This window comes from Silene latifolia, chromosome 9, assembly GCF_048544455.1.
Source record: "Silene latifolia isolate original U9 population chromosome 9, ASM4854445v1, whole genome shotgun sequence".
NCBI classification, from domain to species: domain Eukaryota; kingdom Viridiplantae; phylum Streptophyta; class Magnoliopsida; order Caryophyllales; family Caryophyllaceae; genus Silene; species Silene latifolia.
Genome location: NC_133534.1, coordinates 13,785,038 through 13,857,126, shown reverse-complemented (window position 1 = coordinate 13,857,126; position 72,089 = coordinate 13,785,038). Strand labels below are relative to the sequence as shown.

Here is a 72,089-nt window from a genome sequence, read left to right as displayed (position 1 = left end):
TTACTTTCTTGGTAATAGAAAAAAAAAACCATTAAAAATACTCAATTCCTGTCTTCTTACTATTTTAATTTTATTTTTTAAAATTAAAATACAATGAAAAGAAACATGAAAAATAAATGAATTGGCAATTTAAAATCTATAAATAATACACTAAAAAAAAGTAAAAAAAAAAAAAAAAACTATTTATATCATGCACATTTGCGCGGGGTCTATTCTAGTTTAAGATCATTTCAAATTAACTCAGTTTTAAAACAGAAAGGTGTTGAAGAACCGTTTTAAAATGTGGATTTCGGATCGGTTCCAGCATGGGCTAGTAGTAAGCATGAGCATATGATACTTTGATAGCCTTCTACCGTTCTACGAACCCAAAGCCCAGAATATTAGAAAGTCAGCATCAAAATTCTCCGACCAATAAAACAAAAAAAAACCCAAACCACTCACAAGTCACAAGTCATTACTAAATCAGCAGAAACAGACGATCGAAGCATTCAACAATGGCGGACAAGCTCGTCTTCTTCTTCTCCCTTCTTCTCCTTATCGCCGCCGTAACTGCCGATTCACCGTTCATCGTCGCACACAAAACAGCTACACTCAAGCGTCTCAAATCTGGCGTTGAACAAGTCCTCGTTAACATCGATATCTACAATGAAGGATCTTCGTATATCTCTTCTCTATATCTTTTATCTCATCGTTTAATTGATGCGTTCATGATTCGATTTGTTTTGATTTGATTCAATTTATGTAATGGTTTGTGTTGATCTTGATTTGACTTGATTTTGATTTCCTCTTTGTTTCTGTGAATTTAGTCGCGTGATTTTAGCTTTAATTGATGTTTACTGTTAATCGAAGATGAATCGTGGTGATTATTCTTTTGTAGATATTTAGGTTTTGATTAGTTTGTGAATTTCGGAGCTAGAGATAGATCTAAATGTGTTTTGATCCTACTTCGTCTCGTCGTTAGCGAATACATTCTGATTAACGGACTTTGATATGGCGAGGTTTTCATTGCATTTCGCTTTATTTAGATCGTTTTGTGATGTTGATTGATCGTGAATAAGAGAAAGGAAAAACAATTTGATAGCACAATTAGGTAGATTATCGAGTTTTCTCTTTGAAAATATGCGGCGTTGTTAAGGTGCTGAAAATTGTGCCGAGAGACGAGAGTTGCATCAAAACAACTGTTTCTTCGCAAAACAATAATTATTGTGTTTATTGTGTAAGATCATCTTATGGTGTGATACAGTCTTTTTATATATAAAAGCACTCATTTATAGGTTGTAGTAAATGAGTGTTTAACCAACAAAAGGACCGTCTCACACTCTAAGACGGTCTTAATCTATAATTTGTGCTTGCAATGAAGAAGCACGCTGCCAAAGAATTGCTAGTCATTGGTTCAATACGAAATGGTAATCGTAGATGGTTAACCTAGAGAGCCTAGAGCATAATTATGAACCTATTTGAGCCCCAGATTGGTCAACATATCATAGATGTTTTAGCTAGCTTGGCTTTTTTCTTTTTTTTTTCGCTTTTTCTTGGTAGAGACCAACTTCAGTGCGCCCATTTAGTTGCCATTTGATGAATTAGTATGCTCGGGGCTATAAATTTCAAGTTTCTCTCAATTATCATTTCATAGGAGAAATGAGAGTAGTTCTTTTGATATGAACCAATGATGTCCGGATACTCCGGAAATCTGCACCCCGTAGTCAGATTACGTATGAAGAAACAATTGTTTTGTGTTATATATATTTAACGAGAGAAAATTGGAAAAAGGCAGTGTAATATTTTGAGTTTATTACAAGACTGCCTTTTCATGAAATATTTTGTTCCGTCACTTGTCATCTTTCATTTAGGAAAGTGCAGTTGTTAGATTTCTCTATATCTAATGTGTTCCCATTTTGGGCTTTTGGCTAATGCCTAATGCAAAGTCTTCTCAATTCAAAATTGTTTTAGCTACACGCCTCATACTTTATATTTTTTTCCTTGGGTTTTTGTTCTGAGTTGAAACTATGTGCGAATACTGTTTCTCCTATACTGAGGTAGGGGCACTCATCTATATGAAGAGGAATTAATGGCCAATGATGTTTCCTGCTTTTGTAGAACTGCATATGATGTAAGCCTGACTGATGATAGCTGGCCTGAGGATGCTTTTGTTCTCACCAATGGCAAAACTTCGAATTCCTGGGAGAGGCTTGATGTGTAAGTTCGATTGTCGTCGTCTCTAATTATTGGAATATTTGTACAGCTCGTAGTAATTCTTATATGATGATGGGGTGATGTGTGCCAGTGAGACCAATTCAAATTCTTGTATTCTTCTTTTATTTATATGGTTAATGTGTCGATTTTACATGTAAGACTTCTTCATATATATTTTTTGTAACAATGAGCTACCTTTTCTTGCCAGTGGTGCTGTACTTTCACACTCTTTTGAGTTGGAGGCCAAGGTGCAAGGCAAGTTCCAAGGTGCTCCTGCTGTCATTAAGTATCGTGTTCCAACAAAAGCCGCTCTTCAGGTTTGATCTCCCCAGCACTTAGTTATTTAAATTGTGGACGATGCTTTTTCTTGTGCCATCTCTTAGATATTCATCTTTTACTTCCTTTTTTTTTTTACTACAGGAGGCATATTCCACTCCAATATTTCCTTTGGACGTACTTGAAGACAGACCTCCAGAGAACAAGCTCGACTTTGTGAGTTCTCTGTTCAGTAAATCTTTATCTTTCACTCTTTTTATGGTCTCCTAGTTTACTGACAGTTTCTTTTCTTCCTTATCGTACTATTGACGGCGGTCTCACTTCTCAGGCTAAGGTATATTTCTTCATTGTGGTTTTAGTAATTGGCCATTTCTTTCACAACAGAAAAACGATATGAGACAGTTTGTCGACCCCCATTAACCTTATTAAGTAAATGAGTAATATATAAGGGTTTGGGTTGAAGATCTAACATGTGAGACCTCATACAAGACTCACCTTTGTCATTGAGCATGTCCTGATAATCTGATATCATATTTTTATTATCGAAAATGCAGAAATTGCTGATTAAATATGGTCCTCTGGTGTCGGTAATTTCGTTTGTGGGCCTCTTCATATCCCTTGTCCTGAGTCCATCAAGTGCCGCCAAAGCAAGCAAGAAGAAGCGGTGAACTAAGAGACAGTAGCTCCGTTTGAAGCTTTTCTTTGTACTGTTAGAACAGCTGTTGACGATAGTCTGGAGACGTTTGTTCCATCAAGCATTCAAAGTTGAGAACATTTTGTATTTGTAAACTCTATGTAGGTGTGTTGGATTACAGGCCAGAGTATTGATTGTCAATGTAGCTTTGTTAGTCGGTATCAGTAGTCTTCATATACTACTTCTCACGGCAGAAATGGTTACAAGAATTTTGATTGAGCTGTTTAATCCGTTTGCCTATGTTGAAATGGATACGTGAATGCGAAATGGTCAGTTTCGATCAATACAGGACAATTTTCCACTTCCTGCTATCACTTCCTACCATATGTATGAAGAAGTTTACATACATCCTTGGGGAAATGGAGATTTACAATTATGCTATTTTTCATATTGTCAACTTTCATAAAATCGAAGGATGAATTGCTTGAGTGTTTGTTTCATATGATTCGGGATATCGAGTGAACTGTTACTTTCCAAGGAATACTAATAATTTGTGCATCAATCACTTTTTGTGCCAAAAGACCATTTGCAAGCAAATTAAAGTAATGTCAAAATGAACCCAAATTGAAACTGTTCCGGGTGTAATTCCAGAGCAAGTATCGTTACCACCCGTGGCTTGTAGAATAATGTCTTGAATTGAACCCTTCTTGCCTCTATCGTACCTCTCGGCTTCTCCTGCAACAATGAACGGCGAGGGCTTGGCTTTGTGCCAAGCGTCTTTACTCCGACGCTCAAGTCAATAAACTTAAAGGATTAAGTTGTGTTACTTGGCTAGGTATGTATTGTAGAGAGATAAGGAAGATATTACCAGATGAATAGTGTATTTAGGTTAAGTTGTGGGATCCTTTCCTCAATGAAGGTTGAGGAGTATTTATAGACTTTCACCTTTTGTCACGTAGTGGCCAAGTGGCCAAGTGGAAAGACCGTTCTACCCTCGGCCGATGGACCTATGGCAGGCCGGCCGACGGGTCTTGGATATGAGTACGCGGATATGTGTCCGGCGGGCTAGGTGCCGTCGGGACCAGTGTGGACAGCCGATGGATTGCGTCGGCTAGGTCCCGATATGTTGACTTTCTTTGTGGATGTCTCGACCTTGCTCGGTGTGTTGACTTGGTCAACGGTGCGAGAATATGCCCCATCAATTTGCCCCCAGCGTAGTCTATGCCGTGGTATGGGCTCCGATGTATCTTTGAGCATATATTCGCACAAGTAATTTTCGCAAATTTTTTCTCAGACGGCTTCTTCTTATGCATCGGCGTGGCTCTTGTTAGGCCGTACCATATACCATATCCCCCTCCACATGGATGCGTAAAGGGCATCCGATGTGGAAAAAAAACATGACGCCGCCGAGAGACCCGGTGAGAGTGCTTGGGTTGATTTTGATTGCCCCGGCCTGCTTCCTAGCTTGGTTGATCAGGTGGCCGGCGGAGACTAGATACCTAGGAATTTGTTGAGGAAGATGAATAGTCGAAGAGATGTGAATGGGCGTGTTGAAGACGCTTGGTCACTGTTGCATTGATTGACGTTTAACTGTTGCGACGATTGACATTCCGTGGTTGCATGCTCGACACGTGTCCTCGATTGATTTGTCGCTTCATGGGTGTGCTCGATTGGTCCTTCTTCATGGGCTTTTTCCCTATAAATAGGGCAGTTTTTCCGTGATTTTGGCCACTAATTTCATTTTCTCAAATTTTCTCCAAAATCTTCATCTTTCTAAACTTTCAAGGGCTTCCTTTTCTTCCAATCTTCAGAGTCTTTGATCCGGCGAGTGTTTTTTTTTCTTTTAAGGTAAACAAACGAATTTTTCTTTTATCTTGCTAGTAATTTGTTGTGAACATGTCTTCTGCTGATGCCGGGACTAGCACTTCTGCGCCGGGGGGTTCCCCGTCGCGTCTTGACGAGGAAGGGATACTAGATGCCATCCCGCTAAGGTTTGGGGGCCCTAGGTCTCCTTCTCCCGTAGTTGGCCTGTCCATTCCGGAGGAAGGGGAGGATGAGGATGATGCTGATGATGATGGTGAGAGGGCTCCTGTTGATGGTGAGAGGACGACCATCCCGGATCATGGTGAGGCTGCGGGATCGGCCTCGACCGTGCCTGGACAAACAAATTCGCAAGCAGTTCCGGAGGGACTCTTTTCGGAGATCATTTCTCCTTCGGTGAGGGGTATAAAATTGTTATCCCTGAGGAGGGTCAGGTGGTCTGTTGCCCTCCCCCGGGCCATATCGGCGTGTACATCAGGCATTTGGAGTATGGGCTCCGGTTTCCTTTGAACGAACACGTCATGGCCATCATCAAAGCTATGAACCTTGCGCTGTGGCCCAACCGCATCCGTTGGCCATGAGGACAATAATCGGCTTTGTGTGGCTCTGTCTCTTTAAAGGGGAGGCCCCTACGGTCAACTTATTCCGCCGACTTCATAGTCTTCGGCCGTCAATCGCCCGAAAGGTGGGGTGGTACGGCGTGCGAGACGGAGCCGGGATATGTCTCCGTAAACAAGCTTACTTCCCGCAAAGACGGCAAGAGCGATGGGTGTACGTCCAAGTGTCGGAGGACTACCCATTGCCTCGGTCTTTCCGAGCCCCGTTCACTTGCGGTGTGAGACCCAGGAAGAGTATGAGAAATATATCTCCCGGGGTAGCAAGGTCAAGATGGACGCTTCGTTGGTCCCCCTTCATGGGATGAGAGGCGGGCAATGCACTGTTTGATCTTTGAGAAGGGATGGTTGCCCCCAACTCGGTTATTCTTCAGACGAGCCGCTATGCCGCGTCGGCCTCATACCGCCCTCGGCCGTGGTGAGTAGGGTCGGTGTGAGGCCCACCTTTGCTTGTTATGTTCCTGTTTGGAGCTTTCTTACTTCCTTTATGTAACTCTTGTTTGATTCCTTGCGATCGGTTTGGTCGGGATCTGCGAGAAAGACTTGGAGAGGTCGGGGCTTGATAAGGACGGGAAGGTTCTCATCCGTCATCCTACGGCTGAAGCGCGTGATCGTCGACGTCCCCTAACGAACTCATGGACAAACAGACGAGGCGTTGGATCGGGAGACGGCTCAAGCACGGGTTCTTGGTGGCGTGTCTTGAAGAGATCAAAGAAGGCGGCGTCAGCCGGCGGCGGCGTGCGTGCGCCTCCCTCTTCGACCCTCGTGGTTCAGGAGCCTGTGGAGGTCGTCGAAATCGTTGACGGGTCGGTGACCGTTGCTAAGGCCTTTTCTCCGAAGAAGAGAAAAGATCCTCCGTCTGCTTCCATCGCTGCCGGGAGAAGATCGACTCAATGACCCTCGAACCAAGAGGGTCCCGGACGGTACGGATCTAACTTGTGGTTCGGATTTAGGCCGGTTCGTTGGACATCCCGGATGACCGGCTTTCTGATGTGTCAATGCATGGTGACATGGATGCTTTGTGTGAATTTTTTGTAGATCCTCCTTCGGCGGCCGCCGTTCTCCGAACGACAATTAGGAAACAAACTGAGAAGGTTGTTGAGAAGGCGGGTGACAAATGTCGTTGTTGACTCCTCGGCTCGAAGATTTCTCCCTCCGAGCTTGTGGCGAGAGGTGTGAAATTATATAAGAGGATGGCCAAGTGGACCCAACAAGCCGGCTCCTACATCTTGGAGCAGGAGAAAACCATGGGCCAAGCTGCGCCGCTGATCGCAAAGCTTAAACTCGATCTCTCTGCCGCAAAGGGGGAAGCCGCGAAGGCTAAACAAGATCTATTTGCTGCCAGCCGGCGTGTGGAGGAGATTGAGAAGCTTCTAGGGGCCGAGAGGGCCAGGGTGGAGGAAGCTGATGCCGCCACTGCCAGGATGATAGGGGAGCGGGACAAGTACAAGGATGCTTATGACGCCGTGGCTGCCAAGGGAGAAAAGTGGAAGGATCTGTTCCACAACCAGGCCGAGGCGCTCAGGGACGCGCAGGCTGCCCTTGATCAAAAGGAGAAGGATATCGAAATGCTTCAAGATGTTCTTCTCCCTAAAATGTGCGCCCACTTAGGGACCGGCCGAGGAGGCGGCCAGGGAGGCAATAAGAAGACTCGTCCCCGAGGGCTCTTTCCCGTGGGATAAATTTGAACAGGTTACGGACGAGATGGTCGTCTTTGAGGAGGAGGCGTGGCTGCAGAGAAGGCGAGAGGCGCGAAGGCGGCTCGGATAGGCCGAGGCCAAGGCGGCCTATGATGCGAAAGTGAAGGAGGGTGAGAGGTCAAGTTGCTTGAAGATGTTCGACCTTCCTCAAAGCCGGCCACCGAAGATCTTGTTGCTGCGACGGAGGGGGCGACAACGAGCATAGGGAGACGGGCGGTCGTCACGGACTCACCCGGCGTCTCGGATAGCTTTAGGCTGTTCGGGGCCAATTATTGAGCCTTCTCTCCCCCCATCCTTTTGGCGCTTCAAATCCCAAATCAGAACCTTTTGTTTTTTTTTTTGTTTCCTCGCTTTTTGTAAAGCTTTGGTAGGTAGAGTTTAGGCTATCCTTATGGGGACTACGTCGTTTGTACTCTCCTTGCAATCATTTTTAATAAAGTTATCTTATCGGCCTTTGGCTTGGCCGGGGCTTCAATCACAATTCCTCGCTTGTCTTCTTGCGTTATTAATTGGGTGCCTTCGTTTTTACGCTCGGCTTGACCGAGGCAGTTTGAATGCATGTCTCAACTGTGTTTAACGTCTTTAGTGTTCGTAACTGTGTAGGCGTATTGACCGCTAGATTGGCGTCTCAATCGCACTGAGTATACGTTTCTTTTTTAGCGTATCGACCGGCGTGTTCCCCGTCGCTCTCGTCTTTGACCGAGGTAATCGGGGTTGCGGCTTCGATAGCGTTCGTAACTGTGTAGGCATATTGACCGCTTAGATTGGCGTCTCAATTGCGCTGAGTATACGTTTCTTTTTCAGCGTATCGACCGGCGTGTTCCCCGTCGCTCTCGGCTTTGACCGAGGTAATCGGGGTTGCGGCTCCGATAGCGTTCGTAACTGTGTAGGCATATTGACCGCTTAGATTGGCGTCTCAATTGCGCTGAGTATACGTTTCTTTTTTAGCGTATCGACCGGCGTGTTCCCCGTCGCTCTCGGTTTTGACCGAGGTAATCGGGGTTGCGGCTCCGATAGCGTTCGTAACTACGTAGGCATATTGACCGCTCAGATTGGCGTCTCAATTGCGCTGAGTATACGTTTCTTTTTTAGCGTATCGACCGGCGTGTTCCCCGTCGCTCTCGGTTTTGACCGAGGTAATCGGGGTTGCGGCTCCGATAGCGTTCGTAACTGCGTAGGCATATTGACCGCTCAGATTGGCGTCTCAATTGCGCTGAGTATACGTTTCTTTTTTAGCGTATCGACCGGCGTGTTCCCCGTCGCTCTCGGTTTTGACCGAGGTAATCGGGGTTGCGGCTCCGATAGCGATTCTTCTCTTTGAGTTCCTGCCTGGTGGCAATTTGTGGAGGGGACAAACACTTTGACGGGAAACTTGGGCGATTTATTTGTTCATGATCGTGCGTTGGGGTGTCCACAATGGGTTTGGACACCTCCGCCGCTATACAAAGTATTTTCTCAAGTTATCGGTGTTCCAATGGCTCATCAAAGGCACGCCTCCCATGTCTGTCAGCCGGCATGTACCCGGCCTCATCTCTTCGACCACTTTGTAGGGACCCTCCCAGTTGGCCGTCAGTTTACCATGAATATTTCCTTTGTTGGTGGCAGCCGACTTCCTTAGGACTAGGTCTCCCACTTTTAAGTCCCTTTTGTGGACCCTGCGGTTGTAGGCTCTCTTCATCCGGTTTTGGTACACGGCCAAGTTGAGGCGTGCGGTATTTCGGCTTTCTTCGACCAGGTCTAGGGAGGCTCTCAGGCCTTCCTCGTTTTCAACCGGGTTGAAGGTAGCCGTCTCAATGTTGGCACCGCGCTTCAATTGGTAGGATCGCTTCGGAACCGTAGACTAGGTGGTGGAAGGGGTGTGTACCCGTTGCTTCTTTCTCCGTGGTCCGAAGGGACCACATGACGCCGGGTAGTTCATCGGCCCACCTTCCCTTAAGGTCTTCAACTGTCTTCTTCAAACCGTTGAGGATTGTTTTGTTGGCTGCCTCACCGCCCGTTGCTCTGTGGGTGGCGGACGACGAGGAGTACGCAAACTTGATGCCAAGCTCTTCTAACCGATTCATTATCGTCGCTCCAAAACTCTCGGCCGTGGTCAAATACCATAACTTGGGGTAATCCGAAGCGAGTTATAACATTTTCCCGCATCACCTTTCGACGGCCGCCGGGTCTTCGCTGGTACTGCTACGGCTTCAACCCATTTGGTGAAGTAATCGACGGCGACGATTAAGAACTTCCTTCCTCCGGAGGCCGTTGGGAACGGCCCTAGCATGTCCATTCCCCACTGTGCGAAAGGAAGGGGACTAAGCACCGGTTGTAGGTCCCCGGAGGGAGCGTGTATCACCGGGCATGCATCGACGATTCGTGCACTTCTTGGTCTTCGTTACGGAATCTTGAAGCATGGTGGGCCAGAAGTAGCCGGCTCGGAGAGCTTTGTGGGCTAGTGTTCTTGCCCCCATGTGATGTCCACACGGATGCCTTCGTGAATCTCTGTCGATGCTCGATTCTGCGTCGGGTTTACCGGACCGACACACTTCAGAGTGGTCTTATTACGGATCTTCCGTACGGTTCCCCTTCGAACACCAAGTACACGGCGGCGATCCTTTTTATTTTGGCCGAGGGATTGCGGCCCTCCGTAATTCACCCGTAAGTTTGTATTTCATTATCGGAGTCATCCACGTTGTCTCGGTCTCTATGTTACCCACCATGCCGACGGTCTCGGTGATGCTTTTCGCATTCCCGATATCTACTAGCACGTTCGGTGACATTCTTGATGGTTGAGCCGCGGTTTGCGAGAGAGCGTCGGCTCGGTTGTTCTCGGATCTGGGAACGCAATGGATTTGGAAAGATTTCAACTTTGCTATGTCGGCTTTTACCCTCTCTAGGTACCTTACCATTCCGTCGTCTCGAGCCTCAAACTCCCCGATTTGGTTAGTAACCAACGGTGAGTCCATCTTCAACACAATGTGTTCTCGCTCCGTGACCCTAGCTAGCTCGACTCCGGTTATCACCGCCTCGTATTCGGATTCATTGTTCGATGCCGAGAAGGTGAATTTCAAGCGTACTCGAATTCGTCCCGTTTGGGCGATGATAAGGATGCCGGCTCCCGAGCTGTTCGTCGTGGAGGAGCCGTCGGTGTAGACTTCCCATATGCCTGGTTTGGCTCTTCCCGATACGTGCATTCGGCCAGAAATCTGCAAGTGCTTGCCCCTTTATCGAAGGCCTTGGTTTGAACCGAATGCCGAAACCGAGAGTTCCACCGCCCATTTGATGAGCCTGCGGATTGTTCGAATTTTTCCAAAGCTTTCTCCAACGGCCGATCGGTTAGGGGCCGTCACGGGGTGTGCGTCGAAGTAGGGTTTTAACTTCCTTGTGGCAACGACGACGGCGAAGGCTGCTTTTTCGATTAGTGGGTAATTTCTCTCGGCGGGCAACAAAGGTGTATGGTGACAAAGTAGATTGGGTGTTCTTGTTTGTCTTCTTCCCGATGATCACGGCAGACCGACCGTGGCCGAGGTAATCTTCTTATGTATAGGTATAGCGTCTCCCCCGATGTCGGCACAGACGAGTTGGGAGAGTCTTAAGATGAGCTTTCGATTTGCTTGAAAGCCGTGCTCTGTTCCTCCCCCCACCAAGTCTTTATTTCCTTTCAACACTTTGAAGAATGGGGTGCTCTTGTCGGCTGACCGAGAGATGAAATGGGCGAGCGCCGCCATTCTTCCTGGTCGACATCATAACCTCTTTTCGATTCCTTGGTTCCGGCAGGTCTAGGATTGCTTGGACTTTGTCCGGATTTGCATCGATGCCTCCGCACCGACAAGTCGCCGAGGAATTTGCCTGCCCGGACACCGAAGTTGCATTTCATTGGGTTGAGCTTCATCTTGTATTTCCTTAGTGAACAAAACGTCTCGTGTAAATCGGCCAGGTGCTCATTTGTCGGACTTGCTTTTTACAATAGCATCGTCGACGTAAGCCTCAATGTTTCGTCCTTTTTGGTTTTGGAACACTTTGTCCACCAGCCTCGTGTACGTTGCTCCGGCGCTCTTCAAACCAAACGGCATCATTTTGTACATGTATGTGCCGTTGGCGGTGATAAATGCGCATTTAGGCATGTCTTCCTCGGCCATAAACACTTGCGATACCCCGAGAAGGCGTCCGGCGGGCTCGACATGGTGTAGCCCGCCGTGGCGTCGATTAAACTATCTATTCGAGGCAAGGGATAACAATCTTTGGGGCATGCTTTATTGAGGTTGGTAAAGTCTACACACATTCTCCATGCCCCGATGACTTCTTCACCATTACAAAGATTGGCTAACCACTCGGGATAAGTACAAGGCATGATGAAACCTGCCGCTAGTAATTTATCTACTTCGGCTTTGATGGCCTCGTCCTTCTCGGCCGAGGAGTTCCTCATTCTCCGCTTGATCGGGCGGCGGTGGAGAGTACGTTCAGCTTGTGAACAATCACCTCCCGATTCACGCCCGGCATCTCGGCCGCCGAGTATGCGAAAACATCTTTGTTCTTCCTCGGCAGTCCGGAGGCTCGGCTCGAATTTTGGTTCCAGGTTGACACCGACGGTTACGGTGCGGCCCGGATCAATCTCTACCTCCTCGGTCTCTGCTCCTTCGACCATGCCGATGGTCCGGTCGTTCCCGGATCTGGGGGTGTACTGTATCCGGAACGATTTTAGTTCGGCGGCGCTCTCACCCTCACTAGATACCTTATCGTCTCGTAGTCCTGGGCTTCGCACTCTCCTCTGATCTGGTTGGTCACGAGAAGCGAATCTGTCTTCACCATGATACGCTCTGCCCCGGCGGTCTTAGCTAGCTCAATTCCGGTTATCACCGCCTCGTATTTGGATTCTTTGTTTGAGGCCAATGAGGTAAGCTTCAAGGCGTGCTCGAATACGTCTCCGTTTGGGCTGATGATAACGATGTCGGCCTTCGAGCTATTCGTCGTGGAGGGGCCGTTAGCATAAACCTCCCATAAACCGGGATCTTCCTCTTTCTTCGAGATGAGCTTATGTGCCTCCCCCCGGTCCGAGACATATATCAATGTCAGGGCCCGGATGGATATTACAGCGTCGATTTCGCTCAAGGTGACCCGGCCTATGAGAACGTCGTAGGCAGGCGTGCCGTCGATGACTACGAATTTAGACATAACATTCTTGGCTGCACCTCCCTCGCCGAACCTCACCGGCAAACTGACTGACCCCAGGGGTGCCAGGCCGGCCCCAGAAAAGCTGTACAACGGGTTGGTGCAGGGGCTCAAATCTTCAATCCTCAGACCGAGGCCGAGAAAGCATTCTCTGTTCATAACATTCGTGTAGGCGCCTGTGTCAATCAGGCACCCCTTCACCAAGTGGTTGGCAATGTCTAGGTGGACCATAAGTGGGTCGCTATGAAGAGCGACGACTCCCTCGTAGTCCTCCTGTCCGATGGTCATATCGGGGATGTTGGAAGCGGGGGTTGCTGTGTTGGGCACAAAGTTGATGGCCTCGATAAGGTTCATCCAGTGCCGTTTGTGCCCGGGAGCGGACCCACCGCTCTCGTTGTCCCCGATGATGACATTGACTACTCCTACTCGCTCGGGAGCGGACTTGCTATTTGATCCGCCGCATCCGGTTTTTGGCCTCGGCAACATATTTGCCGAGGCTCCCCATCCGGATCGGCTCTTCAATGGCATCCTTCGGTGTCGGCAATCGTTGGTTAAGTGTCCGTGTGGCCGTGGTACTCACAGTACTGGCTCGTGTCACCGTCACTCCTCGGCCTAGGGGGTCTTTCCCATTTCCGGCCCTCGTTCTTGCTCAAAGCGAAGACCTCGGCGGCCGACACGACTAGGGGGTGTGATCATCGTACCGTTTTTGTAGTATGTTCCCGAGCTCCCCGGCATCCGCCGAGCTTTGTTTCCTGGCAGACTTTTCTGACCGTGACCTATTATTCTCACGGCGTCTTTCATCGGACCGTGACCCGTTGTTGTCACGGCGTCTTTCGTTCGGGTTATCCTCCCGACGGCTCTTCTTTTCTGAGTGTTCGGCCTCGCTGGGGCCTACCCAGGTCTTGTGGAAGTCTTCTACCTTGATGGCTTGGTCAGCCAACTTCCTGGCGGCGTCCAAACCCAGGCCTCCGCACTTGATGAGCTCATTTTTTAAATCTCCCCTTGGGAGGCCCTTCATCGGTCGAAGGCCGCCGATTTCGGGATTGATTTCTCGAATCTGCTGGACCTTTCCGTCGAACCTCTTCACATAGCTTCGTAGAAACTCGCCTCCCTCCTGTTTGATAGTTAGGAGGTCCGATGTCTCCACGGCCCTTCTCTTATTGCAAGAGTACTGGGCTAGAAAGGCGTCCCTTAGGTCGGCGTAATAGTGTACCGAGCCGTCGGGAAGCCCCTTGTACCAATTTTGAGCCATTCCATGCAGAGTCGTTGGGAAAATTCGGCACCAGACCTCATCGGGCTACTCCCATACCGACATGTAAGACTCGAAAGCCTCAGCCTGGTCGGCTGGATCACTATCTCCCTTGTATGACAGAGGTGGCAACTTGAGCTTAGTCGGCACCGGGACTTCTAGGACGTAGGCGTTGAGGGGCTGCCTAACCACGTGTCGAACGACACGCGGCGATCGGCTCCTCGCATCCCTAACCTGGCTCCTCCCCCCGTAGCGGGAGGGGCTCCTTCTTCGACTCGGACTTCTTCTCCAACTCTGCTAAGTCGGACTCCTCTGGCTCCTTTGGGGTAAGCCTCGTTCGTGTGGCGGGGACGCTGTCCTCCCACGAGTGCGGGAAGGACTTAGGTCTACCGCGCCCACTTTGGGCTCCCCCGGCGTCTTGACTGGGTCAGCTTCTCCTAGTGCTCCGTTCAAATTTCTCGGAGTCACGTTTAGGGCCCTGGTCTCCTGGACGGTTTCCGCCGCTCTTGTCGGCGTGACAGTGTGAGCAAAGGACATCGATTAGGTCCAGGAGTATTTTCAGTTTCGCTACGTCAACCACATGTCCCATGAGGGTGGCCTGGTTGGCTGGCAGCGGCGTGTCGGGTATCATTGGCATCCCGAACTCTGGTTGGGTTACTCCGCCGGTGGAGGGCTGCACGACTCCAGAGTTGTTGAAAGCATCATCTTGGTAGAACGCGGTTTCGTCGGTCACGACTGCGTCTTGTTGTTTCGACATTTTCTTAGCTTTTTGGGTGGGTTTTTGTTGTTTTTTTTTTTTGTTTGGGAATGAATGTGACTAGCTTCTAGTGTCTTTCCCCACAGACGGCGCCAATTGTTCCGGGTGTAATTCCAGAGCAAGTATCGTTACCACCCGTGGCTTGTAGAATAATGTCTTGAATTGAACCCTTCTTGCCTCTATCGTACCTCTCGGCTTCTCCTGCAACAATGAACGAACTGAGGGCTTGGCTTTGTGCCAAGCGTACTCACTCCGACGCTCAAGTCAGTAAACTTAAAGGATTAAGTTGTGTTACTTGGCTAGGTATGTATTGTAGAGAGATAAGGAAGATATTACCAGATGAATAGTGTATTTAGGTTAAGTTGTGGGATCCTTTCCTCAATGAAGGTTGAGGAGTATTTATAGACTTTCACCTTTTGTCACGTAGTGGCCAAGTGGCCAAGTGGAAAGACCGTTCTACCCTCGGCCGATGGACCTATGGCAGGCCGGCCGACGGGTCTTGGATATGAGTACGCGGATATGTGTCCCGGCGGGCTAGGTGCCGGTCGGGACCCGGTGTGACAGCCGATGGATTGCGTCGGCTAGGGTCATCGATATGTTGACTTTCTTTGTGGATGTCTCGACCTTGCTCGGTGTGTTGACTTGGTCAACGGTGCAGAATATGCCCCATCAATTTGCCCCCAGCGTAGTCTATGCCGTGGTATGGGCTCCGATGTATGCTGAGCATATATTCTGCACAAGTAATTTTCGCAAATTTTTTCTGTATCGGCTTCTTCTTATGCATCGGCGTGGCTCTTGTTAGGCCGTACCATATACCATATCCCCCCTCCACATGGATGCGTAAAGGGCATCCGATGTGGAAAAGAAACATGACGCCGGCCGAGACCAGGGCTGAGAGTGCCGGTTGATTTTGATTGCCCCCGGCCGGTGCTTCCTAGCTTGGTTGATCAGGTGGCCGGCGGAGACTAGATACCTAGGAATTTGTTGAGGAAGATGAATAGTCGAAGAGATGTGAATGGGCGTTGAGGAGTATTTATAGACTTTCACCTTTTGTCACGTAGTGGCCAAGTGGCCAAGTGGAAAGACCGTTCTACCCTCGGCCGATGGACCTATGGCATGCCGGCCGACGGGTCTTGGATATGAGTACGCGGATATGTGTCCCGGCGGGCTAGGTGCCAGGACGGGACCCAGGTGACAGGCCGATGGATTGCGTCGGCTAGGTTGTCTGATATGTTGACTTTGCTGTGGATGTCTCTGACCTTGCTCGGTGTGTTGACTTGGTCAACGGTGCAGAATATGCCCCATCAGAAACTAACAATCAAGAATTATGCTCGTGTAATATAAATCATTGTGTCTTGATGGTTTTACACAAGTAGTTTGTAAATCAGATTTTAATTAGTTACTAATTTTTTTTCCTTTAATACTTGGACGCTTCTGTAAATAAATCCGTTTTGCATAATGTTTGTATAAAACGCCTTATGTAAGAAAAACGATTTTCATTGATAAATACAGTACTCTCTCTGTCCTCCTGATCATTTGTTGTCCTATTCTATTTTAGGAGTCTGAGTCAATTGTTGTCCTTTCTATTTTAAAATGAATTTGATAAGCAATTTGATTAGTCTCACCTAATTTGGTCCACTTATCATTTAGTAATTGGCCCGCTCCTTTTTCCGTAATCAAGACGGTTGAACTATTTTGTTTGTGAACTTCATATAAAAAAAAATTCCTTAAACGAGAACCCCCATCACACAAATTGATTTGATAAAGACTACTACAAATTGACAACAGTGGTACGAGGTAGAATCGCAACAACATCAGGAGGGCAAGAGACGGTAAAATCTACCAAAATATAGGGATGAGTTACCAAGGAATTCCCCAGGATTCCTACCCTCCTGGTATTTTATCCCCAATTATCTTCATCATATTTTTATCACCTGGGAATTTTATTTTAGTTTATAGCTTTCTTAATAATTTTGATTAAATATTGGTTAGTTGTTTTGATTCCCAAGGTTTGATTATGATTTTGTGATAAATTCATGATGTGTCCCCATTCAAATTCATTGAAAGCTGACAACTTTGGGTTAAAATTGTCATTGTGATCATATTTTGTTAAATGATTGTTGCAGTTCTCGACGCAATTTTCATCTTGTTCATATAAAATACAGTAGCCTCTTTGTGTTGATATCACAAGGGTATAAGATTGTGTATATCCGACCCCCTTTACCCCGCAATTTGCTGGAGCCCTTGAGATACCGGGGGTGGTTGTATTATTATGATGATTTAGGCTGTGTAACTGTGTTGGTAATAAAATGTTGTTAATGATTGTCATGATGTTTAGGGTATGGAACCCAATACCCACCACCTACAGCACCACCACCACCAGGATACCCTGCAGGAGGGCCGCCACCGCCACCGCCACCAGGGTATGAAGGGTACCCTCCACCCCCGCCACACGGATACCCTCCACCACAATACCACCAACAGCATGCACAAGGTGGTTATCAAGGTTATTTCAATGATGGATACCCTCCACTTCCGCCGCCTCAGCCTTATCCTCCTACCCAGGTTTATCACTGTGACCAATATCATGGTCATCGCGAGGATGAATGCGGCTCCTTCTTCAGGGCATGGTATGTTGGTCTTATTACCTTGTTATGTATACCCTTATTTTTTTTTTGTTCCGTATATTTGTTTGTTTGTTTGATTGGTTAGTACACAGCATTATTGATTATAAGATCGTGTGCTAGTTGGTGAAATGGCTTTGCCAATTTAATTGATTCCCTTGTATCTTTGGTCCGCTCTACAGTTGCTGGTTGCTCAATAGTTTCAGTATTACCTTATGTTTGTTTGTCTAGAATGTGAATTACTTTACGAGTTCTGGCGTATAGTTCTCCATGATAATTTGGAGAGTAATCAACCAAAATTGCAGCCCAACTTACTACAACTACAGCCATACATGGGGTGTTCCCTCATGATGCTGTATTGAATATACCTTGAGGTCGTTGACAATATTAGAATATAGAGGCAGAGTAGTGGCAGACTTCGTTGCGATTTGAGCTTCCTTTTAAAGTATTAATATGGGCACCATTGATTATTGGCGAGATGGGTCTAGACTGTAGAGGACTAAAGACTCACTTGTTTGTGTTATATAGTCAACAACTTAACACCTATGTTGCTCATACTCCTTTTGAAGTATCCGACAAGGGTGCGTATCCAAGTGTCGGACTTGGTCATTATTATGGAAAATATGCATATTTTGGGTTAAAATGAGGTGGTGAAGTGTCGTACCCTTGTTCGAGGGTCGAGTGTCAGACACGGGTTATGTGAGGGAATCAGAAGAGTCGGAATAACATAGGTCAACACTAATGTTTTGGCTGGACCTGAAGGCTAATTACAGTGACACATCATGTAAACCATTATGAGAAGTAAAGAGTGAAAAACTAATAGAAAGATATAAATAAAAGAACAAAAGTCACATTAGATTAGGACAAACACTAACCACATAAAGGCTTACGTAGAACTAAAACCATCTTTATCCACGGAGGAAACCATTAAAATTCATTATTTTATTTGTAGGACTCAGTTCACACTCTTATATTCTCATTTATTCCGTAAGACTTGTCATAACACTCTAAGGGTGTGTTTGGATTGAGGGGTTTGGAGGGAAAAGAAAGGGAGGGAGAATAAGGGATATAAAATCCTTTTGTTTGGATAGCAAATAGGGGTGGAGGAAATGGAGTGAGAGAGATTTGGAGGGATCAATTTTCCCTCCTCCAAGCCTAAGCAAAAATCTCTCCACAATAGGCAAGATTTGGAAGGAATTGTATCCAAACACCCACACCCAATTTACCCTCCCCTTCCCTTACCTCCCTTTCTCTTCTCTCCTTCCCCCTCCCCTCCCTTTCCTTCCACTTTTGCTATCCAAACACACCCTAAAGCAATATGTGGAATCCTGCTTTTTCACTCACAAATTACTATACATCAGTCTCACACTAGGTCTTGGATAAGACCTAGCTTATGTCTAATCTTATCTCACATTTGAGCTCAAGATTTTCACATTTGAAATCAAGACGTATTATGGGTCCGTGAATAAGGGACGCAAAGAGCAAATTTGGTTTTATTTTATTTTTGTCGTTTAGGACTGTGGATGGAGATGGAAAACACATGGATTTTAAAATCTTAACAGGAAAGCCCTATGGAGTACTTTGTCAGTGATGAGAATGACAGAGTGCTACGATTATCTTTGGAAACACTAAATTGATATTCTCAGCGAGTTCTGGACATACCACATCATTCCTTCTGAAATTTCTTACTATGTTCTACGAATGTGTTGCGTGATAAAACTTGAGTCATCCAAACCTTGTCATTGCATCAGCTGCATGTTACATTGTATTTAGCTTGGAACATACTTTTAGTCAGGGCCGTCTCCGAGATTTCGGGGACCCTGTGCGAACTTATGAAAATGGGCCCCAATACCGCTATATTTACGTTACTACTTGTATATACACCGAAATGCTAAAAATCGTACCGAGTTTATTTTATACGGAGTATTAGTTTAAGAGTATAATGTAGATGTTTTATTGATATGTGTTTAGACAAACTTGGCAAAAAAGAAGTAAATAATCTAAAATTGCGGCAAAAAAATCAAGAAAAGAAGTAAATAATCTAAAATTAAAATTGCGGCAAAAAATCTTAACTTGAAAAAAATTGCAGAAATTGGGTCCTGTGAAGCAAATAATTTAAAATAAAAAAATGCAGCTATGGGGAATCGAACACGGATGCGTGCGCAAGAAAGACTAATGGGTCACATACTAACCACCTGTGCCAGTTACATTTTGTAAATATTAGGCGTATTAAACTGTATATATCTCTAAACTCGCTTTATTGGGCCCCCAAAAATCGGGGGCCCTGTTCGGCCGTGTGGCCCGCACATGTTAAAAGCCGGCCCTGCTTTTAGTTCATCACCTTCCATCTCTTGGTCTCTGCCTCTCTTAAGCCTGACCCATGGTAAGGTGGAATATAACTGTGGCAGAAAATCTTGATTATTTGTCCGATTGAACCACCGAACACTTGACAATATGTAATCGTGTCATTTATCCCCTAATACTTCCTCAAGTTTATTTGACGTAGTCGATTAGCTGTGGTAACTAGAATGATGGTAGCATTCAACATTCCTGTTGTCACAGAGTTAAATTCCATGTATTCTGTTGTCGACTTGTCGATTGGGAAAGTTATATCTCTATAGATATATCTTAGGACATAGGAACTATTGGCGGTCGATCTTTTCATCTGGTCTTTTCTGATCTCATTTTACTTAAGTTCTCTGTCTGGTCTTTTCTGATCTTATTTGCTTAACCTCTTTGTACTAGTTTTTTTTTGTATCTTTCTAAACTTTTATTAATGTGATTTACTTTGGCGGTTGTAAATTCTTGCAAGTCAAGAGGTAATAACGTATTTCATCACTAAATCTTAAATGTAACCTCTAGTCAAATGAGAACTAGGGTGATGCCCATGCACAAAAAAAAGATACCAAGGGGGCAACACTCGTTTACAGAAAAAAAGAGCTATATGCAGACCATGGGGTGGCACCTGTATACAAAAGAAGACCTATATCTTATTCGCAAAAGAAGAAAGTTCGTGTTTTGGTGAGAGTGGGGCAGTATGTTAATTTAATCAAGAGCCTATCAAAAGCTTCTATTATGGCTTAATCCTTGTTGGAGATAGTTTTTCTTCGACTTTCCATATCTAAATTAGAACATTTGATGCTCAGTAGAAAACTAGACACCATTTCGTTGCTCATTTAGCCTTACCTAGCCTGGTAGTTAAAATTTAAAAGCATGTTGTTTTCTTAAGAAAATCCTCTGTAGAAGGATATGATAAGTCTAGGCTAATTACAAATTGAGTGACCAACAATATGGACTGTGGTAGCCCTTTTTGCTTGTTCACAAATCATCGTGGCAATTTGCTAAACCAGCTCCCTTTGAGATATCTCCCAATAACCTCCAAAAGAAAATTTTGCACTCACGTAATATTGCTATTATCTATCTATTATAATTATAGGAACGTAAGTATACCACGACTTGTAATATATGGTTAGCTTGATCATGTGGTACTGGTATAGGCATAGCTTCTACACTCAGAGGTTGAGATCATGGTTTTAAATCTCGGTATCGGTCGTAGTCGCGGTATCGGTATAATCGGTCGTCACGGACGTATCGCAGAGAATCTCGGGCGATATCTCGTATCGGTAGAGTGAAAATCCGATACAACTCGGCCGAGATTTTGAACCCTGGTTGAGATAGAGTCTTTTAAACAGATTATTCAATAATGTATGGTGAAACCTAAGTGGGTGTTCAATATTTTTAACAAGTACTAGAACTCTAGAACTTACCTTTAATCTTCTGTTAATAATAGAAATTAGAACTATGGGATTTATTGCGGCTTGTTTACGTTGAAGCTACGGTATCGACTTTATAACCTCCCCCCCCCCCCCCCCCAAACAAAAAACTTGCAATTGGCGGGAGCTCTTTAAGCACGGGGATAATGTTGTTGTTCAGTGGAGGATCTTAGTTATGCCGGGAGGGAGCCGCTGAGTTTTCATATTACAATGTAAAACTATCAGTCCCCCCCCCCCCCGACTCAACGACTGAGTCTTATATTAATCCACGAAATCAATATTTTAAACCTCAGCCCCTTTATTGTTCACCCCAAAATCCGCCACTGTTGTTGTTGCTGCTGCTTTGTTGATTATTGTGTGAACTTTATTAGACGTGTAACGGCCAAGTATGGCAAGTATAGCCAACTATCTAGTGCATCGGTAAATATCCATTATTTTTGGAAAACATGTGAATTCTGAAATCGTTAACAGCCGAAAACTGTGATGCTCGGACTCTTCACCTGGCCGTGTGGATCCGTTGGACAGGATCATGGAAATCGGATCCTTCGGTGTGAGAGTGTTTTGTTCTTACCCTCTGTTTTGTACAGCAACCCTATATCAGGAGTGATCTTGACATGAATTCAATGCTATAATAAAGTCTTCATTCATGTTAAACATGAAGAAACTACTTTTCCTTTCTTTTCTTTGATTTTTTTTAACAAATAATCAATTTTTTCAGAAAAAATAAAAATTAGCCGAGTCCAAATTTAAATTTGGATCCTCGTATCCGAGTCCTTGTTTTTGAAATTTCAAGGATCCGACACTCGGATCCGTACCCGTGTCGGATCCTCGTATCCAAGTCTGAGCATCACAGGCTGAAAATGTTGAGTAATGGCTAATACCATGGGTGGGGACCTGGGGTTGAGCAATGAGTGAGACTGTGAGAGAACAGTAAACAACGTACGAAGTAACATGGTAGGAATGTAATAGGGTAAATGTTTGTTAACAGTAGCATTTGAGTTTTTTCATCATCATTTTTTAGGCCAATTCATAATTTCTTTGCTTTTTCGTTACTGATGCTGCTACGAATTTGAGAAACTCTTGAACAAATCTATTAGTCTCATACAAAGGTCGAGGGTTCATCGTTTTAGTATCCATTTATTATTAAAGCCAAACATTTTATCTTAAAAAGTCGAAATTTTATCTTAAAACATACCCTTTATCCTAAGTTAATTGCTTTGAGAGTGACAACACTTTTATACATCACTAATTTTATCCCTGTTATTTTGTGCAGTTTTGCTGCCTTGTGTTGCTGCTGTATGTTGGAAGAATGCTGCTATTAGTCGCTCTCCCCTCTGTCGTCTCATGTCCTTTCGTTTGTGCAGTATCTGCTATCTTCTTGTACAAGTATTATGGACCATCATTTTCCTTCTGAGGATCGATGTCGAATGTTCTTTGACAAATTTAATGTCCATTTCTTGTAAGTAACCCACCAAGATCTGGGTTAAATCGTTTAATGAAAACTCTACTCTTTAGCTTGCCAATGTCATTCCCGTAACTTTAAAGCTTTCTTTCGATTTTGCGAGTTCCTATGCCTTATAACTTCCTCTACACCGGGAAGAACAAAAATCTGGGTCACCGGGCTCAACTCTACTTTTGCGCGTAGCTAACTTCAAAGTGTTCCGGGGCGAGGGGGATGCATCCTTTGTTAACCACCCTTGATCGTTGATCTCCCTCGGTCCTTTGACTATGTTTGGTGGAGTACTTATTTAGCAAACTACTATTGAAAACAGATACTCTAGCAAATTTGGATTTAAAAGATAAAGAAAAAAAGGAAAAAAAAATTATCACCACTGTAAATTCATAAAGAAATATTTCAATAGTATTAATAGTAAAATTTAAATTGGCTAAGTAAGTCATCGTTACAATAGTACTAATGTAACATTTTAAACGAGTACCATTTTCTTGGAAGGGACGTCAAAATCTAGGTAGCACCAAAATGGACACGACACGGACACGTGATACGGCATCCCATAAAATTTAGGACGCGAGACACGTTTATTTTATAGATATAATTAACGTACCATTTTATTTTTGTAAATGTATTTGATATTAAATTTAAATAATTGAAGGTAAAATTTGATTTTGACAATAACTTATTCTCATTTCACACTCAAACCCGTCTTCTAATCAATCCCTTTCAGTCTTTCAACATCTCCTTACTCGTTTATAGGTATCCGACACATTTAGGCGTGTCCGACACGGTATCAAGCACGGGACGATTGGTTATGAGGAGTGTCCGTGTTACCTAGGTCAAGATAGGATAGTATATCTTGATGAATTTTCTTTCCTTTTTCTTGGAGTGTCAGGAGAGCCCCTACAATTAGGGCTGAGTAAAAAATCCGATCCGAATTTTTGGATATCCGATCCGAAAGTTAAGTTTGGTTTGGATATCTGATCCAAAATTTTGGTTTTGGTTTGAATATGGATATTAGAATTAAAACATTTGGATATCCGATCTGATCCGAAACTATAGTTTTCTAGTATAATTTCGAGAAAATAAAATTTTATTTGATACAACAACTTAATTAATGTCTAAAATATTAGAGAAATATTTAGGTAGTACTTAACTTTTATAGCGAGAACATTGGAATAAGAATACGAAAGGAAATATCATGTAAAACTATGAATATAATCGTGTTTCAAACTTAATTTTAAAGTAAATTCAAAAGTATGGATATCCACATCCGATCCGATTATTTTGGATACCCGAACATTGGATATCCGAGACATTTGGTTTGGATATTGGATATCTAACTTCAGGATTTCTAATATGGATATCCGATCCGAACTGGCACTTTGGATCAAATACCCGATCCGTACTCTGCCCTACCTACAACGATAGTCACGTTACGAGAATGTGTATCCGTCTTAAACTTAAGACGAGTCAAATATTATGAATAAGATAAAATCAGAATGTATAGAGAAAAGCAAAAAATCTGTTTTAGATGTTCACATGAGATAATATTTAATCCATTTTAATGTTAAGACTTAAAGAGTTACCTCCGTCTTTAAAGGAGACAGATGAATGTAGGTGAGATTTTTCCCCTTGGATATGATTACCTGTTATGTAACATGGGATATTGGGATGTATGGTTATATCCACAAGGTTCCATTACATAACATTGACCTGCAGTCTGTAGGGTTGTACTTATATAACTTGTATCTACATGGATTAAACTCCAATACTTTTTTGCACCACAAATTATTCCATTAAAAATACAAATCATGAGTGAAAAAGGAACACCATATATAATTTGACCCTTTGATAGTTGGTGGGCATTGGTATGACTTAAGCTTGTATTGTCTTTTTGCAATAAATCCAAAAAAACTAAGTTGGCAAATGAGTAGCCTTTATATAAAGTCATTTGTGACCCAATAATCCACATCCTCAAAAGTTGTTGCATTTTAGTCTTATCCTTATTCAAGTTATCATTATGTCCATCCATCATGCCTCAATATGCATCTCGGATATACCTGAAGAAGTCTTAGTCTAATAGTTAAAACGGAGATATCGTGATAACAGGTCACAATTCAATCACCCTTCCTAGTTCCTATATATTTGAATGGCCTTGTGTCTCATTTGATGTCGAGAGGGAATCTAATAATTAAAACAAAGGTATCGTAACAATAGGTCACACTTCAGATCACATCACCCTTCCTTGTGCCTCTAAATATGCATCAAAAGAGCACAAGTATGAATGTATGATAGTATACATGACAATAACAAGACAAATTATAGGAAAAATCCCATCAATTAATGAAAATATTAGTATTGGACATCCATAAATAACAAAGTTTGCCTAATTAAAAAGTACAATACAACAATTTCGAAATGAGGAGAAAAAAAGCAAGTAAAGACTACAATGTCAAGACGTACTCTGGGGCGTCGAGTCTCGGCCCCACCATAGTTCGATATACGAACATCTTCTCGACCTTCTGCCGGTCGTCATCTAGGTTGAAGTCCCCAACGTCGTTCTCGTTTATTATCTCGACGTTTAGTCGGGGCATCTTCCTTGCAAGGAACTTGCATGCCCCAAGGGTCACTTCACAGTTGGACATCCAAAGGGATCGCATTGTTTCATACTTTCCCACGTCCGTTAGAAGTGCCATGTTTCCAAAGGGGCAATCGCGTATTTCTAGCTTCCGAAGCTTCTTACACCCGTTCATCACGTATATCATAGCCTCGTCGCTATCTCCGGCAAATGCGATTGAGAGCATCTCTAGTTGCTCGGCGTACATGCCGATGTAGAGGAATACCTTGTCTGTCAAGTAACCCGAAATGGATAGCCGCCTCAGTCGCTTGCATGCCTGAACAATGGCTCCGAAACCCTCGTCTAAGGGTTGGCCTGTGACTGCATCAGGCTTTACCGGATCAAGTATACACAATCTAAAACGGGTGAAATTTGGGCAGTTCTTGGCAACAGTTATTAAGCCGGCATTGGTCATCTGGTGACAGAAATACAGAACTGAGTGAAGCTTGGGGCATCCGCTGGATATAGCAACGAGACCCTCCTCAGTCACGGCAGCGTTGCCAGGGGCAAATGGGTCAGAAGGGAAAACTCTCAGCTCTTCCAGATCTTTACAAGTTGAAGCTACAACAGCAAGCCCTTTGTCACCGATACAGTCTAATATCTGCAAACACACTTGACACAATTAGTCTCCTGAAAGACACTCTCATGTTAACATATTGACACGTCCGTTTAACTATGAACTTCACCAAATATATGCGCATTAACTCAAAGAATAACTTCCTCAATTTTGATTCTTCTATGGATCACAATATTATCATGAGAAACTGAGAACGTCTCATATGAGAATGTGCGAAACAAAAGCTGAATGTTACAGAAGGTGTTATGGGAAAATGCATATCTAGCAAGACAGCAAGCAAATCAAAGGAAAAAGTACATACCCAAAGACGTTGGAGTTTTGTGCAATGACGAATCAGCTTAGTAAGCTCAGAGCCATTTATTCCGGGAGCATAGCTGAGATTCAATGTCAACAGTTTCTCGCATAACGAATAAACAGCAGGAAGACAGCGAGAAGAGACTTCCAAGAATCCAGACAGGCTCCGAACTGATTCACACTTGGAAATGGCAATGTTAAGCTTTTTATAAGTCTCAGAATTGGGGTCATGGACGAAAGAGCCGGTGCCAAGGTCTGTTAGGTGAGGCGCTTTAGCCAGTATCTTGTACACAGTCTCAAACGGAACTGCTCGGTTTACCCTAAGGCTTCGAAGATTAGGGCTCCTGGCTACTAGCCTCTCTAGAGATGTCAGGTTGACTTCTCCTTTGAGGCATGCAAAATTAAGGGATACCATTGATGTGTTGCTTTCTGGAAAGCAACTCAGCCAGTGCCCCTTTCGATCATCAACCTCATTTTCTTGCAGGTCTAATTCTCGTAGGTGCCTGAAAAATTATGAAAGAGATATAAGAGTCGGCACAAAATGAACAGAGTAATGAATATATAGCATGAAATCTTACATAATACGGTTTTACATGTCAGACTAACACTAACCCATTGACCCTATAAGTAAATGAGAGAATACACAACAAAATACGTTGGTTTCATACGAGACTATATCATACAAGTCTCACAAATTTTCATAGCTAAAACAAACTTGCAAAAGGAAACCACAAAGAGCGGCCACAAAGAAAAGAAATTATTAAAACATTAAAGCATAAGGTTGTTATTCTATTTTAAGATTTTTAAGGGACACATGGTATGAAATTCTATGATTCTGTGGCTTTTCACTTCCTTACGAGTTTGTTTCATCTTCGAAGGGTGAGAACTGAGAAATAACAACTGAAATTTCAAAGATGACTGAAATATCATGAAATGATTTAAGCATAAAGGAAAATAATCCCTCTCCGACCTCTCAAAGTCACTTCCTTTTCCCAAACAGCTCTATTTAAAAAGGTTAAGATATCATTTGTAGATTCCTATCCTCACACTTCAAGAAGAACCATTATTTTCTTTGGATTAGAACATACGGAGAGATAACTCCAGCCTCCAAGAGGAATATAAAGCGATACCAAAGAATAAGAATGATTCCCGAACTTAAAATTGGCGGTCACAAAATATTATGGAGACATCAGCATGTATATAATCTAGTTCATCACGTTTAAAAACTTAGGCATCGGCATCTAAACGAATAAGCATAGCATAATCAAAGAAAAAAGGGCTTAAAACAGTAAAATGCATAACCCACCAACTGCAAAGTAAGACTAAAACAACACCCAAAGGTACACAACTTTCTCCAATCTACAAATATCCCCTCAATTAAGATAATCTCACCAGAAAAAGGTCATAATTTTGGTCTTAAAAGCAACTTTCAACATCCAACAACCGTACTTAATTACGTATTAACGATACACTAATGCAAATTAAGAAGATAGGTTAGACAAGATTCCCTCTTGACCAAGCAAACCTTAACTAAATCCACAAATTAATCCAACCACAGGGGTTGAAACACCCATCATTTTCAATCGAAATCGAAAGTCAAACACTCAACATGCTCAAATTTCTACTTCATTATTCCATATACATCCCCTATATCCATTTTCCTTTCCCAACTCATTATTCCTCAAATACATTTTAAAAGTTAACAACTTTAACATCCCAAATAGTCAAAAGTTCCAATCTTTGCACCAAAAAAACAACAAAATCCACTAACTAATCTGACCTTATTATCATAAACCACTCCCTCCGTCTCATTCATTTGTTTACCTTTTTTATTCTTTGCTTAGAGGTAAACAAATGACTGTCAAACTTCTTGAAGTAAACTAAATTGATTAGTACTAATGCAGTAATGCTCATACTATTAAACTTGGGACGGGTCTACCCATTAAGGAAATTATCGCCAACTATCAGTAAGGGATACTCCTAGTCAACACAAACAAACAAAATCAGAACTAATCAAAAATTTCAATCAACCAAGCATTACCCACTAAACATATCACTAAGAGCGGTATTTTAATCAAAGGTAAATAAATGAATACGATAAAGGAAATGGGCACATGTTAGAAAAACCGATAATAAAATATACCTGCAATTAGAAGCAATAGCAGCAAGACCATCAGTAGTAAACCCTTCACAACTAACCAAAACCAACGATTTAAAATTCAAGAAAGACATAGATAAAAGCTCAAGACTTTCATCAGAAACAACCATTCTTTTTAATTTAAGAGCTTCAAGATTAGGGCAAGATTTAGCAAGAGTTTCAATCCAAGGAAATAAAAAACCACCCCAATCATGTGGAACTAAATTAAAATCAGCAAAATGAGGTTTCCCTTTTAGGGTTAATGATCTTAATCTTGGAAATCTTAAGATTAATCTTTCAGGATTAATTGCATAACAATTTCCTATAAATACTTTAGATCTGCTTTCTCTTTCTACTTTGTACCATGTTTTGCATACTAATGATACTGAGTTTCTATCTTTGTTTGATGTTACATAATCAAACACATGTTCTAACACTTCTTCTGGAAAATAATTCATACTAAAAAATAATTAATAATTTCAAAAATTGGGAAATGATGATACACAAAATTAAAAAAAAATTAAAAAGGTTTTTTTGGGGTTTTTTTTTTTTGCTAAAAAGTTGGGAAATTTGAGGGTGTGAGCAACATGTTGCAAATGAAAAGGTGATGATTAAAGAAGGGAAAAATACATAACATTCAAAGATCTAATAATAATAATATTTACTTGAAGAAAGGAAGAAAGAAAAATAAAATGTAATCATGGGATTATGAAATTGTAAAATGTGAAGCAAAAAATGAGGTGTTTCTCTCTCTAGAAATTGTGGAGTTTATAGGTGTTTTTTCTCTTTCTAGTGTGAGAATGGGAGGGTGGTTTAGAAGAAAGGGAAAAAATGGGGTGTTTCTCTCTCCAGAGCTTGTGAAGTTTTGAGGGTTGTTTCTCACACTAGTTTGTGAATACTGAATAGCAGGGTGGTTTAGAAGAAGGAAATAAAAAAAAAAAAAAAAAAAAAAAAAAAAAAAAAAAAAAAAAAATTGGGCTCTTTTAAGAATTTAAACTGGTCAAATAACACTTGGGCTCTTTTAAGAATTCTCTATGTTCTTTACAATTATTTGTTGGTAGAATTTAGTGGGAAGATGATATGTGATGTAAATAAAAATAAGAGAGAGTATGTGGGGTCATAAGATATTATAACCATAAAAGATAGATAAATAAGGAAAGTGAAAGATCTTTGTAAATTTGTTGCCGTTTTAGGAAATGTGTAAGATGTTAGAGAATAGGAGGGAGTACTGTATGATTTGCATAGATGAGACAAGTATTTTGCTAGCATATTTTTTCGTCTCATTTAGTATATTTAATTTGTTTTAAGTTTAAAATAAATATTTTTGACTTATAAAAAGAATTTGATCATGTTTTTTTTCGGCTGAAAATAGCTGAATAAACTAAGCTTTAATGAAGCTAAACTGAACTGAATGACTGAGATGAAATAAGACTTAATTTGTGAAGAAATGAGTTAAACCGAATTGAATATAGCTAAACTAAAATAAAATGAGCTGAAACTAAGTCTAATAGAAGATGGTGTTTATGAAAACAATTGTGAGAACAACTATTTTATGTAAAACGGACTTACACAAATTTAATAAAACGGGTTCTTTAATAATTAATTTTTACCTATAAAAAGTTATATTTAGACTTGTTTTACCAACTAGTATTATTATGTAAACTCGCTTTACACAAGACCGTATATGTGAGTTAGAAAAGAGAAGAACTAGGGTGGAAATGTTGACCATGGTTAGGAGTTTAAGATCAAACGGTGGAGAAAAGAGGGCGTGGAAATTGGTAAGGGAATCTTGACCGTTGAGATGAGCAACGTTTTGTACAACAGTACAACTTATGTATGACATGCATGTGTCCTTATCACTTCTTTCGATGGTAGAGCTATTTTTTATTTAAATATTAGAAAATAGTATTCTGATTTTACGAAATTGCCCTTGGGGTTGTGTGTTGGTGAAGGGTGGGTTAGGCTGTGAGAGTGCAGGGTATTTTGGGTAACACGGTAATCTAGGTAAACATGGGCATGTGAGGGGTATCTTTGGGACCCACTAGCTTTGTTAATATCAGGGCTCAGAAAGCGAGTGTGGGTTAATTAATTCAATAACTCTACTATCATCGATCAAATTCACTAGTAATTATTTCGAGTATACTAGATGAGAAATTCCTATTTCGATGAAATGTACGAATTGTAATTAAAAAATTAATAAAAAAAATTAAATTAGCACATTATTTAGAAATAAGTACGAAATATAATTAAATTAGCAATTAAAAAAAGCTAGGGTTTTAATATTTGAACTTAAAATCACTTCTTTTAAATTCGGTTCATATTTATAAATTAAGTTTCAATTTTCAAATTCAACTAAGATTCTATAAGGCCATGTTATTTTGGAGTAATTACAACTTAGCTCAGCTTAGTTTAATTGAGTTCAATTTTATTCTGTTTTGTTCAGTTAATTTTTTTACAAACTAACTCTTATATTAGATTCTTTTCAATTGAAAATATTAAGAGTTGAATTGAACTTAATGAAGCTGAATTGATTGAAATAAGAGTTAATTTGTGAACAAATAAGCTTAACTGAACAGAATATAGCAATGAACTGAAATATGCTGAAATTAAGTCCAAAATAACAGAATATAGCTAGTTTAATTCAGTTCAGTTCAGTTCAGATTATGTAAATTCACTTTAATTCGGGTCCTATCAATTTAGTCAAATGTTTTTCAAAATGGACTTAAAACTTTTTTAAGACTACAAACGTGAAAAAAATACGATATTTCATTTTATTTTCCACACACTTAAATTAATTCATGTGTAATACATGTAACGTCATGTAACTATGTAACTAGGAAAATCAAAAGTATTTCTATGTAATTGAAGTTATATTTTTACAGCTAGTTTTGCTTGTGACGGGCTAATCCCGTCACAAGCTTGTGACCTCTCACAAAAAGCGAGAGGGGACAAGGTGGGGTATCCCTCATGTGCTTCCCACTCACCTCTTAATGAGCATTTTATGACAGAAAATTGTATCCTTATAACGGATATCGTCTGTCTTCAATGAGATTTTGTGATTTTTTTAAGAGGGAATTTAAAGCTAATGGTGAGGACATGATAGTGATATGATACTCTGTTGTAATTATGTCAGTGAATATTATATTTCATCTCAGGTCAAATTTCTACGAGGATAAATAAAGGTGAAAAGAAATAGAATTAGGTAGTCATGTGATGATGAGCTATGACCGAGGCATCATTGGCTACTTTAATTTACTAGACTATTTGGAAATTTGAGCAAGCAGGTTGTGGTGAATAAGTATCCTCTCCAAATGGAGTTTCATTACTTTCAATGGTCCAGATTAAATTTGGGTTCAATTGGGTGATTGTAAATTTATTTGAAAATAAAAAGTTAAACGAATAGATTGGAATATATAATAGAAGTAGTAATGTTTTATGAGAAAAAATAAAGAAGAAAAAAATAGAGATAATCCATTTTAAATTACGGTGCTACTAGTACTACTACTATAGTACTACTTACCCACACATTGATTTGGACTAATCTATAATCTTTGCTTTTTTATTGCGTCTTCATCGGCATTACTTCTCCTCTTGTACTTCCGCTTCATGTATCTACTTACTCACACAATGATCAGTTAGTCTTGCTGAAAACGGGTCGGAGCAAGTGATGGGTAATATCACTCATAAAACGGATAGAGGGGACAAGGTTGGGACACCCCCATGTGCGTTCCTCTCTCCTCTATTTGAGTTATTTGTGAGAGAAATTGGTATCCGTCACTCTAAAGTGAAAGTGACGGATATGTGCCATTTTCAATGAGATTTTGTGCACCTTGATTTGGACTAATCTATAATCTTTGCTTTTTTATTGCGTCTTCACCGGCATTGCTTCTCCTCTTGTACTTCCGCTTCGTGTATCTACGTAGTATTTTCTCTATTTCATTCAATTTTATACGTTTGTTTTTTGGGCATTACTCATAAGAGTATCCGCAAAGTTGGGGAACTTGCCTCCCCAAATGCATTCCCTCTCATCAAATGGAGATCCTCACCATTGCACATACATCCCCATAGGGGTCATTTGGTTGCATATAGGAATTTGTATTGTCTAGGAAGTTATAAAACACGTGAATTTGGAATTCATGTGAAATGCAAAAAATTGTTTGGTTGCCATGAAGGAAGTGCAATTCATTAGGCATTCTAACTTACCTAGGGGGTCTAGGTAAGCAACTTCCTCCATTATGGAGGAATTGAAATTCATGGGAACTTCCAATTCATGTGAATTGGGGTAACCAAACAACATACCCATTTTGCAATTCACATGAATTTAAGTTCCTGCATTGTTTAGTGGGTAACCAAACAACACCTGAGGTTCCACCGTTTTTATGTGAGGTCCCCAAAGAAAAAGTAAGGTTAATTTGTATACTTTTGGGGAGGTTTTGTAACACCCCGGTTTATGAAGGAGCCTTTAGCAAGACATTCCCTAATAAACTAGACTGTTACCATCTCGGTTTCCCGAGGTAGTGAATAACAAATTAAACTCCAAGGCAATTTATATAATTATTTTTAACTTAATTATTACAAAACCTTTTTTCATCAAATTACAAGAATTAACATAAATAAAAGTGAAAGTCTTCTAGATGATGATCTAGCTACTAAGTCGTCTGATCTAGTGTCTCACGCCCATCCAGCTCCCGATTCTATCTCTTAACCTGTCAAGTCTGCTCGCCAATATTTGGGTCATCACAGGTGTTCACGAATACACAGGGTCAACCACGAGGTTGAGTAGGGAAAACAAGAAAACAACAAAATATGATATGCATGCTCCTCCGTCACCTCCATCTCCATCTCAACTCATATCTCATATCTCATACCCCGGACAACCCAAAATGCATACCGATCCCCTAGACTATATATATCGACCGTAGCCGATCTGCCAGCTCGCAGCTGAGAACTCCAGGGCAAGTCCTGCAGAACCCGCCTGGGCCTTATCACAACTCACATCGTATCTCAACACCGTCACTCCTACACCATCCTCCAACTCCAATGCATATGAGATGCTCAACATAAATTAATGCAACACAATATATATATATATATATATATATATATATATATATATATATATATATATATATATATATATATATAAAATCAACGAACCGATAAATCATAAAATCATGCCGGCCCCGATGTTGTGATATCATATTCAATACGATCAATTCAGTCAATCACCTTCCCATATATGAATCATAACGTACGTAAATCAACAACCACGAATCAAGTCACACAATTGAACAACAACGATAATAAGTCAAGTGTATTTCCCTACCTCAAAGTGCCAAAGAATCCAAGTAAGCGCTTCAAGCGATCCATAAACATAAAGCAATGAATTTGATTAACGATCCTTCACGAATCCGTCACCTAAAAAAATTATAGTATTTATAATTACTAACTACTAAATATAGAAATCTCCCAAAATAGAAGCTTTCCCGAAATGGTAACTTTTCTATTAAACCCGTCTCTAATTAATTAATTATCATTAATTATTATTTTATTTTAAATAACTCGGAACTTAAACCAAAACGATAATTAGAGGATTTAAACGAATTATACGATAAAACGAATCAAGCATTTGAACAATTCTAACAATCCCGACTCAAAACCGTCTCTAAACATTTTGAATAACTCGGGAATTAAATTAATTAACTGAATATGATAAATAAAAGATTAACGAATTTAAACGATTAAGAAAACCCGAATCAAACATAAAAACAACTCGAGAAACCCGACTCCACAACCCGTGACTTCTCACTCGCCTAAACTCCTCACGCGCCGCCTGAACCACCGCGACAACCACCAGGCATGCTGCCCACTTCGACCCCACCACCAACAACCACCACCACTGGGTCGATCGCCGCCGGAAGTCGAACCCGAGCTGCCAAAGCCGCCTTAGCAGGGGTTGCCGCCACCAACACCCACCTTTGCAACCCCACGGCCGCCACCGATATCAACAAGACACACTATTCTATCACCACCATTATGCTCGCCGCCAACCCACGCACACGTACACCCATAGCACCACCGTTTCGACCTCCCCTAGTCCACGGTGGCGCCACCCCAAACCTATCCGTCTAACCTGCCTGAAACCCGCACTCAAACCCGTTTTGATTGTCTCTGTCGACAAAGCCTCCAGCCGCCATTTCCACCGCCTATAATCACCCTAACCGCCACCAACAGGGGCGTCTCTAACCACTCATTACCAATGCCCAGACACCAACCACCCTTATCCCCTCCCTAAGACACGCAACAACCACCAACAACCCGACAGAAAAAACAAAAACAGAGGGAAGGTTGAACTCTTACCTTTTTCCGCCACCACACAGCCACCATGGCCACCCACGGTCGTCGACAATTGCCCCTAGCTCTTCCTTGCTGCGCCGCCAACACCCCAAGCTCACTCTCTCTCTCTCGTTTTGCGTGAAAGCTGGTGTTTGGTGTTGGTGAAGAAATGAGGCGGGTTGAGGGAGTAAGGAATGAGGGAGGCGGGTTGGTTAGGGTATTATTAGGGTTAGGGTTAGGGTTAAATGGGCTGAACAGTTAATGGGTCAACTCAGATGGGTTAGTTCATAATTCGAATTCTTATAAACCCGTCACAATTAACTTATATCGATACAACGCGGGTTAAGTAAAATAACTTAACGAAATTATCGACTCAATATTAACTCGACTTAATTAGTAATATAATATGTATAATAATTAATATATAATAATATCCGTTTAATTGGTTATATAAAAAATACGGGGTATTACAGTCTTCCCCCCTTAAAATGAACTTCGTCCCGAAGTTCGCTCCCATACTCAAACGTCAGAAGGGTATTGTATATCGTACATACGGACGTCACACATTTCTAACACGGTCAACACACACTTTTGACACATCAATTAAACATAACAAACAAGAAATGTTACATTCTGCCCTCCTAAAAATAAACTTCGTCCCGAAGTTTAACTCGTCTTTACTTAACCCAACTAACTACAACTAATAACTACCTGGGAACACAATTGTATAACAATTAAATAATCACTTGAGAACACCGTCCTTTTCCATCTAAATTCCGATCTCAATCTCAAATAACTCGATAACCATGGTCACACTGGACCGTAAACATAATTCAGCTCATAGGCTAACGCATAACTCAATACCAGTAGTTTAACTACACTCCCCTTTTACACATCAACCAACTAAAGAAGTAGGAACACAACATATAGAACTCATTTGCATAGGTACCCCACAACTAAACATCGACTTGGTCAAAACTACAATCTACAAGCAAGTGCAATTTAAGCATTAAGATTTTACAATCCTACCCGACTAGAAACATGGTTACGTCCTCGTAACCTCTTTTCAATTTTCATATACATATGCAACAAAATCATTATCAACCACATGTGACAGGAAAGAACATATGATAAAAGATTGCGCATTAACATTAAGGTCGAAACAAGGTTTTATTATGGGATTAACCGATTGTCAACAAGTAACATTTATTACTAGCTCATGCTTAACTTAAAAACACAACATCAAACTAAAGAACAACAAGAAAGGAACCAAGGTTTACACGGTTTCACCACTAAACAAATTTGATGATCAATTATAGACTATGAAGAGCGAGAGCAAAATCAACAAAACAATTTAAGAACTTCTCACATTGCAAACATATCACAGAAAATAGATCTACCACTACCATCCATCACACTCACAGGATCTTATTGACATGTCCGTACAACCATTTACTCACCCACTGGTTTAGGTCACGAATTGGGTCGATGAATTTAAGCAATCAACAACATACTCATAATTCATATTATAAATTATAAAAATTGTTTGCACGATATCAATTCTGAAAACATATTTCCCAATAAAAGTACTACATATGATCTATGACAACAACAACATCACTTTCATATCCCACATATGTTTCACATTTTAGCAATCATATCTTTCAATTGTGTCTAGCAACTTAGTATACTCATTTTCAGCAAAACAAAAGATATCGTATAAATAACTTAGACATATACATTTGCCATCATACACTTCGTAGAACACTAGCTATGATAAAAGATTAACAACTTGAACAGCTTCTTTGATTTGCATGATTGAATAATTAGGCAACTCGTAGGCTCAATTAAATGTAACTATAACGACTATCATTTAAACCAATGCATATCATGTGAATCATCAAAGGGTTATCCTATTATAATTGTCAACATAGTTATCATAACAATCTTTATTTTAATATAATTGATAGTAACGACTCGAGAATATAGATATGCCAATTGTCGTGTTATATCAAACAGTTTCCTTTATATCACACCCATACAATTGCAAGAATCACTTTAGCATTTTATGACATTGTAATAACGAACATATTCAATAAGAAATAACAACACTGTTTATTATCATGTTATAGGTTTAGGTTCAACTGAAATAATTTATTGTAATGAAAGTACTAAGTATAACTATAGGCACACAAATTCGCATAGAAGACATTAGAACTCAGATGACATCCTACACGTGTGAACATTTAGACACAATCATTACTACCACCCATGTGTAAACATTTAAACATAACTATTATAATTATTCATGCGAGTATATTAGAACCATCAAATTAACTTTTAATGCCATCAACTTTACCAAGATATGTCAATAGAGTTTTATATTTATTTATATCCGACCACTATGCAAATATGATGAACACACCAGAGATATTACAACATGCCAAACGTATGTAAAATATGCAAACAACTGGACTCGTATAAAATATTTCACCCTTGATTAAGAATCAATTTAAGCTATCCAATTTTACTCATACTATCATGCCAACAATGTTATCAACTAGACTTTAATTTTATCACTTGTTAAGATACACACTACCGAACATGCGTGCTACTATCATCATATAAGGACATTATAAATTCACATTACTAAGACTCATGAATTAATCAAGCAACTGTATGAAAACTTGACATAGAGCGCACATTTTAAATGTTTTGATTCACGTTGTAACTTTCAAAGATCACGAATAAATAACCGTTCGATTAAAACTTGATTCATATTATTTTTATAAAACACGGAGAGTTAAAAAAAAGCACAGGGGAAAAAGAATTAGGTCTAAAGCACAAAATTTCATTTTTAAAGAATTTTACAACTCAGTTGGTCCAAACAAACATGTGACAGCAATTGGTCCAAAACTTGGGTCAGTTTGCAAAACCTACCGTTTAATATAGAGACATCAAGAATTTTCGTGGCTTATCAATTTGAAAACCTATGCGACTCTTTTGACCGATGGAGTTGGAATTATGCAAAAATTATTAATATCAAACATCACTGCACAGGAACTTCCTAACCACATCCCACTAAAATATTTATTACTCCTAATCCGTATATCATAAAAACATGAAACCAACGCCAAATGAATACTAACTCCCAAGGCTATCTCTCATAAAATTTCCATCCATAGGCAATAAACAGAAAAGAAATGGCAGTAAGGTCAGTTAAAGAGTACAATCAAACAAAACAAGGGCAAGTCCTGCAGAACCCGCCTGGGCCTTATCACAACTCACATCGTATCTCAACATCGTCACTCCTACACCATCCTCCAACTCCAATGCATATGAGATGCTCAACATAAATTAATGCAACACAATATATATATATATATATATATATATATATATATATATATATATATATATATATATATAAATCACTGAACTGATAAATCATAAAATCATGCCGGTTACCCGATGTTGTGATATCATATTCAATACGATCAATTCAGTCAATCACCTTCCCATATATGAATCATAACGTAAATCAACAACCACGAATCAAGTCACACAATTGAACAACAACGATAATAAGTCAAGTGTATTTCCCTACCTCAAAGTGCCAGCAATCCAAGTAAGCAGTTCAAGCAGTCCATAACATAAAGCAATGAATTTGATTAACGATCCTTCACGAATCCTTCACCTAAAACAATTATAGTATTTATAGTTACTAACTACTAAATATAGAAATCTCCCAAAATAGAAGCTTTCCCGAAATGGTAACTTTTCTATTAAACCCGTCTCTAATTAATTAATTATCATTAATTATTATTTTATTTTAAATAACTCGGAACTTAAACCAAAACGATAATTAGAGGATTTAAACGAATTATACGATGAAACGAATCAAGCATTTGAACAATTCTAACAATCCCGACTCAAAACCGTCTCTAAACATTTTGAATAACTCGGGAATTAAATTAATTAACTGAATATGATAAATAAAAGATTAACGAATTTAAACGATTAAGAAAACCCGAATCAAACATAAAAACAACTCGAAAAACCCGACTCCACAACCCGTGACTTCTCACTCGCCTAAACTCCTCACGCGCCGCCTGAACCACCGCGACAACCACCAGGCATGCTGCCCACTTCGACCCCACCACCAACAACCACCACCAGCCTGGTCGATCGCGCCGGCGAGTCGAACCAGAGCTGCCAAAGCCGCCTTAGCAGGGGTTGCCGCCACCAACAGCCCACCTTTGCAACCCCACAGCCGCCACTGATATCAACAGTACACTATTCTATCACCACCATTATGCTCACCGCCAACCCACGCACACAGACACCATAGCACCACCGTTTCGACCTCCCCCTAGTCCACGGTGGCGCCACCCCAAACCTATCCGTCTAACCTGCTTGAAACCCGCACTCAAACCCGTGTGGAGGAAGCTGAGAAGCTGCTATTGGCCGAGAGGGCCAAGGTTGAGGCTGCTGATGCCACCTCTGCCAAGTTGCTGGAGGAGCGGGACAGGTATAAGGGCGGCTACGACGCCGTTGTTGCCAAGAGGGAAGAATGGAGGGAAATGTAGTTGGCTCAGTCGGAGGCACATAGGGACACTAGGGCAGTCCTTGCCCAAAGGGAGAAAGATATTGAGATGCTTCAAACTGAGATCATCCCTAACATGTGCGCTCAATTCCGGGATCAGGCCGAGGAAGCGACCAGGGAGGCAATCAAGAAGCTCATTCCTGAAGGCTCCTTCCCGTGGGAAAAATTTGAACAGCTTCTGGATGAGATGGCCGATGCTGCGGAAAAAGCGGCTGCAGAGAAGGCGGAGGCGGCGAAGGCGGCTCAGATAGCCGAGGCCAAGGCGGTCTACGATGCGAAGGTGAAGGAGGCCAAAGAGGAGGCTGAAAGGCTGAAGGCACGTGGAAATAACGAGCTTTCCTCTGGGCCGCCACCGAAGATGATCTTTGCTGCCGATGGTGGGCGGCAACAAGCGTAGGGAGACGGGCGGTCGTCACCCGACTCACCCGGCGTCTCGGATAGCTTTAGCTGTTCGGGGCCAACCATCGAGCCTTTCCTCCCCTGCCATCTTTTGGCGCTTCAAATTTCATGTCTGTAACCTTTTGCTTTTCTTTTCCTTGTTTTTGCAAAACTTTGGTAGGTTGCGTTTTGGCTTATCCCTATGGGGACGGCCGTCGTCTGTATCCTTCTCATTTGTAAACTGTTATCATTTTTAATAAGAGTTTGCTTATTTTGCCTCTGGCTTGGCCGAGGTCTTCTCTTGTCTTCTTGCGTTATTAATTGAGCGCTTCTCATCTTTACCTTCGGCTTGGCCGAGGTAGCTAGAATGCGTATCTCAACTGCGTTTAACGTCTTTTTCTTGAACATGTTAGCATGTTGGTCGCTTCCTCTTTCACTCTCGGTCTAGCCGAGGCGTCGGAATCGCGCTTCCCAACCGCCGTTGTGAACATGTTAGTGTAATACTCCGTATTTATAAGTCTTGGGGTACTCTGTCGAGTAGCCCTTACTCTGTCGAGTAAGGGTAAGTTGCGAAATAAAATAGTTTCTGACCTGTTGGGTACTCGATCGAGTAGCTGGGGTACTCGATCGAGTAAGGGGGTACTCGATCGAGTACCTTGGGTACTCGATCGAGTACCTTGGGTACTCGATCGAGTACCCGTAAACCGGCTACTCGATCGAGTACCCAAGGTACTCGATCGAGTACCCCCTACTCGATCGAGTACCCAACAGGTCAGAAACTATTTTAAAACGCAACTCACCCTTACTCGACAGAGTAAGGCCTACTCGATAGAGTACCTAAAGACTTATAAATACGGAGTATTACAACGTGGGGCACTCGATCGAGTAGCCCGTTACTCGATCGAGTGTGTTTGGGAACTCGATCGAGTGGGTTCTGGGCAGCGTGTTTTCGTGTTTTGAGGTTTAGTACGTGTGTTTATGTTTACCCTTTCTTATATAGCTTCAAGATGCCGCCCAAGAGAACTGCTTTGTATGCGAGAGCTGAGCTTATGACCGTGGATGACATCGTTAAGATGTTAGAGCACCAGGATGCTCTTACTGAGACCCTGAAGAGAGTGAATGAGGACAAGGATAAGAATAAGGAGAAGGAGGTTGATCATTCTAAAATCAGCCTCTATATTGCGAGGTTTAACCCGAAAGAGTACAAGGGAGTTGGGGAGCCCAATCTGCTTGATAGTTGGCTGAGAGAGATGGAGAACATCTTAGACTTGGTTCATTGTCCTGATGAGATGAGAGTGGAATAGGCTGCGTTCTATCTGAGGGAGGCAGCAGGCAAGTGGTGGGATTCAGTGAAGGTGAGTGCTAAGGAAATATATACCAACCAAGGCTTACCTGCTATACCTTGGGAGGAGTTTCGTAGGGCTGTGAGAAAGGAGTTTGTCTTAGGAACATGTGAGGAGTAAGTTGAGAGAAGAGTTTGATGGTTTTAAGATGACTTGAGATGTCTGTGGCTGAGTACTACAGGCGTTCAATGAGAAGTCTAGGTATCTTTGAGGACATGGGTTTGAGTGAGGAGAATTTGGCATTGAGGTTTGAGAGGGGGTTGACCACCAAGATTATGGATAAGTTACCCGTGGGGATCCTTACGATGTTAAGGAAGCTTATGAGAGGGCCGGGAGAGCCGAGAGGTTGGTGGAGATGGCTCGGGAGAGTCGGTGGTGAGAAGAGGAAGTTCGAGAGCGAGGGTGGTGGCCAATCGAATCACAAGAAAGGCAACCACAATCGCCTAAAGGATTTTCTTCTCGGGTCTAGGTTTAGTCTTTGGGCTTCCTTTGGGCGTGGCCGTGGGAGTGTGAGTAATAGTTGGGGAGTGAACTGCTATGGTTGTGGTGGTGTAGGCCACAAGAGACATGAGTGCACGAGTGCACCGGGATCTTTTCAGAGACCTGCACAGAGCTTCGCGAGCAAAGACCTCGGGCGGATCATGGCCAAACCGGGGAAGTCAGAGTTACCAGAGTGGAGGCAACCGCAAAGGCGGTAATTCTTATCAGAAAACACCGACGAACAACAACAACAATCAAGGGTCGGGTGCTAAGCCGACCGCATCAGCCATTACTGTCCAGGGAGGTGGACAGAAGACCAGTGGCAAGCTATTCATGATAGAGAAGAAGGCAGCTGAGGAGGATGCGCACGTTATCACCGGTACATTCCTTGTTAATGGTATTCCTACCTTTGTTTTGTTTGATTCGGGGGCTTCTCAGTCGTTTGTGTCTTCGAGTCATGTAAAACAGTTAGGTTTGAGAGTATATGAGTCTGTTAGTGAGCAAGTTTTCATACCTTCGGGTGAGTCTGTATCGTGTGGGAGATTGTTTAGAGATGTATCTTTGATAGTTGGGCAAGTTGATTTCCCTATAGACTTGCTAGAGTTTCCTTTTAACGGTTTTGAGATGATAGTTGGGATGGATTGGTTAGGAAAGTATAAAGCTAAGATAGACTCATCAAAAGAAAGTGTCCCTAAGAGGTCCTAAGGGTGTTAGTGTGTCTTACGGTGGGTTTCTAGTCAAACCCAAAGTTAAGTTGATTGCAAATTGTTACCTTGAAGTCTTATCTGAGGAAGGGATGTCCTTTGATCCCGTGCCATGTGAGAGATGACCTGGGATAGAGAGCCCTAGGCGGTGGATGAGATACCAGTGGTGGGGAGTTTGCGGATGTTTTTCCAGAGGAGATTCCGGGGTTACCACCGAAGAGGGAGATAGATTTCACCGTCGAGTTGAAGCCAGGAACGGGGCCGATCTCTAAGGCACCGTACCGGATGGGTCCTAAGGAGATGGAGGAACTTAGGAAGCAGTTGGATGATTTGATAGAGAAGGGATACATTAGACCAAGTGTATCGCCTTGGGGAGCACCAGTTCTTTTCGTGAAGAAGAAAGATGGGAGCTTGAGGCTGTGCATAGATTACAGGGAGCTGAACCGTGTGATGATAAAGAACAAGTATCCTTTGCCAAGGATAGATGACCTGTTTGATCAGTTGAGGGGTGCAACAGTCTTTTCTAAGATTGATTTGAGGTCGGGGTACCATCAGGTGAAGATTAGAGAGGTGGACATACCCAAGACAGCTTTCACGTCGAGGTATGGCCATTACGAGTATGTGGTAATGCCGTTTGGGTTGTCTAATGCGCCGACAATGTTTATGGATTTGATGAACAGAATCTTCAGACAGTTTTTGGACCAGTTTGTAGTGGTATTCATCGACGATATCTTAGTCTACTCTAAGACTAAGGAGGAACATGAGGAGCATTTGAGGATCGTGTTGCAGACTTTGAGGGATCATGAGTTGTATGCCAAGCTGTCTAAGTGTGAGTTCTGGTTAGAGAAAGTTACTTTTCTGGGGCATGTAATCTCTAAAGTTGGGGTAGCTGTGGATCCGGCGAAGATTGAGGCAGTGACAAAGTGGGAGGCACCAAAGAATGTTGCTGAGGTTAGGAGTTTCTTGGGTTTAGCTGGATACTACAGACGGTTCGTGAAAGATTTCTCCAAGATAGCTAGACCGATGACAGCGTTGATGAGGAAAGAGAACAGGTTTCGTTGGGATGAGAGTTGTGAGACGGCGTTCCAAACATTAAAGGAGCGTTTGACCACGCTCTCCCGTCTTAGCATTACTGAAGGGAGCGAGAACTTTGAGGTTTATACAGATGCCTCGAAGAATGGGCTGGGATGTGTGTTGATGCAGAATGGTAAAGTGATTGCCTATGCTTCTAGGCAATTGAAGCCTTATGAGGAGAACTATCCTACTCATGATCTGGAGTTGGGTGCAGTGGTGTTTGCTCTCAAGATTTGGAGACATTACCTTTATGGAGCAATCTTTAAGGTATTTTCTGATCACAAGAGCCTCAAGTACATCTTCACGCAGACGGAGTTGAACATGAGACAGAGGAGGTGGATGAAGCTGATTGGCGATTACGACATGGAGATTATCTACCATGAAGGGAAGGCCAATGTTGTTGCTGATGCTTTGAGTAGGAAGAGTGTACATTCCTTGTGTACAGCTCTATCTTTGATGAGGCTGAGGGATGAGGTAGCGAGTTTTGGGATACATATGATGCAGAAAGGAGATGCCATGGGTGATATGACAGTACATCTGGAGTTTTATGATGATATTCGGGATAAGCAGGCTTTTGATCCTAAGATAGTGGAGTGGAGTAGAGAAAGGGACAGTGTCCCGGTTTTCTATTCATACAGATGGTAGTTTGAGGTTTGATGGTAGGTGGTGTGTTCTTAATGACGAGGAGTTGAAAAAGACAATCATGGCAGAGGCGCATTGCACACCATATTCAGTTCATCCAGGTGGAGACAAGCTATACAAGGATTTGAAGAGAACGTTTTGGTGGCCTGGGATGAAGAAAGAGACAGCTGAGTTTGTGTCCCGTTGTTTGACATGCCAGAGAGTTAAAGGGGAACAGCGACGACCGCAAGGTAAGATTCAGTCTTTAGCGGTGCCTGAGTGGAAGTGGGAATCCATTTCCATGGATTTCATTGTGGGTTTGCCAAAGAGTCAACAAGGTAACAACATGATTTGGGTGATAGTGGATCGTCTGACCAAGTCAGCTCACTTTGTTCCGATGAAAGATACATGGACTAAGGCACAATTGGCTATGGCATATCGAAAGAACGTGCTTAAGTTACATGGAGTCCCTAAGGACATAGTGTCTGACAGAGATGCGAGGTTTATATCGAGGTTTTGGAAGGAGTTGCAGGAATCGTTGGGAACAACTTTGAAGATGAGTACATCATTTCATCCTGCGACAGACGGGCGGTACGGAGAGAGAACAATCAAGACTCTTGAGGATATGTTGCGAGCTTGTGTGATGGATTTTGGTGGTAGCCGGGAGCAGAGGTTGGACTTGATAGAGTTTTCTTACAACAACAAACTATCACACCAAAAGATTGGCATGGCACCGTTTGAGGCTTTGTATGGGAGGAGATGTAGGAGTCTAATCTGTTGGGACGATAGTCTTTGAGGCGGTGGTTTTAGGACCAGAGATGGTGCATGAGATGGTGGAACAGTTAAGATGATCGGGAACGGATGAGAGCAGCCCAGGATCGACAAAAGAGTTATGCAGATCTACATCGTCGGGACATAGAGTTTCAAGTTGGGGACAAAGTTCTTTTGAAAGTGTCTCCTATGCGTGGGGTTATGAGATTTGGGAAGAAAGGCAAGCTAAGTCAGAAGTTTATAGGGCCTTATGAGATCTTAGAGCGAGTTGGAGAAGTTGCTTATCGTTTGGCTTTACCAGCTGCGTTAGAGAGAGTGCATAATGTGTTTCATGTATCGCAGCTGCGGAAGTATGTGAGTGACCCATCACATGTGTTGGAGGCAGAGAGCTTAGAGCTAGATGAGTCCTTATCATATCTGGAGGTGCCTAAGCAGATTCTAGACCGAAAGGTTAGAAAGACTAGGAGTGGTGAGACAGTTTTGCTTAAGATCCTGTGGTCTAACCACGAGACCGAGGAAGCTACATAGGAGCCAGAGGAAGCTATGAAAGAGCGTTACCCTTTCCTTTTTGATCAGGTATGTATGGTTACGGGGACGTAACCTTGTTTCTTTTAGGGGGTAGGAGATGATCGCGAGCAGTTTTAAGAGTTTTATACACCTTTTATATGTAGTGTCGGTATGTTTGTCGGGATGAGTTGGGTTAGTATCATGTCTTATGTTGTATTTTGTTTGGCTTTTGAGTCGGGAATGTTGTGGGAGTACCTTTGTTAGTAGTGGTTTGAACTTTGGGGACGAAGTTCCTTTTAAGGAGGGAAGACTGTAATACTCCGTATTTATAAGTCTTGGGGTACTCTGTCGAGTAGCCCTTACTCTGTCGAGTAAGGGTAAGTTGCGAAATAAAATAGTTTCTGACCTGTTGGGTACTCGATCGAGTAGCTGGGGTACTCGATCGAGTAGCTGGGGTACTCGATCGAGTAAGGGGGTACTCGATCGAGTACCTTGGGTACTCGATCGAGTGTCCGGTTTTACGGGGAATTTTCTCGGGTTTTGTTAATTATGCGATTAAGGTATTTAAGTATCGTCGTCATTGTTTTAAATCACTTTTACAAAACCTAAAACCCTGTTTAAGAGAGAAAGCAACCAGTTCATCTTCCTAATCGCATTCTTAGCAATTCCGGAGTTCGACGGTCGATTCTTGTCGTTATTCGTATCGTTGAGTTCCTTGCGTCGAGGGTAAGATCTACGTACCCTTTTTATTGTTTTTCCCTTGATTTTGTTAAACCCTAATTTAGAGATTGGGGGTTTTTATGTGTAGTATGTGATGTGTAGCCTCTATGTGTTATATGATAGGAGGAGGGTTCGTAGAAGAGGCTTTTTGATACATTTGTGATACCGTCTGATCATTGTTGTGCTTTCCATGTAGGATTTCCTACTCGCATTAGTCCCATAATGGGATATTGGTGATGTCTTGTATTTGGTTGTTTGATATAATGATTGTATTGTGTTTGTGGTTGTGATTGTTGTTGATGGTTCTCGAGATGCGTTCTCTACCGAGTGGGGTCACTTGCGGGAGTGGCTTCACGCCCTAGTTTCGCCCTTCGTGGAACCCGCCACGGAAGGGGATGTGCACATTAATGGACAGGGGTTATCGCTCACTATGTGGAGCGGGGATTTGGTGGGTACGGTGCGGTCCCCCACGCGGCAAGGTCCGTGGATAGTCGGGATTGAGATGATGGGAATTGGTGGTGTGTGTGTGTGTGATTCAAATTTGTCTGTTTATCTTATTATTGTTATCTATATTGATTGTGTGATTAGTACTTGACCCGGTGTTGTTTTGTAAACTGCGGTGATCCATTCGGGGATGGTGAGCGAGATATTGAGCAGGTATTGAGATGAGTACTGGGATAGCTGGGATGCCACGACATGATGATAGGAGTCTTCTGTTGTAGCCTTAGTTTATTTACATTTCTGTTAGAACAGTCATTTGAGAATAATGTATCGTACTTTTAGTTTGGTTTTGAGGATTGTAACTATTCCCTAAATTATTTATAATAAACGTTGTTTCTTTATTGTTGTTTGATTATCATTGCCTCGGGCAACCGAGATGGTAATGTCTTCATACCTGAGTGGTCCTGGTAAGGCACTTGGAGTATGGGAGTGTTACAGTTAGCGTATCGACCGTTGTGTCCTCTGTCAGGCCTTCGGTTGGCCGAGGCGACTAGAGGTTACGGCCCGACAGCGTATGTTAGTGTATCGACCGTTGTGTCCCCTGCCAGGCCTTCGGTGGGCCGAGGCGACTAGGGGTTACGGCGCGACAGCGTTCGTTAGCGTATCGACCGTTGTGTCCTCTGCCAGGCCTTCGGTGGGCCGAGGCGACTAGGGGTTACGGCGCGACAGCGTCAGTATCTCAGCTCAACGCTTGTAGTGATCGCCGTGGCGTCTACTTCTTGGGGCGACAGCCCGGCTTGGGCCGTGGCGTCTACCTCGATATGACTGCGGAGGGGATAAACACTTTGATGGAAAAATTGGGTGATTCTTCATTAGATGTAAACATGCGTTGGGGTGCCAACAATTGTTTTGGACACCTCCGCCGCTACACAAAGTATTTCCTGAGATTGTCGGTGTTCCAATGGCTCATCAAAGGCACACCCTCCATGTCGGTCAGCCGGTATGTACCCGGCCTCATTTCTTCAACCACTTTGTAGGGACCCTCCCAGTTGGCCGTTAGTTTACCATGGATGTTTCCTTTGTTGGTGGCGACCGACTTTCTTAGGACTAGATCCCCTACTTTCAAATCCCTTTTGTGGACTCTCCGGTTGTAAGCTCTTCTCATTCGGTTTTGGTATACTGCCAAGTTGAGGCGTGCTGTATCTCGGCTTTCTTCGACCAGGTCTAGGAAGGTTCTTAAGCCTTCCTCATTTTCAACCGGGTTAAAGGTGGCCGTTACGAATGTCGATGCATCGTTGCTTCAATTGCGGGATCGCTTCGGACCCGTAGACTAAGTGTAATGGACTGTACCCCGTCGCTTCTTTCTCCGTGGTTCGCAGGGACCACAGGACGCCGGGTAGTTCATCGGCCCATCTTCCCTTTAGGTCTTCGACTGTCTTCTTCAAACCGTTGAGGATTGTTTTATTGGCTACCTCCGCCTGTCCATTGCTCTGTGGGTGGCAGACGGAGGAGTATGCAAATTTGATACCAAGTTCCTCCAGCCAGCTCATTATTGTGTCGCTCCAAAACTCTCGGCCGTGGTCGAATACCATGACTTGGGGTAACCCAAAACGAGTTATGACATTTTCCCAGATTACCTTTCTTAGGGCCGCCGTCGTCTTCGCAGGTACTGCTACAGCTTCAACCCATTTGGTGAAGTAGTCAACGACGACAATCAAGAACTTTCTTCCGCCGGATGCCGTTGGAAATGGCCCTAGTAGATCCATCCCCCACTGTGCAAAAGGAAGGGGACTAAGTACCGGCTGCAGGTCTCGGGATGGCGCATGTATCACCGGAGCATGCATTTGACAGTTGTTGCACTTTTTGGTTTTGGCTCTAGAACCCGCAAGCATGGTGGGCCAGAAGTAGCCGGCTCGGAGAGCTTTGTGGGCTAGTGTTCTTGCCCTCATGTGATGGCCGCAGATGCCTTCGTGAATTTCTGTCAGTATTAGCTCCGCGTCGGCTGGGCCGACACATTTCAAGAGTGGCCTCGTCACGGACCTCCTGTACAATTCCCCTTCAAACACCAAGTACCTTGCTGCGATCCTCTTTATCTTCTGCGAGAGACTGCGGTCCTCCGGTAATTCGTTTATCAATTTGTATTTCATTATCGGAGTCATCCACGTCGTCTCGGTCTTTATGTTACCCACCATGCCGACGGCCTCGCAATGCTCTTGGCATTCCCGATGTCCACCAAAGACGGTTGGTGACATTCTTGATGGTTGAACTAGCAAGTTTCGAGAGAGCGTCGGCTCGGTTGTTCTCGGACACAGGGAATGCATTGTATCTGAAAAGATTTCAACTTTGAGGTGTCAGCTTTTTCCCTTTCCAGGTATCTTACCATTCCGTCGTCTCGAGTCTCGTACTCTCCTCTGATTTGGTTAGCCACTAAAAGTGAATCTGTTTTCAAAATGATGTGCTCCGCCCCGGTAGCTCTAGCTAGCTCGACTCCGGTTATCACCACCTCGTATTCGGATTCGTTGTTTGAGGCCGTGAAGGTAAATTTCAAGGCATACTCAAACTCGTCCCCGTTTGGGCTGATGATAAGTATGCGGCTCTGAGATGTTCGTCGTGGAGGACCCGTCGGTGTATACCTCCCATACTCCGAGGTTTTGCTTTCTTTCTTGGTATGTGCACTCGGCCAGAAATCGCGGTGCACTGTCCCTTTATCGAGGGCCTCGGCTTGTACTGAATGCCGAAGCCGGATAGCTCTATTGCCCATTTGATGAGCCTGCCGGATTGCTCAAATTTTTCCAATGCTTTCTCCAATGGCTGGTCGGTTAAGACCGTCACGGGATGTGCGTCGAAGTAGGGTTTCAGTTTCCTTGCGGCGACGACAACAGCGAAGGCTGCTTTTTCAATCAGCGGGTAATTTCTCTCGGCGGGCAACAACGTATGGCTGACAAAGTAGATTGGGTATTGCTGCTTGTCCTCTTCTCTGATGATTACGGCGCTGACCGTGGCCGAGGTAACTGCTATGTACAGATATAGCGTCTCCCCAAAGATCGGCACGGACGGGGTTGGGAGAGTCGAAGATGAGCTTTCGATTGCTTGAAAGTCGTGCTCTCCTCCTCCCCCACTGAAGTCTTTATTCCCCTTCAACACCTTGAAGAAGGGGGTGCTCTTGTCGGCTGACCGAGAGATGAAACGGGCTAGAGCCGCCATCCTCCCGGTCAGCATCATAACCTCTTTTCGATTCCTCGGCTCCGGCAGGTCTAGGATTGCTTGGACTTTGTCTGGATTGGCATCAATTCCCCTGGCGCTGACAAGTACGCCGAGGAACTTACCTGCCCGGACACCGAAGTTGCATTTCATTGGGTTGAGCTTCATCTTGTATTTCCTTAGTGAACAAAATGTCTCGTGTAAATCGGCTAAGTGCTCGCTGTCAGACTTGCTTTTTACAATAGCATCGTCGACGTAAGCCTCAATGTTCCGCCCTTTTTGATTTTGGAACACTTTGTCCACCAGCCTTGTGTAAGTTGCGCCGGCGTTCTTCAAACCAAACGGCATCATTTTGTACATGTATGTGCCGTTAGCGGTGATGAATGCGCATTTAGGCATGTCTTCCTCGACCATGAATACCGATGATACCCCGAGAAGGCGTCCGGCAGGCTCGATAGTGTACCTGCCGTCGCGTCAATTAAACTATCTATTCGAGGCAAGGGATAGCAATCTTTGGGGCATGCTTTATTAAGATTGGTAAAATCTACACACATCCTCCACGCCCCCGACGACTTCCTCACCATTACGACATTAGCTAACCACTCAGGATAAGTACAAGGCATGATGAAGCCCGCCGCCAGTAATTTATCTACCTCGGCTTTGATGGCCTCATCCTTCTCGGCTGAGGAGTTCCTCATCCTTTGCTTGACAGGGCGAGCGGTGGGGAGTACGTTCAGCTTGTGAACAATTACCTCCCGGCTCACGCCCGGCATCTCGGCCGTTGAGTAGGCGAAGACGTCTTTGTTCTTCCTCAGCGGGTCTAGGAGAGCGGCCCGAATTTTGGCTCCCGTTGACTGACACCGATAGTCACGGTGCGCCCGGGTCAATTTCCACCTCTTCGATCTCGGCTCCCTCGACCATGCCGACGCTTGAATCCACGAGGTTGCCCTCCCGTTGTAAGGATGGGCTCTTCCCCTTCTCGACTTTTTGCCACTTTGAGGGACTGCATGTTGCATCCTCTGGCAGATATCTGGACGTTGACCACCTCGTCCTTCTCGTCCTTGGAGATGAGCTTATGCGCTTCCCCCCGGTCCGAGACATACATCAGTGTCAGGGCCCGTATGGACATTACTGCGTCGGCCTCGCTCAGAGTGACTCGGCCTATGAGAACGTTGTAGGAGGACGAGCCGTCAATGACCACGAACTCAGCTAGGACATTCTTAGCCGCATTCCCCTCGCCGAACATCACTGGCAGTCTGATTGACCCCAGGGGTACCAGGCCGGCCCCGGAGAAACTGTATAGCGGATTGGTGCAGGGGCTCAAGTCTTCAACCTTCAGACCGAGGTTGAGAAAGCACTCCCTGAACATGATGTTCGTGTAGGCGCCTGTGTCAATCAGGCACCTCTTGACCAGGTGGTTGGATATGTCCAAGTGGACTACGAGCGGGTCGCTGTGAGGGGCGATGACTCCCTCGTAGTCCTTCTTTCCAATGGTCATGTCGGGGATGTTGGAAGCGGGGATCGCTGTTTCGGGCACAAAGTTGATGGCCTGATACAGCTCGTTCAGGTGCCGTTTGTGCCCATGAGCGGACCCACCGTTCTCGTTGCCCCCGATGACAACATGGATTACTCCTATCCGTTCAAAGACGGATTTCTTATTCGAGCCGCCGACATCAATCTTTTGGCCTTTGGCGACATATTTGTCGAGGCTCCCCTTCCGATCGCTCTTCGATGGCATTCTTCGATGCCTGAGTTGTCGATTAAGTGGCCGTGTGGCCATGGTACTCACGATCGGCTCGTGTCACCGTCACTCCTCGGCGGGAGGCCTTTCCCACTTCGACCCTCGTTCTTGCTCGGGCGAAGACCTCGGCGGCAGACACAACCAGGGGGTGTGATCATTGTACCGCTTCCGGTAGTACGTTTCCGAACTCCCCCTACGCCCACCGAGTTCTCGTTTCTGGGGACTGTCACGGCGTCTTTCATCCGGGTTGTCCTCCCGGCGCTCTTACTCTCGAGTGCCGGCCTCGTCGGGGCCTACCCGGGTTTTGTGGTAGTCCTCCACCTTAATGGCTTGATCGGCCATCTTCCTGGCGGAGTCTAGGTTCAGGCCGCCGCACTTGATGAGCTCATTTTTTAAGTCTCCTCTAGGGAGGCCTTTCATCAGTGCGAAGGCCGACAGTTCGCTGTTCAGCTCACGAATCTGCTGAACCTTGGCGTCGAACCTTTTCACATAGCTTCGGAGAGACTCGCCTCCCTCCTGCCTGATAGTCAGGAGGTCCGATGTCTCGACGACCCTCCTCTTGTTGCAAGAATATTGGGCTAAATATGTCCTTTAGGTCGGCGTAACAGTATATCGACCCATCGGGTAGCCCCTTGTACCAACTTTGTGCCATCCCCTGCAGAGTCGTAGGGAAAACTCGGCACCAAACCTCATCAGGCTGCTCCCACACCGACATGTGAGACTCGAAAGCCTCGGCGTGGTCGGTTGGGTCGCCTTCTCCTTTGTAAGATATGGATGGCAACCTTAGCTTGGGCGGCACCGGGACCTCTAGGACGTAGGCGCTGAGGGGCTGTCTGACCACGTGTTGAACGACACGCGGCGATCGGCTCCTCGCATCCCTAGTCCGGCTCCTCTCCCCGTTAAGTTTAGTCTAAACTAAAATACTTATATTTAGGGAGGACATAAATCCACGAAAAATATGAATATGTCACTGGCTTTATTAGAGTAATAAACAATATTAAAGGCATCCACTTACTCTAATACTTTCGTGGCATTAACCATTAGTGTCGTGGCAATAGGGCTAGCCTTATATTTATTTAAGGTATACAATATGAAGTATTGTTTTAGCATAATTTTTTAGAGAATCGAAAATTAAAACAATTAAGTGAGAGTTAATTGCATTTGTTTACATTTAAAGTGATGTATTTTGAATGCAGAATGCAAATCGCAATAGTTATATGCAATTGTTGCATTTGGTGAGATAGAATGTTCCGCCTCATATATGTTTAAAAAAGAAAGTAAAAATCTCTTCTAGAAATGTTTGAGCCAATAACACGTGAATTTTAATGTAGGAATTAAACTCCCATGCATTGCAAATTAACACGTCAATGTAATTCCCGTATCAACCAAACGAGCTCTAAAAATAGAACTTTACCACCACACCAACTGAATCAACATAACCCTCTCTTACACTAAATCTCCTCAATCATACAACCAACCCCTTCTCGACACCCATGTACTCTGTAATACCTCATGTTAATTGATATACTCATATGACTACTGAAGCTTGAAAGTACTACTCATATTAACAAATTGTACTTTATTTTATGAAAGCTTTTAATAAGAACACGACAGTTAGGCGTATTTGCTAGGGAGTAGTCTTAAGGTGGATAACCTTTTGAAAAGTGACAAATGTTACTACATCAAAAGTCTTGCGGGTGTTATAACTTATAATGAATTAATTGTATTTGAATAATTACGGTATTGAGAAATAGTCTGTAATAAGTTAGCGGACCAACAACAACAAATCGGTATTTAGTTTAAGATTACGAAGATGTAAAAATAATTCAATCCGCATATTAGCATCTCTTCTAGGCCACAAAAGAAAAAACTTGTTTGATTCCCAATTTACTAAATTGCAAATTGCAAATCTTCTTCATAAAAATAATACTCCATATTGAAAATGAACCAAAGAAAAAAAGGAAGATGACGTGAATAAGCATAAGAGGGAGTGGTTTATAAGCCAAAGTCATGATCAAATAAAATTATTATTAAAACCCAACTTGCGTATATAAATACAAATCGGATATCATAATCGACAGTGAAAGCCACGAGAAGTTATTATACGTAAATTAAAATTTCGTAATTTAATTTTAATTAGTCATTATCATTTCCACCTCCTTGTTCTTTCCATCATTTGGTGAATTTGCAACCATGTGAAACTACACCAACAATTTCATCCCTAAACTATACTATCCTCATGTTAAATAACAAATTTGAAATAAATAATACTATTACACAAATTCTTGATTAAGACTGTAATATCCGTTTTAATAGTAAAATGGATTAAAATAGGTATCATATGATGGTAGTTGTCTAAAAGCAAAATGTTTATCTTATAATCAGCGAAAATGATAGTGTTTAGATACGTTTTATCACTAAAAGTTGTTTTCGTCTTAGGTAAGACTAGTTGATGTATGTAACTTTGAGTTAGCAAATTCCATAACTTGATTATAGATAGCGCCACTTAAAATTCTACTTAACGTTCCATCTAATTGTTATATGACGTTCGATTAATAAATTGTTCTATTTTAAGATATATAATAATTAGTTAAGGGATTTTCCCTCAAACAAAAATACTCCGTAATTAGTTAAGGAATAAGTGAGCCTAAATTGCCCACTTAAGCAAACAAACAATTTAGTTAAAGAGTAGATGATCTTGATGATTAGGGAGACCTAACTGAAAATGAAAGCAAGTTCTTGTTTCAGACGACTATTTTTCGTCTAAAATTTCAAACGGGCATATATAATCAGTTTATAGTTAAATGTAATTACAATAGTACCGTCAATGTTACAGCTTATGTTAACTTTTTTTAATAGTGGTCACATTTAACTATAAAATAATTATAAAATTCTATCTTATTGTTTCAGATTAAAATGGACCGTTTGAAATAAGACCAACTAAAAAATGAATGAAGGAGTAATAAAAGAGGCAAAGCATAAGTTGTCAGCATCCAAAGTGAGACTTGACATGAAAACTTCATGTGCAACTTAATCTTTTCATAACTATGTCTTGGTGTTCTAAGCTTATAGTACTACTATACTTAGTCTTATCTTCTAGCTATATCAAAAGTCATCATTTTCGGTGACCTTTTAGAAATTTTGTGAATAAATGAACAAACGAGGGATGCTTTCTTGTATTGATTGGCATAATTTCAATTGTTTCGGCTTTATTTTCGTTAAATTTGTTCTTTTTCATTCTATATATATCCGAGTAAGAGATAAGTTGATAACGTTTGTCAACTTTGAAGCAGTTAGGTCTTTTTTTTTTTTTTACATAATTTGAGCTCATTTTACTCGGTTAAGATTTATTTAGTTCACTTAAGCTTCATTCAATTCAGTTCAAATTATCTCTTCACAAATTAACTTTTATTTCAGTTTAACTCTACTTAGTTCAACTCAGATTCATTAACTTTAGTTTAATTTAACTTCATTAACTTTAGTTCAGTTCAATTTATCTTTTCACAAATTAACTTTTATTTCAGTTCTGCTCCATTAGATTCAATTTAGTTCAGTTAATCTATTTTCAGCCGAAAAGAACATGGCCTTCGTTTTACTCCTAAAATAGATCCAAGTATTACGAAGTATCACATAACGAGGGGGTGCTTGTGTTGATTGCAATAATATCAATAATTGTTTCGGGTTGTTTTTCCCCAAATTTTTTTATAAGGGAAATGATAAATATAACTCATTGGGTTGTATTTAAACATTTAATACCCTTTTATATTTGGTATTAATTTAGAAATTAGAGAGTAAATTACACATAAATTAATGCAATTAATGCATATATTAGTGGGTTATATTTATCATAACCCTTTTTATAATATATATAATGAAAATAAATAATGTTTTTCAATTTTAAACCACTTTCTCTTAAGATGGTTTTAATTTAAGACGGAAAAAATATCAGTATTTCACAATAAAAAGTGACATTTAATGATAAAAAATTATAAATAACTAAAATTATCAGTTTCTAACAATACATAGAAACTATACATTAATGATAACCTTTAATAAAAAAAATGGTCACATATTTTATCGTAAAATTGTCGTATATTATCGGTTTTAATTTCATTGGGATACCGAATTTGCGATTCTGAAGAGCTCTAATGTAAAGGCACTCCTCAAACCGCGCAAGGTCATTGCCTAAACAGTGTAGTGTGGTACGGCATTTCTCTGTTCCTGTTTAGAAATGATGAAGGGTGAATGAATGTGGTCCGGATCTTGTTAGCTTTGGAGTCAGCCTTTGGATTGTAGTAGTCTTTTAGTATTTGTTTCGCTGGTTGAGAAACTTTGGATTACAATTATTGATAAGCAGATCCAATCTAATCCCGAATACATTGACATTGAACTTCTATATTCAACTCAAATTGAAAATAATGAATTGTGATTATTTTTCGAATTTTAAGATATTAAGGAAAAGATATTTGTCCCGCTATAGCATATTTAATGGACTGAAAAGTCGATCTAAAATACACTTTATATCCAATATTAGATATAAACAGGGGCGAAGCTAAGATTTAAAATATGGGGTAGCAAAAAAAATTTCCGAGTAATCTTGTTTTGTAAAATTAAAGATTGCAATATATCCAATATTAGATATAAACAGGGGCGAAGCTAAGATTTAAAATATGGGGTAGCAAAAAAAAATTTTGAGTAATCTTGTTTTGTAAAATTAAAGATTGCAATTTGCAAAATAGTTTTAACTTATAATCCTTATTACACGGGAGGGGGAAAAAAGAATAAAAATGGTTGAAGGATAGAACCCATGAGGTGATGGAACAAGTCAACAATTTTAACCACTGAGCTACTGACTTCTTCTTGTATTTTTATTTCGCTTATTAATATTTAGCTGTTTCCTCAATATTCTAGCTATTGAAATAGCAGAATTTAATTTTTAAACCAATTCTTTTGGGTTTGGGGTAGTGAGAGCTACCCTTTGCAACAAGGTAGCTTCACCCCTGGATATAAATCCAAAATTTTCTAGTACTAAAAAGTTCCACCTTAACCCTAATCATTTGAGTCAAGGTTTGATCTAATTTAACAAAACTAAGAGAGTTTTCACTCTTATACGAGTCATAATAAAACACAAATACTACTATATAACCAGTTGTATAACGAGCATTTTACAACCCTATATATTAATCCGAGCTTATGTGTAATTTTTCTGAGTTTTATAAGAGTTTATTTTTTTTTTTTGTTTAAGTGTGTGAGTTCAAAAACTTTACAGCATAACTCAGATTCTTTTAAACAAAACTCGAAAATTTTAGTACACAACTCGGATTCTACATCATACAACTGCATACAATAGGTTGTATAATCTACTCATTGATAATAAAATCCTACTTTCACATTAGATAAGGTGGTGACCTATTTTACTAATGTTCATCTTATTATATAATCAAAAGGTCAAACATTCACCACTTAAAATTAAATAAAAATTAGTTTTAGCTATAAACGATCTATAAATTGCAACAAAACTCCTAAAAAAAGTATATAGTATCCCCAACCTCGGTGTAAGTTAAGGATAAAACTAGGGATGGCAATGGGTAGGGTCTGGGTAGGGTCCGCCTAGACCCGGACCCGACCCGAGATTTTCCCTTTGGATTTTCCTTTGACCCACCTGGACCCGCAAGGGTCTAAAATTTGAGGACCCATACCCGGACCCTATGGGTAAGGGTAGGGTCCAGTCTACCCGGGTCCCAGTTTACCACTTTAAGAATAAGATTAACGGTATGGGGTCAATAATATTAAAAAAAAAAAAATCATACTACTTTAACATTATGAGTTTATTAATCTGCCGTTAATGGTGGTTGTCGGTCGCCGGCTATTAGAGAGGTGGTTGCCAATCGCGTATCAGTGTTGTGGTGGTGGTTTTCTTGTGTCAGTGGTGGAGTGGTGGTATTGTCAGAAGAGTTTGGTTGGGTTTTATCACTTTATGGGATGAAGGAAGAGAAAGAGACTTTAGTTGGGTTTTTAGAGTCGGCCAATATGAATTCAGAAAAGTTATAATTTTGATTTTTTTTTTCTTTAATAAAGGGTCTAAGGGTCGGGTATGGGTCTCATAACTTAGACCCGGACCCGAACCCGAAATATTTTCTTAAGACCCATACCCGACCCATACCCATTGGGTCTGAAAAAATGAGACCCATACCCGACCCATTAGGGTCCGACCCTCAGGGTCTGGGTCGGGTCCCCGACCCACTGCCATCCCTAGATAAAACTGACTCACTTAAATCAAGCTACATTGTATGTAATGTCATGCCTTGTCCCCAGACCTAGGATTTGGGCCCCACAATGTCACGGTGAGAGTGTCGAAATAATGTCGCGACCCATACGTCGGTTCGACAACCACTCCCCCAAGTAACCAACATCTGTTTCTAGCGGTCGAAAATTCCTAGGATATAAGAAAACCTCAACAAAAATCATACTCTCACACTAGATCAGGTGGTGACCTAATTTGTTAATGTTCAACTTATTATTATAATTAAAAGGTCAAACATCCACCAACTAATTAAATAAAAATTAGTTCTGACTATAAACGATCTATAAATTGCAACATAAATCCTAAAAAAAGTTTGTAGTATCCCTAATCTCAATGTAAGTTAAAGGATGAAGCTGTCTAACTGAATCATGTTAATATCATGCCTTATCCCAGATCTAGGATTTGAGGTCCACAATGTGACGGCGAGCGTGTCAAAATAATGTCGTGACCCACATGTTGGATCGACGACCACCTCCCCCAAGTAACAAACATCTGTTCCTAAGGGTCTAAAATTCCTAAGGTATAATAAAACCTCAACAAAAATTGTGACTTCTCACTTCAAATTACATGTTTATTACGGAGTATGATTTAAATGGTCTATAAATTGCAACACAAACCATAAAAAAAGTACATGGTTTTTCTAATCATTGGGTAAGTTAAGGTTTGAACTGATTAACTAAAACTTGCTATATTGAACTTGTGAAGTTGTGAGTTATGTCATGCCTTGTCCCTATACTTGACAAAACTGACTCGATTTGAATGACTCAGCCCACACCAAATTGAGGATGCGAATCTCACCCGAAACTCGAATTGACCCAAACCAAATGTTTATTATCGGAAACTGATTGTTATCCCTAAAAAACTTGAAAACAACCCATCCACTATGACCCGACCCGGCCCGACCCGAATTCTTACAAACACGAACAACCTAAACCTGATCCGATTAACCTGTTTGTCAGGCCTACTTGTCTCGTGACCTGGAACTCGAGGCCCACAATGGTTGTGGCAATGGTCGTGGCACGAATGTAGGAAAGATGTCACGATTCACGTGGTTGTTCAACAACCACAAACTAATTGTGACATCCCCTTCAAATTTCAGCCTCATTATCGACTCAAAGAGGTCGATTGCCCCCGTAACTCTCGCTTAGTTCCACCACCGCTCATAAAACCGTCACCAAACCGGTCACTCACTCATGTCAAGCTCAACAATAAAGGAACCCCTTACAAAATCCAAAATTAAATGAAAAATGGTACAATGGTCCATGATTAAACATAAGTCTATGATTAGTAACAAGTGAGAGACCAAAGGATAAAGACATGACAATAAGGCTAAGACATCAAAGAGGGGTATGCCCTTGCCTTTGTAGGGGACGAACTATGTTGGTCTCTCTTGGCGTGACGCGGTCCCTACAACCCCACTTCTTTTTTATTTTTTTTAACTTGATTTTGCTCTACTTATGTCTATTATTTGTCATTTTTTACTATTTACTCTACCTATACTTTCCCCTATTATCTCCAGTTTTCTTCTAGTCTTGTGTTTTTGTCTCTCATATTTTTACCTTCTTTTGGGGTTTGGACATATGGGGTTTCTTGCATTTTGCACCTTGTTTTGGAGTAATTATGAGTTGTATGTATGATGATAAGGATGGGTTTTTCATGTGTAATAAGTTGTAACATGATTATTGTTATTTTTAGTAGTATGATGTGATATGAGGGTTTAAGGATGAAATTCAAAAATGAGTGGGAAAAAAGATTCCTTATTATCCATATTACCATATATAGTTTGTACCTTAATTTTATAAATCAATAAAAAATGCCTTTTGAGAAAGGATTAATAAGATTCCTTTTTTCACTCTTTTTTTCTACCTTCATAATTAACAATACATAATTTATTCGGATATTTCCCATGGTACCCTCGAACTTTGGCAGATTACATCAACCAACCGCCAACAATAACATCAACTCAACAACAACAACCACCACCAATACTACTCAAAAAAAAAATCAATCTGAAAAAAAGCTCACCAAAAAAAGTAAAAAGGCGGCGACATCACCCTTTCTCCACCAGCTCCACCGACGGCCACCAATCGTTGTCGACACCGGAGCTCCGTTGTCGTCTATAGTCGTCCGGTTTAAGATGAACTTTTTAAGACAGAATGAATAGCATCATGGTTGGGTAATTCGGCAATTTGCACCTGGGTACACTTCAAGACTTTGAGTGATCTTCCGAAAAAGAAACTCGGGCAACTTATAATCCAACGATTCCTCGACAAAAATCGAAATCTCCAACTCCTCCACTTTGTTTCGCACCGCAATTTCTATCCATTTATCAACAACAGGCGTGAAATGCGTGACAACAGATTCCGGGTACTCATTGTTCTGCCCGGCCAGCACCATACGAGCCACCATCATCCTCTTACTTTTCTCCCACCATCATAATTATCCTCCACCTCCCCCAAAAACACAATAGGATGTCATTAGACCCTTCTTAATTGCAAACATCAACTTTATAATCGATTTCACGCCATGATCAGACGGCAACATTGGCGTCTTGAAGAGTCAACGGTGACGATGATGGTGGGAGATGATCAGAGGGATTGAAGGAAGAAATGTTGGATTCTTTGCGAAGTGCGATTTGGAGTCGATTAATAAGGTCCGGTGATACCTCGCACTTCACCATTGATGAATGTTGATTGAAGATGATTGTAATTGATTTGGGGATTTAGGGTTGATAAGGGTGGTGGTTTTTATGGTGGCTGCTTTTATTTGTTTAACGGATTGGTGGGAGGGAAATAGGAAACAGACGGCACTGGTGGGTTGTGGACTGGTTTGGCAACATCGACATGGTGGCGTCGGCGTGGTGGTGGCGCATGGGGGCATGTGGCGGCGATTAGGAAGAAGTTGGTGATAATGGGTGATTTTGGGAATTAGATATTAAAGTTAGTTTATAGTGTAATTTGAGGGATTAGTGTATTAAATAACAAAAAAATGGGTAATTGGTCAAATAAGTAACGGAGTGATGACGGAATTTTGGTAAAGGGTATTCTGGGAAGGAAAAAGGTAAATACAGGGGTACCATATGTAGAAACTTAAAACGAGGGGTACCATGTGTAATACGGCAAAGTTCGAGGGTACCATGGGAAAAAACCGTAATTTATTTCACTTCAAATTTCTTTTACTTAGACCATCCCCAAGCAAAATGTCGACTTAATCGGGTCAATCGAAATTTTTCTCTTAATCACAACTTATTAATCTTGACCCACTTTCACCCTCCCAAGCAGAAGGTCACGACCTAGGTCAATAACCCAATCATTTTTCCACTTTCCAACATTTCCAATCATTTACCATATTCACTACCCCACCAAAACATTTCTCTTCCACTTTATTTAGTTTTCTCTTTTTTTTTTTTAAATGTTCTAACCAATAAAATTGTGACACATGGAGGGTCAATTGCTGGGTCAATTTACTCTACCTTAGGTCACAAATTGACCTTCTCTACCTTGGGTCATCCTAATCCTCCTCTTAATTTGTAATTAACTTGACCCAAGCAAGGTCATGACCTACCAATTGACCTTGCTTGGGGATGGTCTTAATTTCACCTAAGGGGGAAAAATGTATAAAGTTCGTAAAATTTAGATAATACAGTAACACAATACGGAGCATTTCACTCATTTATTTACCTTCGTTTAGATATAGAGATAAAAAAGGACATAATACATAATTACTCGTACTTTCCATATCACAAATTACGATATCATCCGGCATCAACGTCTACCTCTATCATCTCCGCATTGGCGTTCGACAATCTAAATCTCCGACACCACTTATCCTCCATCGCTCCCATTTTCTATTTATTGTTTGGGGTAAACATTGGTTTCATTCAAGTGCAATCGAGATTCAACCAAATTCTAGAGTATTTTTAGGTCATTATAATGGGTTCAAAGGAGTGGAGAACACGCTTATATAAACGTATTACGGAGTACGATTTATGAGGACACTGATATAACAATTGAGAAATTTCTCAAATTGTCTTACCCCGTGGCGCGGTAATGGCACACGCATAGGCGTGGAAATTTGGGTTGCGCGCAGTGACGTGCATCAAGCTCAATTTCACGATTTTTTTCCGAGTTTTGCGCAATTTTGATCGGACTACCTACCTTTATCCTTTATGCACGACGTGAAATTTTGATCGTCATATTCTGCCAGAGATTTTGTGTAACTAAGGATTAAGAGGATTTGATCTTTAAGAAAATGTACTTTGGGGCTATCGACTCTGTTAACCAAGTTCAGCCCTTAGTTTTCATTCCGGTGTATTGTCACCACAACCACAAAATACCCCGACATCTTCACCTGTACGACACCCATCTTCACCTCTGCAGGCGGGTATAGATGTCTCTAACTCTATTATGGGTAGGGACGATTACGAAGAGGGTGTCCTATCTATTATGGCCACGAGTATAAAAAATCTCTTCGGAATCTTAACATGAAATAGGTAAACAAATAACCGACTATAAGAATAGACATAGAAACTCTGTAGCAAAACGTGAATAAGAAAACAATGAGCAGTAGAAGAACTCAGAGAAAGAGGTGATGAAAGCAGAAAGTGACAAGGCTTAGGGCTTTTGGTAATAGGTAGTATCCCATATGAAAGAGAGCAGCAGATGGTCCATACTCCATATTACATTCTCACGACAGCAGCCCCATTTCATAAAGTATTAATCTTAAGGCCCACCCACCCTTAATTATCATCATTATTAGTGGTACTATATTTCTACACGTTTTAGGATTGTTATCATTTACTTACAAAATGAAAGCTGCTGCTGCTGTAAGTCTTTTATCTACTGTTACTCTACTGTTTCTGCAGATAAAATCGTAATTTAAAGGTACATATAATCATAACCATAACTTATAAAGAAACAGTTTTATAATGGTATTTAGGTCAAGGCAAATTCTCGTGTGATTTACGATAAAACTTGCATAGCAGATGTTAACTAGCTTAGTTGGTAAGTCATGAGCGTTAGTACTCATGACATGGGTTTGAGTCCCGTCAGCATTAAAAAGAAAACAGTAAAACTTGCATAAACCACATAGTCCACATTACATGATGCATCGTCATCAATCGCGGAGAAGAAGGCAGATGTGAAGTCACAAAGACAACTTGGCAAAAGGACTAAACTCTTGCACAGTGGCGGAGCCAGACTTTATGCTTAAGTCTTAACGGTAAAAAATGTTGGAAGTTTTACAAATTGATGAGACGGTAAGTGAAAACAATGGAAAATTTCAAAAACCCGACCAAAAATAAGTGCATGAATCCTCAAACCTGAGATCAACAATCAACGAAATGCATTTTACTTCACTTCCCTCTTAAACCACAACAATTTTGTGAATGCTCTCGGAAAAATATTTACAGTGTCGTATATGTCTAATTGTGAAAGCAGCTCAGGAACAAGTCTGAAAAAACTACTGAACGACGCTGCATCGTGTAATGACTTTGTTGTACACATATGACGATCCTATACATGATATATGCTCATCTTACGATTGTGACAGTGACTTGTTATATTCAAACAAGAGGCTTACACAAGACTAATCCGTCTTTACCTGCCAACTTCTTCCGACACCTTATACCCAAAAATAAGCAGATACATTTAGTTACGGTATAATCTTAATTTTGGTTTTAACATGCTAATAAGTACCATGTTACCGAATCAGCAAGTCAAAACACACATGAATCACACAATACCAAGATCAAAAACCCGAAATTATGATATGCGTCAGATGCGTGTAATGAAAAGGGGAGAGGTAGAAAGATGAGCAAGTTCAACTCAGAAATATGTACCATTTCAATCCCATAATTTCCATAATTTAGGGTGTACCAAATGCAGCCTAAAGAGTTAGCCATACTCGGTCTTACAGAATGGATCATCACATTATCCTCTACGCTAAATTACTGAATAGTTGATAGCCATAATTCATAACTTACAGTCTAGTTGGTTGCAATCCACTCGTGTAATAACCAAGGACAAAATAACCCGCACCATCTTGTTTCTTGTATTCTCATCAACATCGTACCTGAAATAACAAGTCTGATTATCAATTTCACCGTTTCTGAACATCGAGCATTCGAATTTAAAGAGTTGTGCTGTTGGAAGCTATAAAAAGCAGAGAAATGAAATACATTAAGCAAATGAAATACATGAAACCTGCTAAACAGGGAATACTAAATACTGACGCTTAGTTTGGATGGAAAGGGACGGGAACAAATTCTCGTGTTTCATTAGCAAGTTGGGTCGGAGGGAATTGGAGGGGAGGGAAATGCAAGGCTACCCGTCAAACGAAGGGTAGGACTAAAGAAAACTGTTGTTGCATGATATCTTATTCAGACCCGTGATCTTACCACGGGTTCTCATGTCCAGCACTCGCCATTTACGATACTTCATGCTAAGTAAAGACAACATATTTTTTTGCATAAAATAATCATTTCCAGAGTTTGAGAAACATAAACTTCACGACAGACTTACACAAACCAACATGCCAAACGGAAAGACATCTCAATTCGAGCTGTACATTTATGACGCTTTTCTGAAGATGACATACAATGAAATAACATAGAATGATAGAAGTGTAATGTATGAGATTTCAACTACCAAAGCCCAATAGGCACATTTTGCAAATGTACTAGCAATCATCCAGAATATAAATGAGCAGAGGTTAATAAACTTTCTGAATCTGTTGAAGACAGGCAACAAGGATGCAAACTGCTAAAAGATGATGTCGAATAAGACCAAACCAGAGTGGAAAATCATGTTTCTTGACAAGAATGGAATTGTGTTTGGATGAATATGAAATCCTGAGTGGAAAAAGAAAAGATCCAGCAAAAGTTTGCATGAAAAGATTTCTACAATGCAGTACTTTCAATCTTTTAGAACACATTTAATATTATCAGCAATTTACAACCTTTCAAGGCAAACAAAGTTAGCAGGCATGACTTCATTCTGTAGGTGTAGTAGGGCTTAGCTTACTAATGAAGATTATTCAGACCATCTACAAAACCCAGAAAGGCAGAGACACCTTCCTTACTCCAGGCCAGTGACAACCTTATCAGTCAGCTATGTTACTCCGACACTTCACTTAGCTGCCGTGTCGCGTATCCGACACCTATTGGTCCGATACCGACACGACACTTCGATACTTCACTTTAGACCAAAAAATTGAAAAATCCGCACAAAATAGCCGTATCCGACACTCGACAAGCGTCAGACACGACACCCGTGTCGGAGAGTCAGGGTAACACAGTCAGTCAGTTATAAACCTTGTACCATTTCTCATGTTCATTTTCGATAATGTAAATGCGCTAGACATTCATATACTCGGTAAGTGCTATCATGTACAATTGCACAAGGCAGATCAAGATAAAAGTGCAAAATCCTAAAAGTTTCTCCTAGACCAATGATAGCCATGGTGACTCACTTTTACCCCATAGGATGGTAATTAATTGTAGAAAAGCTTATGAGCAACCACATAACGAATTCTCAGACTGGAAAAAGGAATATATACATAATTTTAAAATGCCAGGGCACAACAACTATACATAATTTTTTGGGACAGGCATATTTGTATGACTTATTCAAGACTATTTTGAGATAAGAAGAATCAACCATGAGCTATGTGAATACACATCAGACAACTCCACTACCCCAGCCTCTAAATTGAGTGGGAAATTTGATGATAACTCTTTTAACTATCTAGACTGGAACTTATATGGATGGGTTTCCTCAACCTCACACGGAGAGTGGCAGTGAACCTTACCGGGAAAAAGTTGCATAAGATATGTGCTACTTTGAGAATTTGATGCCTCAACCTCAAATGTACTCTTATGAAGGCATCTCATAAGTCATAAGGCATAAATAAGGCATATATTCTGCTCTAAAATAACTAGAGGTTACTCTCCATTCTCCAGTTGTCACTTGGTTGCCTTCTGTTGTCTTGAAGCTCCACCATGTGCATCTACTCTCTAAGTGACTTGAACGAATTTTCCCATCTTTTCATTTGACATAAATGACAAAATACAGTTTGAGATCTTCACAATGGAATTAACTTTCCCTGTGTAAACGAAGAGGGCACATGAAAGTTTTAATGCTCATAGAATCCGAACACAAGTCATGAGTTGATCATTACTCGCGACTTTGCCACCTAACTTTGCTGACATTTCAACGTAAATACCTTTCTTGGGTACGTCACTTGGGCATTAAGGAATAATTTTTTGGGGGAAGGGTAATAAACTAGATGAGGGTGAAGGATGCGGAGACTATGTTCCATAGAGTTCCAGCCTTCCAGGTATCATTTCCACCTTAAAAGAATAATACAGCGAGAAAATGCATTTGCAAGCTGGGTCTACAAATAGGAAAAACGACATTTTTATAAGATGGATCCTCATATTTTCCAAGATATTATTGTCGTGTAATTGGTTCATGTCAAATGCACTTGCCCGTTGAACATTACCATGCCCTTCTTTAGTGTTTTCAGTTTTCAAAAAACTAAAAGAGAAGGTCTCGGCTTTCTTTTTCCAGCCATCTCACCATATCATTTCGTCATACCCAAAAAATATGGTGATAAAAGAGAACCAGACGAAATCTTTATCAGAGGACAAACAAGAATCCTCAAATCTGTTCATGTTATCCTAAATCTAAGTACACATCAAGTCAAACAGACGACTAACAAATTGATTAGACATCATAAATTATGATTAGTCAAGAGTGACGCATCAGGCGACGCTCCAGTTTAAACGTCTTAGCTTTACTGTGTGTAAAGCCCATGAAATACAACTGTAAATGATTTTGTGGCTGTTTCAATGCTCAAACTTAGGGGGCGTTTGGTTGGGGGTCTACATGAAAGGGAAAGGGAATCCAAACCCCTCACTCCCTTTGTTGCTGTTTGTTTAACCGTCTTTCCCATTCCCTTTCCCCTCCTTATTCCTTCCCATTCCCCCATATCCCTCTAATTCCATCCCCCCCCCCCAAGGGAATGGGATTCCCTTTCCCTTACCCACCCTTACCCACCTGAGTACTTCACCATATACAAATGGCATGCACTAACACAACCAGTGGCCCCACCACCAACCGACAACACCACAACCACAACTTGCCGGCGCCTCCCCTCGACTCACTCACGGCGACACGTGCACTTTTCACCCACTCGCTGACATGCGTTTTTGCCACTCTCCGCCACTCACCCATCAGTGTACGAAAATCTGAGAGAGAAATTGATTAATTTCATTCCTTTTCTGTTATTATTGGCCCAAAATTCATGTCCTTGCATATTAATGATTATTTTCCATAATTTCTGGTAACATGGTGTTGATTTGATTTGATAGGGTGAGAAGAGTTTCGAAGGTAGGGAGGTGGTATCGACGGCGCCAGTAGTCGCACGCCGCCATTGGTGTTGGTAGTTGGCTGTGTTTGATTGTTTGTAGGCTTAAGGCGTTAATGATGGGTGTTGATTTTCAATTAAAATTACAAACCAAACAAGTATTTTAATCAAAGGGAATACGTTTCCTTTCATTTCCTTTAACCTTGTTTCCCTTACCCTTTCCCTTTCCCTTATTCTAACCAAACGCCCCCTTAGATAAGAATAATCATAAGCTATAATATTGTAGAGTACACAATGTCCCTTTCCCCATGTATTGGCTACATGAAAGAAGCTAGTGTTTGTTAAGCAGATTAATACACCTAGGTAAGGAGCCTGTGACCAATACATGGGGAAAGGGACATCTATGTGCACTGCGATACGTCAAATCTTACATACTCCGTGTTAGGCAAAACACATTTTGTATGATAAAAAATCACAAGGCTTCAAACTTATATTTAAATGAAGGCAAAGTAAAAACAAACAATAACTTTGGATTATTGTACTCATTGCAATTGCTATTTCTGGCACTAAACTTTTCATAGTACCTTGTGTTCCTATATTATTATTACCTTGTCTTCCTATGTCAAGCGTTCAACACTGTGAAATGAGCGTTACACTAGATACATCATTTTAAACCAAAACATGAGAATCTCTCATTAAAAAGCTAGGTCTAACACTTGCACATGTACCAGTCATATATTTCTACCCAAATCTAAGTGACACAGGTCAATAGAATAGTGAACATTAGACTTGTACTCTACTACTCCCTATGTCCCAGTGATAATGTTTACATTTGGTTTTGCACCCAAAGACACATTTAGCTTCCTCTCATGTACTACCTTCCAACTCCGCTCACACTTCCAATAAGCTTTTGATCTCCCATTTCCTTCTCATCTCCATTGACATACCACCACATTTCTACACTATGAGCACTACCCCAACCACTCTTAGCAACCTTGCGCATCAATGACCACCAGAATTTCACCTCATCGGTCTTCAACCTATATCCATCAACCCCAACCATCATGCCCTATTTCCACCTCAAAAATCACAATCATAACCCAGTCACAACCCCAACCATCCGCCTACTTCCCAGTTCCCATCCCAGCAATTCATGACCATAAACAAGTCCCTATAGACGCCCTCCCCTTACTACCGCAACTTTTTAACCAAGCTCAATTTGAATTCACTGAACCCTGACCTCTGCCCATCCTGCTAACCATAACACAGCCACCATCGCCAACCATCACAACCTTTTCCCAACCCCAACAATTAAGGACCATTATCTAGCAATCATGGGTGCAACTGCTGACTACTGACTACTGCAAACACTCCAACCCAGCATTTATTTGAGCTCGTAGATGTAATAAACGAACTCACAGATTGAGTACTTGAGAAGGAAAGGACCAGTTGAATGATTACCACTGAGATACAGTTCCACAGGTGAAACAGACGTATTGTCATGATGGTACTAGCAAGCTGTTAAATCCGCACCAACAATATCCACCATCCATCTCAAAGGTACACTAATCTATCTATGGAATCATAGCACCAATTTCATTCGACAAAAAAACTAGACGGTCTCAAATGTGAGACCAACAGATTTACCTCATAACTAATTGAGGAAACCCCAAGTAGTTGGATTGGTTTCGTATGTGTGACCATCTCACACAAGACTCGATTCATTCACCATCATTCCTACAAATCAAACTGTTAAATCTCACTCAAATGAAACTCTTAAGATCTAATGTGAACTATCATAAAATCATAACCAAGCCGCGGAAAACGCAAAAATCAAACAATGGTACCAAAATTGTGAATCCCACAAATGCCACTCTAGGATTACTTACAAGACAAATTCATAACTAATTACGCAACCTCAACAAATCAAAGATAAACACACAGCTCCGCGAACCAACTGCCACAACACAAGTAATCGTCAAAATACCAATTACCAAGCTTGCAATTTTGGGAAACACCAAATCAAACAATGCCAACAAATTCATAACTAATTACGCAACCTCAACAAATCAAAGATAAACACACAGCTCCGCGAACCAACTGCCACAACACAAGTAATAGTCAAAATACCAATTACCAAGCTTGCAATTTTGGCAAACACCAAATCAAACAATGCCAACAATCACATAAAACAATATATCACTACTATTATTCTCATTAACACACAATCATAACTTCCGCCTACGAGTTCACGACACAAACCCTAACACACCATAATTTCCAAACAAAATAATGAAAAAGCTAAAACCTTTGAATCCCAACAAAACTAACCTAAGCATCAGGATCATCACTGTCATCAGAATCTTCTGGAGGGATATCATTAGCAAGATAAACACCAGGATGAATCGTTTTCCGGCGAGTTCGAGACGGAAGAATGTTATCTAGATCCACCTCAGCAAGTGGGTCATCCGCAAAATCACTCCCATCCGATAACTCATCTCCGATTCCCGAGTCCGAGTCTGAATCCGAGTCCGAATCATCATCATCATCACCATCCTCGTCTTCTTCATCATCTTCCTCTATAAGAATACCCTTACCTTTCCTATCAACTACATCTTTGCCATTCACTTCTTCTTCTTGCTGTTGCTCTTCTTCCTCATCTTTCGCTACTTGCTCTTGTTGTTGTTGTTGTTGTTGTTGTTGTTGTTGTTGTTCTGGGTTTGGTTGGTCTGTGACGACGTCGTTTTCGGGAGGTTGGAGTTTGGGTTTTTTGGGTTCAGGGATTGTTGTTGTGGTGGTTTCGGTGGGGCGTTTGACGGGTAATGTGGGTTCGTCAGGATTCTTGACATCCGCCATTGATGGGGATTGATGAGTTGCTAGAGTGATTGAATTTGGGGAAGAAATTAGGGAGGTTTATTAGAATGTGATGATATTAGGGTTTTAGGCTTCGCCTATTTTACTTTCTTTTTTGTGGTTAATTCATGAAATCAGGCGTTTGGTTGGGGGTAGATTTGCCAAACGGGTTAGACGGGTGAGAGAGGTTCTATTAGAATTTGAATAGAGGCCAAGTTATAAGCGATTTAGGGGGCGTTTGTTTCGTGCACGGGTATGGGGTTGGAATCAGGAATCATACCCGGGTAGTTTGGTTTGGAACTTGATTTCTCATACCTTGTGTTTGGTTCATTTTTGAGTGGTATGGGTTTGAATATCAATTAAGGTTAAAATGCGTAAATTAAAGTATTATAAATAATAATTTTCAATATTATAAAATCATGAAAATGATTAGTTAATCAAATAAGTATATAAAAAATTGGATTTACAATATGCTATCATTTGTTTTTTCATATTTTTGATCAATTTAGTTTGATACCAGTGGGTATCAATCTCATACCCACCCCCCTCCTTGGGTATGAGAAACTCATACCTCATGGGTTTGAAGTATTGGTATGAAACCCTTGTATTTGCCAAACAAACACTTGGTATGGGTTTGGCTCATTCCAAACTCATACCTCATACCTTTTTTAGGTGAACCAAACACCCCCTTAGGGGGGGTTTGGTTGGAGGTTTATAAGAAAGGGAAAATGAAATAAAGTTATTGATTTTCATTGTTGGTGTTTGTTTGACACAAACAAAGAATGAACCTCTTCTCCTTACCTCTCAATCCATCTAATTCTTTACCCCTCACCCCCCAAGTTATGAGATTTCATTACCTATGAGATTTCATTATCCTTATTACCCCTCAACCACCTTATTTACCTCCCACTACACTTACGACTCCCACCACACTTGTCACCATCAAGACGTCATCGCCGCCACCACCACCACCAAAACCATTTCTATCCCTTTAACCCATTTGCCACCCTTATTGCCCTTGATACATGTACTTTTGTCTACCTTGTGATTGCATATTAGTTGGGGAAATTTCTATCACATTAGATTGCATGCATGTTTCATAAGTCGAGTGAGTGTTTCTACTTCTTTCTATTCTTCACATATAACTCACCCTTACATACTTATTAGTGCATGAGTGAATCCGCGAGAATACGACTAATTTGTCATGCAAGATCGAAAGGTATTTGGCATTTGTCTATAGTATGGTGACTTGGGACTTGAGTTACGTTTTCTATATCCCGTACCTTTGAATTTGTTTTATTGGTACACATTTGGTCATTGCTTTGTTACAAGATATGGATAGCTTGGGATTGTATGTACATCAACGTTAGCTCTGAGTTGTTTATTTGCCATTTGTATGATTGCCTTTTGTATGTGTGTTGCTTTGCTTGAGGACAAGCAAATAGTTGGTTAGGGGGAGTTTGATGAGTCATAATTATATACATATTTATGCCTCCCCTTAATTGCTTTTGATACAGTTTTCGTGCTAAATTATGTTAATTACATGCCTTTTATGTTAGAATGTCGATACTTCCGCCTTTTGATGTTTAATGCAGGAATGATTCATTTGAGGAGCAAAGGAATGAAATGGGCATCGCGGAGTGGGTATGAAGGGATACACGAAGCATGGCACGAGAATCCATAAGAATGAAGGAAGAGAAATTAAGAAGAAAACACGAAGAAAAGAGCTTCAAACTACTAGTGCCTACTTTGAAGAGCCATATCTCGAGTTCTACAACTGTGTTTTAAGTGATTATAATTGGAGGTGAAAGCTTATTCTCTTAGCTTTCCAACACCGCAAAAATCGCTTATTTCTGACAAGTAACGAAGAAATGGCGACCGTTTAAAGTTCAGTGCGCAAAGTAGGAAATTGATGGTTCGATCGAGTACAGTGAGTCTCGATCGAGGAACCTCCATACTTGATCGAGTACACCTTGGGCACGATCGAGAAACCTCCATAAACAATTAAATTCACAATGTCGAGAGTTGGGATATCTGAGAATTGGTGCCTCGATCGAGTGCACCTAGGCTCGATCGAGGAACCACTAGTTTCTATAATATTCCGCAAATTTCCTTAAGTCGGTTATGACTACTATAAATACCAAAACTCGTACTCTAGGTTATTTTATGCTTTTTTTTCCGTAGATTTAGTATAGCTACTCTAAAAACTCTCTAGAATACTTAGTTTAGTTTATATTCATTGTTCTTCCTTCCGGATCTAAACGTTGTTATTTTACGGTATTGTTCTAATCTTTCTTCAATTATTATTTCAATTACTTGTTCATCTTTATTATTGTTCATCATATTTTTCATTACTATTATTGTTGTTCTTAACTTAAATATGAGTAGCTAAGCCTTTAATCTAGGGTGAAAGGGGATCTAGGTTATTAGAAAAGGGATTATTATGAATTGATTGTTCAATTGCTTTCTATTGTTCAATTATTGTTTTACCTCTAATTAGTTGATTACTGATCAGAATTGATTAATTAGTATCGCATAAACTAGGATTATCACCGACATGGTTAAGACTAGTATAAGCCACGATAATTGAATTAGACCGACTTAATGATAGCGATTGCATGTTAAGTTAGATCTAAAAAGACACATTAGAATCGACTGATCATATGACTTTCAACAATATAAATTGCTCAATCAATGAATTAAGTCCTACCCTTTGATGACGACCTGGTGAACCCGAATCCCTAGACTCTTTAATATTATTGTT

At 41.5% G+C, this 72,089-nt stretch overlaps 4 protein-coding genes across 5 annotated transcripts; 2 read left to right on the top strand and 2 right to left on the bottom strand.

Moving 5' to 3' along the window:
* Positions 1 to 351: 351 nt before the first annotated feature.
* On the top strand, positions 352 to 3,391 carry LOC141599144 (uncharacterized). 2 transcript variants are annotated; one of them, XR_012523731.1, is made up of 5 exons: positions 352 to 658; positions 2,098 to 2,196; positions 2,402 to 2,510; positions 2,614 to 2,803; positions 3,024 to 3,155. XR_012523731.1 is itself a non-coding variant. In XM_074419069.1 (5 exons), exons 1-5 carry the CDS (start codon positions 495 to 497, stop codon positions 3,035 to 3,037), a joined length of 462 nt encoding a protein of 153 aa, XP_074275170.1. In that variant the 5' UTR covers positions 352 to 494; the 3' UTR covers positions 3,038 to 3,391. The 2 variants fall into 2 exon arrangements, 1 of the variants encoding a protein (XP_074275170.1); XM_074419069.1 differs by having other exon boundaries at positions 2,614 to 2,689; positions 3,024 to 3,391.
* A 12,698-nt stretch (positions 3,392 to 16,089) lies between these two features.
* On the top strand, positions 16,090 to 22,318 carry LOC141599143 (uncharacterized). The gene is made up of 3 exons (XM_074419068.1): positions 16,090 to 16,293; positions 16,737 to 17,028; positions 22,069 to 22,318. Exons 1-3 carry the CDS (start codon positions 16,254 to 16,256, stop codon positions 22,115 to 22,117), a joined length of 381 nt encoding a protein of 126 aa, XP_074275169.1. The 5' UTR covers positions 16,090 to 16,253; the 3' UTR covers positions 22,118 to 22,318.
* A 2,255-nt stretch (positions 22,319 to 24,573) lies between these two features.
* LOC141599142 (protein AUXIN SIGNALING F-BOX 2) lies at positions 24,574 to 28,810 on the bottom strand. The gene is made up of 3 exons (XM_074419067.1): positions 27,883 to 28,810; positions 25,747 to 26,242; positions 24,574 to 25,469 (listed from the first exon to the last, which is right to left on the bottom strand). The coding sequence occupies exons 1-3, from the start codon at positions 28,332 to 28,334 to the stop codon at positions 24,696 to 24,698; spliced, it is 1,722 nt and encodes a 573-aa protein (XP_074275168.1). The 5' UTR covers positions 28,335 to 28,810; the 3' UTR covers positions 24,574 to 24,695.
* A 34,104-nt stretch (positions 28,811 to 62,914) lies between these two features.
* On the bottom strand, positions 62,915 to 69,516 carry LOC141599141 (uncharacterized). Its single transcript, XM_074419065.1, has 2 exons — positions 68,804 to 69,516; positions 62,915 to 63,175 (listed from the first exon to the last, which is right to left on the bottom strand). The coding sequence occupies exon 1, from the start codon at positions 69,326 to 69,328 to the stop codon at positions 68,804 to 68,806; it is 525 nt and encodes a 174-aa protein (XP_074275166.1). The 5' UTR covers positions 69,329 to 69,516; the 3' UTR covers positions 62,915 to 63,175.
* Positions 69,517 to 72,089: the final 2,573 nt, after the last annotated feature.

Coding starts and splice junctions, on each gene's coding strand:
- LOC141599144 (XM_074419069.1), top strand. CDS start 495: ATGGCGGACAAGCTCGTCTTCTTCTTCTCCCTTCTTCTCCTTATCGCC. Junction 2,197..2,401: donor TCCTGGGAGAGGCTTGATGT/GTAAGTTCGATT, acceptor TTTTCTTGCCAG/TGGTGCTGTACTTTCACACT. Junction 2,511..2,613: donor CAACAAAAGCCGCTCTTCAG/GTTTGATCTCCC, acceptor TTTTTACTACAG/GAGGCATATTCCACTCCAAT.
- LOC141599143 (XM_074419068.1), top strand. CDS start 16,254: ATGAGTTACCAAGGAATTCCCCAGGATTCCTACCCTCCTG. Junction 16,294..16,736: donor CCAGGATTCCTACCCTCCTG/GTATTTTATCCC, acceptor CATGATGTTTAG/GGTATGGAACCCAATACCCA. Junction 17,029..22,068: donor GGCTCCTTCTTCAGGGCATG/GTATGTTGGTCT, acceptor TATTTTGTGCAG/TTTTGCTGCCTTGTGTTGCT.
- LOC141599142 (XM_074419067.1), bottom strand. CDS start 28,334: ATGAATTATTTTCCAGAAGAAGTGTTAGAACATGTGTTTGATTATGTA. Junction 26,243..27,882: donor GCTATTGCTTCTAATTGCAG/GTATATTTTATT, acceptor ATAATTTTTCAG/GCACCTACGAGAATTAGACC. Junction 25,470..25,746: donor CAAAACTCCAACGTCTTTGG/GTATGTACTTTT, acceptor GTGTGTTTGCAG/ATATTAGACTGTATCGGTGA.
- LOC141599141 (XM_074419065.1), bottom strand. CDS start 69,328: ATGGCGGATGTCAAGAATCCTGACGAACCCACATTACCCGTCAAACGC.